Genomic DNA, 69,484 nt, shown 5'->3' on the forward strand with positions numbered 1-69,484 from the left:
ATATTTTTAAAATATGCTCTTAAAGAAAGATAAATCCAATGCAATTCACATAAAGCCTAATGCATTATGTACAGTCTGTGCTTAATAAATGCATTCCTCATAAAATATACATCTACATGTCCTCCTTTCTTATCAATAAAGCAATCAAGCTGAGCATAAGATTATCCAGAAATTCTGCTCCATCCAATACAAAAATATAATCATATCCTTCCCTTTTTAAATCATGCTCAGATGAAAAGACACAAGAAATGGTTACCTTTAATATTTCATTGTATAAAGTATTTCATATTTAGCCTGCTTAAAATACTACATGCATTTTTTTTTTCATGTTTCCCGGTATAGAAGAGGAAAAAAAAAAAAAAAACTGCAGCTTTTTCCTCCTAACCCAGGAACTAATCTTGAAGTATAATCCAGGTTAGTAATTGAGATTGGTTGCAGTTACCTGGAAGCATCCAGGGACATTTTGTGCTACAAAGGCCTTATTTTGATTATCAGTAAATGGACATAATGTTAGTTCTTGATCTCTAAAGGAACTTGACTCTATGTTTGTTCTTTTAATATTCTTCTCCATTTGTCAGTTTGAACAGCCCATATCCACTGTATGAGTTGTTAGGCATCCAAATCACATCTCTCCAACAGAGTTTGCCCAAAGCATTTCTTCAGCTAAGATCAAGATTCTGTGTTCAAAATGAGCATTAAGCTGGGTGCTGGCAATGTGCTCCCCTCTGATCTCCTATTTTTCATGTGAACAAATGACCCTTTAATTGCTGGATGTCATCATACCCCTGTATATTTAAAGCCACATTCAACTGATAAACAAATATCAGGTTAAGTCAGCCATGGTTCATTTTAGTATATTGTTAGGCAGATTCTACAGAATGCCTGAAATGTTTGTAGCATTCCTGCAGTCAAATTTTTGGATGATTATTATGAGAATAAGGGAGGGGTCTTTAGAAAGACAAGATAATACACAACAGCTTTTACGTCCCCCTACCCCGACTTCACTGCCCCCCAACTTCAGATCTTATATGATTATTTGCTGCACACCAGCAGACCCTATGGTTCTCTCTAATACCTTATAAGGCATCTTTGTATACTTCACTAGCAAGGGTGTCATTTGGAAAGGCAAGTACCACTTTACACGAGGCAGGACTTTGTATATCTCTCACATTCATTTTTCTCTCTGACAAGCAAAAATCGCAGGTCTCATTTTCCAATCCTTATTAAAATGTGTGATCCTGGTTGTTTGGAAGGCTCATTAGTGCCATTGCTCAGTGATGGACCGCATATCTTTATAAGAAAGACAGATTGTATGGATGCATCAGGATGCTGGCCATAATGAAACCCAAGTGCATTCCCCACAAGCCTCAGAATCTAGATCTTCATTTGCTTTTGCAAAAAATGAGAACCCAGATGAGTGTTTGAAAACACAGCTATTCCTAGTTTTCTCAGTAATAAGCATGCCCCACTATTGCATACAAGACCTTCAGGGAAAGTAAAAGAACTATGTAATTCTTTGCAACTAAAGTGCAGAGATCAGGCAAAAAAGCAGAGGGCTGTTAGGGATGGATTAAAAATATACACAGGGAACTTCCCTGGTGGTCCAGTGGCGAAGACTCCAAAGTCCCAATGCAAGGGGACCAGTTTTGATCCCTGGTCAGGGAATTAGACTCCACAAGCCACAACTAAAACCCAGTGCAGCCAAATAAATAAATTAAAAATAATTTTTTTTAATGTATGCAAGATCAAATTCAGAGACTTGTCTTATCAGTGATAAAGCGCTGGTCTCTTGGGTGATGGTGTCAAAGGCATTTAATTTTCTGTACTTTTCAACTTTCTTTCCAAAAAAAAAAATGAGTCACAGAGTGGTTTTCTCTAGATCACAAACTGCCAAAAGTTGAGCTAAATGAAAGGTTATTTTCTCAAAATAAAAAGAAAACCATGGGTATAACCTTGCAACAATAAAGCAATTATAATATTAACACTTCTGAGTCTTGGGGAAAATAAAGCAAAATTCTGCTACAGAGTGAGTAATCCAGAGTTTTTAAATTAATGTGCTCCTCCATAACTAATGAGCTATGCATATGCGTGCTTTCGGTTCCTGAAGTATTTCACAAAAGAGGACTCCATGGGATAAATATATACTGATCTTTCAGTTCTAAGACCTTATTTTGCCTCAGAGCTGGCACTTACTCACTGGGTGGGATGGACGAATCATTTAACCCCAGTGGGCCACATGCCTTACCTGTCTCATGGAGTTGCTATTTAAAATATATATGGGGCTTCCCTGGTGGCTCAGAGGTTAAAGCGTCTGCCTCCAATGAGGGAGACCTGGGTCCGATCCCTGGGTTAGGAAGATCCCCTGGAGAAGGAAATGGTAACCCACTCCAGTACTCTTGCCTGGAGAATCCCATGGACGGAGAAGCCTGGTAGGCTACAGTCCATGGGGTCGCAAAGAGTCAGACATGACTAAGCAACTTCACTTCTTCATATATATATATAAAATATAGATAAGGAATTTCTGGAGTTATTTGGACCTTTGAGACCATCTGAATCAATCTTTATTTTTATATGAGCAAATTTAAGCAAAAAGAAATGAAGTAACATTACCAAGGTCATCCAGTATTTAAGTGGTGATTAAATTAAATTAATACCAAATTATGACCTAATAAAATAATTTTATTAAAAATATATTACTTATATTATTTTATTATTCATAGATATATAAATTAAAACTAAAATGTAGCATTGATCCTAATTAAAGCTCAAATGCATAAATGACTGTATCTAATAAATAACATATGTAATATATATCTCTCTTGAAAGTTACCTTAAAAGATCCCGACTAAACATTGTATTTTCTGGGATGATACTATTAATTTTCTCCAACATTTTAGAATTTATAGAGAGTTAGGACATTATGTACAGAGAAAATACAGTTATATTAATGGGATTTAAAAGCCAAAATATTTTAATTTCTTTTCATTTTTTACCTAATTTATCAAAATTGTGTCATAAAAAAATTGATAGAATTTGGTTTAATTTTTTTCTAGGTATTTATATTTTATGAAGTTACTTCTTCTCTTAAAAATAGAAGTAACTTAATGCAATGTTATATCTCTCATTGGATCATGTAATAGAAAAATTACACTTACGGAAAAACAGATAGAATCCAAATAGAGCCTTTAGTTTAGATAATAGTGATTGGCCCACCTGATGCGAAGAAGTGATTCATTGAAAAAGACCCTGATGCTAGGAAAGATTGAAGGCAGGAGGAGAAGGGGACAACAGAGGATGAGATGGTTGGGTGGCATCACCAACTAAATGGACATGAGTTTGAGCAAGCTCCAGGAGTTGGTGATGGACAGGAAAGCATGGGGTTGCAAAGAGTCGGGCATGACTGAGCAACTGAATGAAACTGAACTGAATGTTAATTTCTTAGTTTTGACAAATGTTCCATAATTAGGTAGTATGTTAACTTTAGGGGAAACTAAGTAAAGGCTTAAAACTCAACATTCCTCAACATCACTCATTATCAGAGAAATGCAAATCAAAACCACAATGAGGTACCATCTCATGCCGGTCAAAATGGCTGCTATCAGAAAGTCTACAAATAATAAATGCTGGAGAGCGTGCAGAAAAAAGGGAACCCTCTTACACTGTTGGTGGGAATGCAAACTAGTACAGCCACTATGGAGAACAGTGCAGAGACTCCTTAAAAAACTGGAAATAGATCTGCCATACAACCCTGCAATCCCACTGCTGGGCATACACACTGAGGAAACCAGAATTGAGACACGTGTACCCCAATGTTCATCACAGCACTGTTTATAATAGCCAGGATGTGGAAGAAACCTAGATGTCCATCAGCAGATGGATGGATACGAAAGCTGTGGTACATATACATAATGGAATATTACGCAGCTATTAAAAGGAATACATTTGAATCAGTTCAAATGAGGTGGATGGAACTGAAGCCAATTATACAGAGCAAAGTAAGTTAGAAAGAAAAACACCAATACAGTATATTAACGCATATATATGGAATTTAGAAAGATGGTAACGATGACTCTGTATGCGAGACAGCAAAAGAGACACAGATGTAAAGGACAGACTTTTGGACTCTGTGGGAGAAGGCGAGGGTGGGATGATTTGAGAGAATAGCATTGAAACATGTTTATTATCATATGTGAAATAGGTCACCAATCCAGGTTCGATGCATGAGACAGGGTGTTCAGGGCTGGTGCACTGGAATGACTCTGAGGGATGGGGTGGGGAGGGAGGTGAGAGGGAGGATCAGGATGGGGAACACATGTACTCCCATGGCTGATTCATGTGAATGTATGGCAAAAATCACTACAATACTGTAAAATAATTAGCCTCCAATTAAAACTTAAAAAATAAATAAAATAAAGAAATTCCAGGGACCTCCCTGGTGGGTCCAGTGGTTAAGAATCCACCTTCCAGTGTAGGAAGAATGGGTTCAGTCTTTGGTCAGGGAACTAAGATCCCACATGCCTTGCAATAAAATAAAAACAACAAAAAAAGGTAAAACAGAAGCGATATTGTAACAAATTCAATAAAGACTTTAAAAATAGTCCACATTAAAAAAAATTTTAAGGAATTCTCTTGTAAAATATTTCTGAAAAGCAGTAAAGAGGACCTACTTTATCTCAAAATAAATAAAAATTAAAAAAAAATAAAATTCAACATTCAAGAAACAAAGATCAGGGCATCCAGTCCTATCACTTCATCACAAATAAATGGGGAAACAATGGAAACAGTGACAAATTTTATTTTCTTGGGCTCCAAAATCACTGTAGATGATGACGACAGCCACAAAATTAAAAGATGCTTGCCCCTTGGAAGAAAAGTTATGACAATCCTAGACAGTACATTAAAAAGCAGAGACATTGCTTTGCCGACAAAGGTCTGTATAGTCAAAGCTATGGTTTTTTCCAGTACTCATATACTGATGTGAGAGTTGTACCTTAAAGAAGGCTGAGTGCTGAAGAACTGATGCTTTCAAATTGTGGTGCTGGAGAAGACTCTTGAGAGTCCCTTGGACAGCAAGGAGATCAAACCAATCAATCCTAAAGGAAATCAACCCTGAATATTCATTAGAAAGAGCGATGCTGAAGCTGAAACTCCAATACTCTGGTCACCTGATGTGAAGAGCTGATTCATTTGAAAAGAGCCTGATGCTGGGAAAGATTGAAGGCAGGAGGAGAAGGGAACGATAAAGGATGAGATGGTTGAATGGTATCACTGATTCGATGAACATGAGTTTGAGCAGGTTCTGGGAGATGGTAAATGACAGGGATGCAGTCTGTGGGGTCACAAAGAGTCAGACACGACTGAGTGACTGAGCAACAACAACAAAGTAAAAGATATAAGGAATATTCTCTATATTGTTTTTGCAACTTTTCTATAAATCTAAAATTATTCCAGAATAAAAAAAAGTTTAGCTTTTAGCATAGAAGTAAAATTGAGAAATATCAGTAAGGGGATATACTGAGCCAATAAAAGCAATCTTAATTGAACAGGAGAATGATGAAAGATGGTAATTGCAAAGAAATAAAAGAACAAAGTCAGGAGAGAAAGAAGGAAGTGGGGAGGGAGGAAGAAAGAAGGAAGGAAGGGGAAAAGGAAGCAAATTTTTCTAGGTCCCCCTAACCATAGAAATATAGGGACATATTTTCCCTAAAACCACAAACTGTCCAGGTCCTACCGTATGAAGTGTTATTGTTCAGTCGTGTCTGACTCTTTGCGACGTCCATGTCCTAAATTTACTCATTTAATCCTAAAAATACAATGAAGTAGTTGTTTTATTACCCCCATTCTAGAGATGATTGAGCTGAGCCACAGAAAATTTAATTACTTGCCTAAGCTCCTAGGATTTAAACTAGGATCTAATAAATACCAGTCTTTGCAGCAAAAGAATGACTGGCTTTCCTTTCTATGAAACTCTGATGGACTTGTGCCTTTTAATGATTTACAAAGTGAAGCAATACTTTTCTTTCAGTTTTTGCTTGCAGCCATTTTAGTTTCCCTACTTATGCAGGAGGCTGAACCCAGAATGGACTTCCTTTAAAATTATTAAGTTTTACTCACAAGTATAGCTTTGAGTGTTGCCTAAGATGAAGTTAGGTTGCTCCAGGCAGAAACTGAGAGACTACCCCATTCTGCATATTTTACCACTTAGGACTTCAAGTAAAATCTCACAAAACACTCCCAAGGAAAGATCTCTTAAGTTTTTTCATTACAGCTCTCTTTCTCTAAAGCTCAGATTTAGTCAAAGAGGCAGGACCAGGTGATAGATACGCTACTTTGTAATTAATCCTTTCCATCTTACTGCTTGCTTCATCATTTTCCATTTTCCTGTCTCTCCTACTTCTATCTCTGGATTTTTCAGTTTCTTTCCTAGAGGCCACCTGATCCTCCCCACATCAACAAAAGCAAATTGGGAGTTGTGGGAGCCAACATGTCAATTGACCAGCCTCTCCAAATCTAGGAGTAGACTCAGCTGGGACATCCTCCTTTGTAAGCTAATATGTGGGCAAGCATAAGGTAAAGAAGAAAGGGTAATATTCTTGTGAATTTAAATAAATGTGGTTTCCTAAGAGGCTAAATATCTATGAATAGAAGCATCTTTCTGTACACCTGGAAAAAATTCAATAAATATCCATTGCTATTTAGCAACTTCAAATTTACAAATAAAAAAGAATGATGTTTGAAAAGGTGCAGTATTTTCCCTAGGGGCTTCAGCTACATAGATACCTGTATTTCCTAACCCTGCTAAAGTAACAAACCCAGGACACATAGCTCATTACGTGGTGAAATATATTCACACTTCCACAGCTGCACATGAGCTCAACCCCAGAAGGTCACTGTGAGAATTAAATGAGATGATGTGAAAATATTTGAAAACACTGAGAAGTCTTATCATTGTAAACCATTATTGTTGTTAAAGTACATTTTCTTATCTCCTAGGATTAGTGAGATGGGATGCTACAATGAGATATTAATTGGCAAGTTTTTCTCTACCTTCTTTTTTGCCTTGTGTTCATCTTTCCTTAGGGTACTTTATTACCCCGAAGGTCTCCCCCATTGCAGGCAGATTCTTTACCAACTGAACTATCAGGGGAGGCCTGGGTTCAATACTCAGGCTGGGAAGATCTCCTGGAGAAGGGAATGGCAACCAACTCCAGTATTCTTGCCTGGAGAATCCCACAGACAGAGGAGCCTGGAGCGCTCCAGTCCATGGGGTCGCAAAGAGTTGGACACGACGGAGCGACTACACTTTCACTTTCAAGGCCCATGCAACTGGTTTGAACAACTTGCTGGATATCAGGATAGGGCAGGACTTCTGTCCACTGACACTGCAGCAGCTGATCACTGCCCCAGGACTGAAAATTATAACCAAGGAGAAGAAAGACAAGGGGGGAGGGGGAACCAACTTTAATTTCCTTTTAGTTTAAACTTGAAATGACCTTCAAATAAATCCCTGAGTTGCACTGAATTTCCCCGCAAGCATGAGGAGGAAAATAAAAACCTTCTCTGCCTTCAGATGGAATGCAGCTTGAAATAGAAATTAAAATCAATTATAAAAAAAGGTAGGGAATTCCCTGGTGGTCCAGTGGCTAGGACTCTGTGCTCTCATCCCTTATCAGAGAACTAGATCCTGCATGCCTCAATTACCACTAAATTTAAAAACAAAAAAGAAAAGGTAGTTATATTCTGTATGAAAGATATTATGTGAAAATTAATATTTGCTATGTGTTGGATCATAAAAAAAGCAAGAGAATTCCAGAAAAACATCTATTTCTGCTTTATTGACTATGCCAAAGCCTTTGACTATGTGGATCACAATAAACTGTGGAAAATTCTGAAAGAGAAGGGAATACCAGACCACCTGACCTGCCTCTTGAGAAACCTATATGCAGGTCTGGAAGCAACAGTTAGAACTGGACATGGAACCACAGACTGGTTCCAAATAGGAAAAGGAGTGAGTCAAGGCTGTATATTGTCACCCTGCTTATTTAACTTCTATGCAGAGTACATCATGAGAAACTCTGGACTGGAAGAAACACAAGCTGGAATCAAGACTGCTGGAAGAAATATTAATAACCTCAGATATGCAGGTGACACCATCCTTATGGCAGAAAGTGAAGAGGAACTAAAAAGCCTCTTGATGAAAGTGAAAGCGGAGAGTGAAAATGTTGGCTTAAAGCTCAACATTCAGAAAATGAAGATCATGGCATCTGGTCCCATTACTTCATGGGAAATAGATGGGGAAACAGTGGAAACAGTGTCAGACTTTATTTTTCTGGGCTCCAAAATCACTGCAGGTGGTGAATGCAGCCATGAAATTAAAAGATGCTTACTCCTTGGAAGAAAAGTTATAATCAACCTAGATAACATATTCAAAAGCAGAGACATTACTTTGCCGACTAAGGTCCGTCTAGTCAAGGCTATGGTTTTTCCAGTGGTCATGTATGGATGTGAGAGTTGGACTGTGAAGAAAGCTGAGTGCCGAAGAATTGATGCTTTTGAACTGTGGTGTTGGAGAAGATTCTTGAGAGTCCCTTGGACTGCAACGAGATCCAACCAGTCCATTCTAAAGACAGCCCTGGGATTTCTTTGGAAGGAATGATGCTAAAGCTGAAACTCCAGTACTTTGGCCACCTCATGTGAAGAGTTGACTCATTGGAAAAGACTCTGCTGCTGAGGGATTGGGGGCAAGAGGAGAAGGGGATGACAGAGGATGAGATGGCTGGATGGCATCACCACTCAATGGACGTGAGTCTGGGTGAACTCCGGGAGTTGGTGATGGACAGGGAGGCCTGGTGTGCTGCGGTTCATGGGGTCGCCAAGAGTCGGACACGACTTAGTCACTGAACGGAACTGATGTGCTATTTCTGGTAAGACAATGTTAAAAATGGAATAATAATCTTTCACTCAAAAATTCTGCTTCACATCTCTTGCATGCGTTTCTGTTCTGGACATACTAGCACTACTTTAGCTCATATGGTAAAGAATCTGCCTGCAATACAGGAGACCCGGGTTCAATCCCTGAGTCAGGAAGATCTCCTGGAGAAGAGAATGGCAATTCACTCTAGTGTTCTTGCCAGGAGAACTCCACGGACAGACCACAGTGTCCCAAAGAGTTGCATACAACTGAGAGACTAACGCAACTGATGTTTTACCTAGTCTGTAAGTATTATCAAATCAGTAGATGAAATTTTAAAAAGGAACAATAAAATGATTACAGGGAATTTTCCATGATGTTTATTTAACTAATATTTTGAAAGCCTTGTTCTTCATTTAGTCTCAGCACCCCATCTCCATAATTTTAAAAATTCTCCCCTAAATGTATTCTACTGAAGCCCTCCTTTCTGGAGGCACCAATATATAAAATGGAAACATAAATATCTAGAGAAATTTAATTCTGCTTTTAATCTCATTGGTATCAAGTAGTTATTTTTCTTCCCTGCCCCACTTCAGGAAAAGCCACACAGGATGGTTTTGGGCCAACAGGATGTTAGCAAATGTGACACAGAATGAGGATGGATGGGACCTTGGGAAACTGGTTTTACTTACTTGTGCTTCTGATATCAACACAAGAAGAGCCTCCCCAGAGTAGCTACTGCCCCTTCAGCCTGGGCCCAGAATAAACACAAATGGAGCAGATATGGGTTCAACTCTCCAAAAGAGCCAGCTCCAGCTTCTTCCACAGCTCAAACTAGAGCCACCCCATTTCTCTCACCCTACATCTGTTCCTTCCCAGGCCACCCATGTGCTCAGTCACTCAGTCATGTCCAACTCTGTGTGACCCCATGAACTATATAGCCCACCAGACTCCTCTGTCCTTAGAAGTTTCCAAGCAAGAATACTGGAGTCGGTTTCCTCCTCCAGGGGATCTTCCTGATCCAGGGATCAAACCCACGTCTCTTATGTCTTCTGCACTGGCAGGTGGATTCTTTACCACTAGCACCACCTGGGAAGTCCATGGGCAGGAATAAATTGTTTGGCACCTAAATTTTGGATTAGTTTGTTAAATAACAATAACTGATAACATAAGACCTTAGAGTCACTTGATTCTTAACCCTTTTCTTGTAATAATAGTAACTTTGCCCAAAATAGTTGGGTGACTTGTCCATAGTTGTTGTTGAGACAGTGGCAGAGTTGAGCTCTATGCACACCTGCACTGCTAATGTTCATAAAGCCACATTTCCAAGAACTGAATGGACAGTTTTATTTTAGAAAATCTTAAATAACCAAGGGAGAACTATGTTTCATTTCCCCCAGCACTGTGCATGGGCCTGGAGCCAGCACGACTCCTAAACGTAGAATCCACATCCAACTCTAATTCCCAGGATCATCTCACATGATGCTCAGTAAGCAATAGAGAGGGGTGCTGCCTCCCACAGTGAAGATTACTCATGCCTTTGCTTTGATTGAAAGGTACAAGTGTACAGTCCTCTCAATAGTGAGCATCAAGTCTTTATTAGGGGGAGAAGGAAAGAAGGAATAGGGAGGAAGAGAGAGACATACAGAGAGAGGGAGGGAAGAATGAGAAGGGAAAAAGAAAGGAAAGGAGAGGGAAAAAGAAAGGAAAGGAGAGGGAAAAGGGGGGAGACATAAAGAATACTGACAAGAATATGTTATGGAATTTCCCTGGCAATCCAGTGGTTAAGCAGTGGGTGTGGATTCCAACACAGGATGTGTGGATTCAATCCCTGGTTGGGAAGCTAAGATTCACATATGCCTCATGGCCAAAAAAAAAGACAGACATAATATAGAAGCAGTACTGCAATAAAATCAATCAAATCCTTAAAAATGGTGCACATCAAGAACATCTTTAAAATATACATATATATATGCAAATATAACGTTACCTTTCTCCAGCTCTACTGCTTTGATGGCAAATAAAATGGATGAAAAGCACGATAGTCATTATTGTATTTTTGGCATCATACTTGTGATTGTGCCCATGTAACAGAAGGCACCTAGGTCCAAGAATCCATGTGTCTTAAGAGGAGCCAGAAGTGGGGCTGCTCTGGAAACATGGCTACCTGGAATAGTGAGTGAGAAGGTTGAGAAGGAAGGAGAAGGCAATGGCACCCCACTCCAGTACTCTTGCCTGGAAAATCCCATGGATGGAGGAGCCTGGTAGGCTGCAATCCATGGGGTCGCAAAGACTCGGACACGACTGAGCAACTTCACTTTCACTTTTCACTTTCATGCATTGGAGAAGGCAATGGCAACCATTCCAGTATTCTTGCCTGGAGAGTCCCAGGGACAGGGGAGCCTGGCGGGCTGCCATCTATGTGGTCACGCAGAGTCAGACATGACTGAAGCGACTTAGCAGCAGCAGCAGGTTGAGAAGGAAAAGGGAATTTGCATTCTAACATGTCTCATGTCCCATGTAAACATAACCCAGAAAGTTCACAGACTTCAGACATTATCAACATACACACAGACATATGCACAAATAAAATAACAATAAAACAGGGTGAAACATGTCATGAAATTGGGAGATGGGAGTCTGTAGGTTCTGTGAAGATTGTTCTCTTGAACTTAAATCTATCTTTAAACAGATGCAAGCTATATTACTATTCTCTTAGGAATATGATCCTATACTAACTTTTTTCAAAAATAACAAAGATTCTAAGGTGACTAGTAGCAACTTTATATATATTTTATAACATAAAATATAAAGAATAGGATGAAAATTTGCCTGATATGGCATCCAATCATACCGTAAAAAAAATGAGTTTTAGAAACATTCAAGGAAATAACAAAGGCCATATTTTCCCTTTGCTATGTGTAAGGAATTTCCATTGAAGTCAATGGGATTTTACATAAAAATCAATGGCAAATTATGGTCCTTAATGAAAGAGGAAATTATAATTATAGAGCTGCTAGTAGCATCACTAGAGTTAAGGCTGAGCAGTCTTTTCCATTATCACTTATCAGGATTTAATAGCTCAGCTGTTTTGAGTTCTACTTGGCTGAAATGTGATATTCAACTCATCAGGCTGGGTGTAATTAGTTAATATTATTGTTATTACACAAACAAATATTTTAGTTAGTAAAGCATTTTTTAAATTATGAAGCTTAAAAGGAATGTTTTTTCTAGTGACAGGTGCAAGGGTGGAGAAAGAGAGAGAAAGGAGGTACCTTCAAAGAAGGTAAAATGTTGGCATATCCCTCAACTGGAATAACTCACTTTCTTTTGATTGTGGCTTCAGTGTGATCTTCTAGGAAACAGTATCTCCTGGGGGAAGTGGCAGCACTACAGAAGACTCAGGGAAGACCATTCGCTGGTTTCTTTCCACCCATTTTTCTATTATGTGGGTAAGTTCATGTGTAGCTTCCCTGGTGGTCCAGGGGTGAAGAATCTGCCTGCAAATGCAGGAAACACAGATTCGATCCCTGGGTCAGGAAGATCCCCTGGAGAAGGAAATGGCGACCCACACCAGTATGCTCGCCTGGGAAATCCCACGGACAGAGGAGCCTGGCAGGCTACAGACCTTGAGGTCGTAAAAGAGTCAGACAAAACTTAGTGACTAAACGACGAAGTGCATAAAAGAGCAACACACTACGAGGCGCCTAGAAATTCTCAGGTTCCCACTTGGCAAGACCAATCCTGCTTTTCTGCTTAAAAGTACATCTCCCTTGGCTTATACGTGTTCTCCTGTTGCTCACAGGCTGTAGGAATGTCCATCTGAGATGTGGACACACCTTAGACCAGAACCTTTTCATAGATCCCAAGCAGAGTTGTTAGCATATGTGGCCAATATCCTCTCACTCTCCCAGGTGGGTGGCCTTCAGAGACCAAGTTACAGACTGCACATCAAGCCCAGTGAGGAAACTAGAGCAGCAAACTCTCTCTTTTTTCTTTTTAAAGTAGTTTTTGTATTCACAACCCCAGAGTTTCTGGGCACTTGCAAAGGCCACCTGTGGATCCTTACATGGAAATGTTCACAACCTACAGAAGGGGTGGATCAAGGGAATAGAATGTGAAAGGAAAAAAAAAATCTTAAGTCTATTATATGCATAATGCACTTTCCGTGCATTGTTTAATTGAATCCCATAACTACTGTAGTGTGTAGCATTTTATCCCCAAATGTGTAGCATTTTATTTACAGAAAAGCAAAATGAAATTCAAAGAAATTAAGTGATTTTTCCCAGATGGTTCAGTTAGTCCGTGGCAGGGATGAATGTCAGTCTCAAATCTTAGAAGGCAAATCCAGTACTTATCCTATTTCCTTCCTAACTTCCAAATCCAAACCTCTACTCTCTCTTCAACACAGGCCACTGGGGGTTTCCATCCTGTTCTCTTAGACAAGTGGCTCTTGTCAGGTCTACTGACCACCTCCATTGCCAAATCCAGTGGTCGGCGTCCATCTTCATTCTTCACAACTTCTTGTCAACACAAAGCAATTGGAAATCCTCTCTGACTCTCTTTTCCAAAATGACTGCTATCCTGTGGTAAGTTTTCTTCCTGCCTCCCTGAAAGCTTTTTCTCAGTGTCTTTTGATGGCACCTCCTCCCTTGCTCAGCCTATAAATGCCCCCAGCCTCAACCCTTGGCCCTTTTCTTCTCTTTTGTCTTGCTCACTCCTGCCCTAGGGGCTTCCACTCAAACTCTTCTTTTATCTCCATATAGAAGATAATACCATTCTACACTGAGATGTGGACTTGTATATATAACTCCTTATTCAATAATTCCATGCATTTCTAATAAGCATCTTACATGCAACATTTCCAAAATAAACTCTTACCTCCCCCACCCATTGGAAAAGACTCTATCCCTTCTCTATTTTTCCCATCTGAGTGAATAGCACTGCCCCTTTTGTTGCTATTGAAACCACAAATAAAAACAGTGTGTCATTCTGTCTTTCTCTTACTCTCTATTATGACTCTATCAATAAATCTAGATGATTCTGCATCTAAATAATGCCAGAGACTTACCCATGCTTTCCAGCATCGATATTCCAGGTCTGCAATTACCTACTAACTAGACTCCCAGCTTCCACTCCATTAGGTAGCCAAAGTGATTTTTTCAGCAGAAATCAGATGAAGTTACTTTCAGCCTTTAAAGTGTTCCAAAAAGAAATACAAAGTTAAACACACACACCAAAACTACCCCACAACCTTTAGACTATAATCCAAGTTCCTTTCCAAAATCTCACCAGGACCTCACCCTCCTCATTAGCCTGCCTTATTTCATACATCTCACACTCTTATGCCAGACTGTAAACTAGACACTGGTCCTATTGTTGTCCCTATTCTCTTGTTCCCCCACAAGCAGGATGCCACTTCCACTACCTTGAGGACTTGGCACTCAATGTTTACACTGTCAGGAACACCTTGAGTTTTGCATAATTGGATCCTGCTTGTGATTGATTTCTCAGCCAACTGTCAGCCTCTTAGAAAGGCATTCCAGAATAAGCCTTGTAATGTTGGTCCTGGCACACAAGCCTAAAATATTTATTATCTGCACCTTTGCATTAGTTAGCCCGGGCTGCCATAATAAAACATCATAGACTGAGTGGCTTAAACAACAGAAACATTTTCTCACAGTTCTGGAGGCTGGAAGTCTGAGATCAGGGTACCACTAGGTCACATGCTGGTGAGGGCCCTCCTCCTGGCTTGCAGAAGGCTGACTTCCTGCCAGATCCTCACGTGGTAGAGAGCACACTCTGGTGTCTCCTCCTATTATGAAAGAGTACTGGTGCTAGAGAATTGGGATTCTACCTTTATGCCATCATGTAACTTAAATTGCCTCCTTAAATGTCCTATCTCCAACACAGTCACATGGAGAGTTAGGACTTCAACACGAATTTGGAGGAGCACAATTCAATTTGTTGCATCAAAGACATATAGTATTGCCCATCTATCTGAGAAGGGAAGTTTACCAATACTTCATGCTGCAGAATGCATGTGCATTTTCCATTAAAACATTTTATAGATGTAGAGCAGAGTAAGATTAGGAATAGTCATGATGTTGGTTATGAAGCTTGAGCCAGTTATTTTAATTTCCTAAAATTCTCATTTTCGTTCTCTTTTTAAAGCACATTGTTTGAACAAGAGAAAACAAACTTAAGAGTAGAATGAACATAAATATCTCCTTGGTTTTTAAACTTGTGCTTGATAAAAAAAAAAATGTAAAAAATAGTAATAATGATAATCAGAAAGCCCTTCTAGAAGGCTTAAAGAAACAGAGCAAAGAACTGAAAATGTTTTTCCCAACAACTGTTTCCTCAGTTTCATTCACTGTTTATCACATTTTTGGAAGCCACTTTACAAAGTGTGTTTTTTCTAAAGTCTGACCATGCCCTAAGAGAAGAAAAGAGAAAAACAGAGGATTACCCCCAACCAACCAAGATCTAGTTTTGTCCATCACTAAAAGAATAACCAAGTAATATATAATAGGTATATACTGTCAAGAAAGTTGAGCACTGAAGAATTGATGCTTTTGAACTGTGGTGTTGAAGAAGACTCCTGAGAGTCCCTTGGACTGCAAGGAGATCCGATCAGTCCATTCTGAAGGAGCTCAGCCCTGGGATTTCTTTGGAAGGAATGATGCTGAAGCTGAAACTCCAGTACTTTGACCACCTCATGCGAAGAGTTGACTCACTGGAAAAGACTCTGATGCTGGGAGGGATTGTGGGCAGGAGGAGAAGGGGACGACAGAGGATGAAATGGCTGAATGGCATCACTGACTCGATGGATGCGAGTCTGAGTGAACTCTGGAAGTTGGTGATGGACAGGGAGGCCTGACGTGCTGCAATTCATGGGGTCACAAAGAGTCAGACACGACTGAGCGACTGAACTGAACTGAACTGAACTGATACTATGGCATAATAATAGCTAGCAGTCAGAAGTAATAGCAGCTTGAACATTTCTTAGAAATGGAGTGTTGAGTGAAAACAAGAAACAAAGATCAATGAAATATTACTATTCATAAAAATTAAAAATATATGCACATGCATCAAACACATAGTTTATATGTGTGCATATACTGTCAAGGGTAGGTATCAACTATGCTCCTTGTATACCTATGGGGAGATCTATCTGGAAGTCGAGGGAAAGAAGGAAAATGAGAAAAAGAGACAGATTTTCATCCTGTGATGATGGTAAGCATAAAGTAATTCACTCAGATATTTGCACCTGAGGTTCAGAAGAAGGGATGAAGGGAGAGGAGGAGGGAAGGAGGCAAGAAGGAAGGGGAAGATGAAGGAAGGGAAGGAAGAAGAAAGGGAAATGAGCATAGGGACAGAAGCAGGGAAATTATAATGGTAAATCTGACTCTCTTCTGATCACATCATTTCATTGAGGTCCCAAGTCCCCCGGGATGTGCTCATGGACCCTTCCTGAGTGTGGAATAAAATTGAAGCCATAACTCAGAGGGTCAGATAGGATCAGAGAAGCAAACAGTACAAGCTTAGATCGTGAAAGCAAGGGGTTGCCAAATTACCCTTTTTCTTTCCTTGAGCCTTGAATCTATCCTGACATATTGATGCCATCTACTGGTCCTTTCAATTAATAGCCTTTGCAAAATTCTTGCTTGACTTGGACAACTTTATATTTATTTGGGAGCCAGTAGTGAGTCTTTTCACTTAAATACTCCATTTCTTGCTAAAGATATCTTCTCTGAAGCAACCTCTTGACCTCATACTGGTATGTTTCATCTTAAGCCTTTTCTTTGTTAAAGAAACTCTGCAGAATTCTTTTGTTAGAAGTACTCTTTCAGGGAAGAAACAGAGTGTAGTTTCAGATAGGGGCAAGAAAATCCATTTCCCAAATTTGCTATAAACATCAGCTTTGATTTTCATTTTCCAAAGCTAGAAACATGTCTTGGAACTTAGATGTCCTTAGGTGTCCTTATAGACACCTAAAATGTATGTGTAATACTTTCCTGTCTGAATTTAAAAGATTTGCATGAACATTATAATCTTGGGGGTGAATTTCTGGGTTTTTTAAATTTAATATAAATTTCTGAACTATAACAATCTTACAGTTGAAAGGGTATTATCAAATATCTTATTATTTTATAGTCATTCCCCCACCTTTCTTTTAATTTATTATTTCAGACCATTCTCTGGTTCAACTCATAGAGCAAGGATAAATGTCAGTTTCTATAATGCTGTTTCAGCCAACCAGCTAGTCACTTACTTCAATACTGATGGTCCCCGTGAACATGTGGAAGAATCTAGTCCAGTCTTAGACTTGTTCATGAATAGAAGTTATTTATTGTTGTTGTTCAGTCGCTAAGTTGTATCTGACTCTTTGCGACCCCATGGACTACAATTGTAAAATTTCAACCAAAACATCCTGTCTCATTCCACCTTCCCTTCTTAATGGAATAGCATATCATATTAAATCATTCCTCATTCATGTTTCAGTTCAGTTCACTTCAGTTCAGTTCAGTTCAGTCACTCAGTCGTGTCCGACTCTTTGTGACCCATGAATCACAGCGTGCCAGGCCTCCCAGTCCATCACCAACTCCCGGAGTTCACTCAGACTCATGTCCATCGTGGCAGTGATGCCATCCAGCCATCTCATCCTCTATCATCCCCTTCTCTTCCTGCCCCCAATCCCTCCCAGCATCAGAGTCTTCCAATGAGTCAACTCTTCTCATGAGATAGCCAAAGTATTGGAGTTTCAGCTTTAGCATCATTCCTTCCAAAGAAATCCCAGGGCTGATCTCCTTCAGAATGGACTGGTTGGATCTCCTTGCAGTCCAAGGGACTCTCAAGAGTCTTCTCCAACACCACAGTTCAAAAGCATCAATTCTTCAGCACTCAGCCTTCTTCACAGTCCAACTCTCACATCCATACATGACCACTGGAAAAACCATAGCCTTGACTAGATGGATCTTTGTTGGCAAAGCAATGTCTCTGCTTTTCAATATGCTCTCTAGGTTGGTCATAACTTTCCTTCCAAGGAGTAAGCATCTTTTAATTTCATGGCTGCAATCACTATCTGCAGTGATTTTGGAGCCTCCCAAAATAAAGTCTGACACTGTTTCCACTGTTTCCCCATCTATTTCCCATGAAGTGATGGGACCAGATGCCATGATCTTCATTTTCTGAATGGTGAGCTTTAAGCCAACTTTTTCACTCTCCTCTTTCACTTTCATCAAGAGGCTTTTTAGTTCCTCTTCACTTTCTGCCATAAGGGTGGTGTCATCTGCATATCTGAGGTTATTGATATTTTAGAGTCTGCCAATTAAAGAAGGAGAAAAATCAAATGAATTATTTCTGGAGCATACACTGAGAATAACCACAAAACTCACTAGCCTTCATGTCTTCCTTGATGGTGTGGCTATTAAGTGGCTGAAACTGATTCCAGGAACAGATTGTCCTCAGGATATTTCCTTATATGATCCATAATGCTGTTGTTATGGGAAAACAGTACTGAGTCTCCTGAGGATTCAGAATATCAGGAAGGACCTGAAGCCCTAAGATGTTAGCATGTTAACGTTAATGTGTTAGTCACTTAGTCGTGTCTGACTCTGTGTGACCCCATTGATTGTATCCCATCAGGCTCCTCTGTCCATGAAATTCTCCAGACAAGAATACTGGAGTGGGTTGCCATGCCCTTCTCAAGGGTATCTTCCCAACCCAGGGATCAAACCCAGATTTCCCATATTGCAGACATATTCTTTGCCATCTGAGCCACCAGGGAAACCCTGAAGCTCTAAGACAAGGATCAGCAAGCAGCAGCCATGGGCCAATTTTGTACAGTTTGCAAGTGAAGAATGTTTCTTACATTTTAAATGGTGGAAGAAAATATCAAAATAAGAATAATATTTCCTGATTCATGAAACTATGTGAAATTTAATTATCAGTGTCCATGAATAAAATGTTACTTGAACACAGCCATCCCCACTTACTTACCTTCTGTCTTTGGCTGCTTTAACAATACACCAGCATAGTTCAGTAACTGCAGCAGAGAGAACATCATCCATTAAGCTGCAAATATTTACTAACTGGCCTCTGTGGGAAAAGGTTGCTGACTCCTGCCTGAAGGTCACAACTGGTGAAAGTGAGGTACGGTGCTAAGAAGTCCTAGGTAGTGTCTCCAACCAACCTGAGACATCAGTGAAAGAGTTTTCAGGGAAAACATGAGGACCAATGCAGCCAGCCTCTCACTTTCAAAATCTATTGTTCTTTATTCCTCATACCTTTAGTCCCTTCATCATCAGAAACTGGTCTCAAGTATCTTGAGGGTCCTTTACTGCTGTTCCCTTGGTGTGTTAGTTCGTCTTAAACTACAAATATGAAAAAGGAAGAGCTTATATTATGTATTTCCCTTACTAATCTCAACGCTGGTGGTCTGTAGAGGTTAGGTCCAAACAAAGAATTGAAAAGCTCCAGGTGTATACACAGAAAACAAGCTAAGATTCTTCAAAGTAGTGTTGTTCTTCATTGTATAATGATATGAGGGCAAAAGCCAAGCATATATATGGTTTTACTTCTCCATGGTTCTGTTTTCTGCAGGACTTTTCCCATGAAGTGATGAGTTCCTTGGTATCTCTGAACTCCTCTATTTTACATCACTAGCCCAGTGAGACTAAAACAAGCTTTAAGCCTCTGCTTTTATTTGGCCTTTGATTTTCAAAACTGTTAATTATCAAGGGCCTCCCTCAAGGTGTAAAAGGTGCAGAGAAATACCTTGCTGTATTTTTTCTTATTTTTGGCTGACTTGGTTTCTCTCCAGTAGCTGTTTTTACCTATTTATTCTTCTCTTATTGTATCCGACTTTTATTACTTTTTGTTCCAAGACAGGAAGCTTGTTCTGATGCAAGATACTCTCTTAAAACCAGAGGTAGAACTATTATTTTCTCTCTTTTTAAAGGAAATAATGGTCTCAAGTCTCTTTCTACTAGGATTGCCAAATGATAAAGCTGTCTGCTTTGTTCCAACAAAAAAGTGACTTAAGGCTGGAAATCCCAGGAGATGTCTTCCTAGTATAAAGTATATTTTCACTGAATGTTCAAACAGTGCACTTTACAGTAGCAGATATAATTAATTGTGTGCCACAGAAGAGGCCAAACTATAACCTACATAAGAACAGGATTTTGTCCCAAGGACATCTTTAGAAAGTAAAATGCCATTGGGAGACTATAAATCTATGACAACTACTCTGTCAGAATTGCCACTGAGAATCAGAATTGCAGTTGAGTACCATCTACTGCCCCATTCTATCAGGTATTTATGCAAATACTGAGCCCCAAAGTACTCAGAACTGAATTACCTCCACCTTTCTCTCTTCATTGTTTCCTCCCACTTTTCAGTAACCATAGCATGTTTATTGCCCAAAAACATGGAAGTAGAAAATGTCAACATGTGATTAGTTGATTTCTTAAAGGCAGACCTTGCTGTAAGCAAGTCATAGTCAATGAATGTTTTGATACATGGAAATTCTAGCAACTCTTTAACCTCATTAAAAGCCTGTTAACTTGAAACAGATTCCAAGAAAAGTAATACTTTCATAGATAAAATAGACCTATCACTATTTCGAGAAAGGAGTAGGCTCATATATGGTGAGGTAAAAGGAAAGAAATAATAATGGTAAAAGCAGAAATCAGTTAAATAGGACACAAAAATATAATGGATGAGATCAATAAAATCAAAATCTGATTTTTAACAATGACTAATAAAATTAACAAGATCCTAGTGGTAAGCACCAAGAAAAGGCAGCATAAAGTAAACTCAAAGTAAAAATAAATAACAAAAGATAAGAGAAAAAATCAATTAAATAGAAATAGAAAAGCAAAGAAAAGCTGTGGTACATATACACAATGGAGTATTACTCAGCCGTTAAAAAGAATTCATTTGAATCAGTTCTGATGAGATGGATGAAACTGGAGTCGATTATACAGAGTGAAGTAAGCCAGAAAAAAAAACACCAATACAGTATACTAACACATATATATGGAATTTAGAAAGATGGCAATGACGACCCTGTATGCAAGAAAGGAAAAAAGACACAGCTGTGTATAATGGACTTTTGGTCTCAGAGGGAGAGGGAGAGGGTGGGATGATTTGGGAGAACGGCATTCTATCATGTATACTATCATGTAAGAATTGAATCGCCAGTTCATGTCTGACGCAGGATACAGCTTGCTTGGGGTTGGTGCATGGGGATGACCCACTGAGATGTTATGGGGAGGGAGGGGAGGGGGATTCATGTTTGGGAACACATGTAAGAATTAAAGATTTTAAAATTTTTAAAAAAAATTAAAAAAAAAGAAAATCAGTAGAACCAAAGCTTATTGTTTGTAATGATTAAATTTATAAAATTAATCAAAATCTAGCTATAATGACCAAAAAGAAAAGAAAAATCAAAAAAGAGATGCATCACTATAGATTTTGGTTCTATTTTAAAAGAATAATAAGGAAATATTATGAATAGCTTGATGCCAATAAAGCTGGCCTATGGACAATATGCTTGAAAGGTATGACTTATGAAAAGATACCCAAAATGAAATAGGAAACATAAATAGGCCTATAGCAATTACAGAATTAAAATTTATAATCAAAATCCTTATCACAAAGAGAGGCCCAGAAGGATTCAATGATAAATTCTATCAAACATTTAAGGAAAAATAATACCAATCCTACAAAAACCATTCCAGAAAATTGAAGAGAGAACATTTTCCAATTCATGTAATGGAGCCAAAATCAGACAAAGACATCTCCAGAAAAAAAGAATTACACACCAAAATCCGATAAACACATACACAAATTTATAAATATACAAACAGTAAAATGTATAATGGCCAAGAATGGCTTATACTGATAATGAATGATCAGTTGGACAATCAAAAATAAATCAATCACCATATAAGTAAAGTAAAGGAAAAAATCCATGTGATCATTGCAATAGACACAGGGAGAAAACGAGAAAAACTTTAACTCCCATCTATGACAAAAATTTTGAAAACTAGGAATAAAAGGGAATTTCTTCAACATGATAAAAGTCATATTTGAAAATCTTGCAGCTAATATCAATCTTGAAAGGCTCAAATCTTCCTAGCTAAGATCATAACTTAGGGAAGGATGTCCATCTCACTTCTGTTCAACTTTGTGATGGAGGTTTTAACTAGCCAATTTAATCAGGCAAAGAGATAGATGTTAGATAGATAGATAGATAGACATACAAACAAAGAGGGGATTGATTGATAAAGGCAAAGCATAAATATTGGAAAGAAAGACTAAAAATTGCCTTTACTTGTCAAGGACATTATCAACCATGTACACAGAAAACCCCATTGAATTTATACAAAAGCTACTAGAACTAAAAATATATTTAGCAAGATCACAGGACATAGTCAATAATATAAAGATCAATTTTATTGCTGTAATAATCACAATTAAAAATATTAAAGTAAAATTAGAAACTATCATCATTTACTAGAACATCAAGATATTAAACAGGAGTAAATTTAGCAAAAAAAAGGAGGGGCCCAAATTTGTACAATGAAAACTACAATATATTGCAAGATTAAAGCACATATAAATAGATATACTGTGATATTGACAAAATATTGGCTTTTGTTTTACTGTTTTATCTTTGACATATTTGGAAATTAATTTGATGATGAAGTATGTAAGATACTTTGATGAATTCATCTAGGAATGGGGTTTTATTTGTGGATAGGTTTACTTTTCAAAATTTAAATGTTTAATAGCTTAATTAGGAATTTAGGCAGACAGGGCAAATCACCCCTTCCTCCACCTTTATATCCTATTGAAACCCTCAACAGTTTGAAAGATGACAACCCATATTGGGGAGGGCAATGCACCTCATTCAGTTTATCAATTCAAATGCCAGTCTCTTCTGGAAATAGCCACAGACTTAACCATAAATAATGCCTAATTGCCCAGGTGGCACAGTCGTTAAGAATCTGCCTGCCATTGTGGGATATGCAAGAGGACATGGGCTCAATCCCTAGGTTGGTAAGATCCCCTGGAGATGGAAATGGCAACCCACTGCAGAACTCTTGCCTAGAAAATGCCATGAACAGAGGGGGTCACAAGGAGTTGGACATGACTGAGCACACACACAACCACACAGAGAGAGACATCCAGACATTCCATGATAAGGTCAGGTCATAAGATAAACTATCATATAGGATATACCACACATAACACAATTTGTCCACTCATCAGTTGAGGGGTTTTACTATTATAAACAATGTTGCAATAAACATGAATTTACAAGTCTTTGTATGGACATATGTTTTCATTTCCATTAGATAAATACCTAGAATGGGATTGCTGTATCAGATCATAAAATATGTTTAGTTTCATAAGAAGGGGCTTCCCTGTTGGCTCAGAAGGTGAAGAATCTGCCTGCAACGTACAAGACCCGGGTTTGATCCTTGGGTTCGGAAGATCCCCAGGAAGAGGAAATGGCAACCCACTCCAGTGTTCTTGCCTGGAGAATTCCATGGACAGAGAAGCCTGATAGACTTCAGTTCATGGGATCACAAAGAGTTGGACATGACTAAGCAACTTACACTTACTTACTTACACCATATTATCTTCCTAAGTTAATGTGCTATTTTGAATTTCCATATCAAGGTATGATAGTTTCAGTTGCTTCACATCTTTTGTGAGAAGTATTGTACGTCTTCTTGACTTGAGCCGTTCAGATGAGTGTATAGGGATATCTCACCAACATTTTCATTTGGATCTTCTTGATGACTACTGATGTCGATCATCCTCTGTGATTATTGGCCATTTTTGTGAAATATGCCACACTTTTTGCCTATTTAAAAAGTTTTTCTTCTCTTTGAGTAAGAGTCCTTTATATGTTCTGGATAAAGTCTTTGTTTACTTTCCTGATATCAGCACTTTATTGATATAGTTTCATTTTTTCCCTCTCAGTGCTTTTCTTAACAAGGTGCTTCAAAGAGAAAACGTTTTTAATTTTGATCTAATCAATTTTGAATATTTTTCTTTTATGTGACTTTTAGAGTCTATTAAGAAATCTGCCTTGCTCAATGTCATAAAGATTTTGTCTTAAAGCTTTCTTCTAGAAATTTAATAATTTTAGCTCTAACAATTAATTTTGTAACTCATTTTGAGTTAATGTTTGCATATGGGGTGAGGTCAGGGTTAGAGTTTCTTTTCCCCATCGTTTATTTATCCATGTGTTCTTGCATAGGTTTTTAAAAGGCTATCTTTTCCCATTAAATAATTTTGGAACTTTGATTGGAAAATCAATTGAACATTTAAGTGTGAGTGCCCTTTATAATGCATTTTCATAGCTCCTGCAAAGAAACACCACATTAGAACAGTGGGTCACCCATTTGAGCCAAGGTGGAAATACTCAGGGATTCCCAGGTAGCTGAAGGGTAAAGAATCCACCTTCTACTGCAGGAGACACAAGAGACATGGGCTCAATCCCTGGGTTGGGAAGATCCCCTGAAGAAAAGGCAACCCACCCCAGCATTCTTACTGAGAAAATCCCATGGACAGAAAAGCCTGGTGGGCTATAGTCTTTGGGGTCACAAAGAGCCAGACACAGCTGAGTGAGCACACATGCACACAAACCCTCTTAATGATTCATTTTTAGGAAGAATTCTCAGGCAGTTTTTGTTGATGACATATAGTGCCAAGATCCTACCTGATTCTCCACTGTTTGCATATTCATGTACTTCTTGGCAGGCACCTGAGACAACAAAGTGAACAATGTTTTTATTCAGATGCTTCAAACTTAGTTTTACTGTGCGCTAATGACTTTCCTTATCTTTGATTTTGGTGAGGGTATTTGATTACCCTTTAAAAATCACTGCAGATGATGACTGCAGCCATGAAATTAAAAGACGCTTACTCCTTGGAAGAAAAGTTATGACCAACCTAGATAATATATTCAAAAGCAGAGACATTACTTTGCCAACTAAGGTCCATCTAGTCAAGGCTATGGTTTTTCCAGTGGTCATGTATGGATGTGAGAGTTGGACTGTGAAGAAGGCTGAGCGCCGAAGAATGATGCTTTTGAACTGTGGTGTTGGAGAAGACTCTTGAGAGTCCCTTGGACTGCAAGGAGATCCAACCAGTCCATTCTGAAGGAGATCAGCCCTGGGATTTCTTTGGAAGGAATGATGCTAAAGCTGAAACTCCAGGACTCTGGCTACCTCATGTGAAGAGTTGACTCATTGGAAAAGACTCTGATGCTGGGAGGGATTGGGGGCAGGAAGAGAAGGGGACTAGAGAGGATGAGATGGCTGGATGGCATCACTGCCACGATGGACGTGAGTCTGAGTGAACTCCCGGAGTTGGTGATGGACAGGGAGGCCTGGCATGCTGCGATTCATGGGGTCGCAAAGAGTCGGACATGACTGAGTGATCGAACTGAACTTAAGTGTCAGGAAGCACCTGGAGTAACAGGGAAATTTGACCTTGGAGTACAGAATGAAGCAGGGCAAAGGCTAACAGAGTTCTGCCAAGAGAAAGCACTGGTCATAGCAAACACCCTCTTCCAACAACACAGAAGAGTCTACATATGGACATCACCAGATGGTCAACACTGAAATCAGACTGATTATACCCTTCGCAGCCAAAGATGGAGAAGCTATATACAGTCAGCAAAAACAAGACCAGGAGCGGACTGTGGCTCAGATCATGAGCTCCTTATTGCCAAATTCAGATTTAAATTGAAGAAAGTGGGGGAAACCACTGGACCATTCAGGTATGATCTAAATCAAATCCCTTATGATTATACAGTGGAAGTGAGAAATAGATTTAAGGGACTAGATCTGATAGCCTGATGAACTATGGATGGATGAACTATGGATGACATTGTACAGGAGACAGGGAAGCAAGACCATCTCCCAAAAAAAGAAATGCAAAAAAGCAAAATGGCTGTCTGAGGAGGCCTTACAAATAGCTGTGAAAAGAAGAGGAGCGAAAAGCAAAGGAGAAAAGGAAAGATATAAGCATCTGAATGCAGAGTTCCAAAGAAGAGCAAGGAGAGATAAGAAAGGCTTCCTCAGCGATCAATGCAAAGAAATAGAGGAAAAGAACAGAATGGGAAAGACTAGAGATCTCTTCAAGAAAATTAGACATACCAAGGTAACATTTCATGCAAAGATGGGCTCAATAAAGGACAGAAATGGTATGGACCTAACAGAAGCAGAAGATGTTAAGAAGAGGTGGGAAGAATACACAGAAGAACTGTACAAAACAGATCTTCACAACCCAGATAATCATGAAGGTGTGATCACTCACACTCACCTAGAGCTGGGCATCCTGGAATGTGAAGTCAGGTGGGTCTTAGGAAGCATCACTACGAACAAAGCTAGTGGAGGTGACGGAATTCCAATTGAGCTGTTTCAAATCCTGAAAGATGATGCTGTGAAAGTGCTGCACTCAATATGCCAGCAAATTTGGAAACTCAGCAGTGGCCACAGGACTGGAAAAGGGCAGTTTTCATTCCAATCTCAAAGAAAGGCAATGACAAAGAATGCTCAAACTGCTGCACAACTGTACTCATTTCACATGCTAGTAAAGTAATGCTCAAAATTCTCCAAGCCAGGCTTCAGCAATATGTGAACCGTGAACTTCCAGATGTTCAAGATGGTTTTAGAAAATGCAGAGAAACCAGAGATCAAATTGCCAACATCTGCTGGATCATCAAAAAAGCAAGAGAGTTACAGAAAAACATCTATTTCTGCTTTATTGACTATGCCAAAACATTTGACTGTGTGGATCACAATAAACTGTGGAAAATTCTGAAAGAGATGGGAATACCAGACCACCTGACCTGCCTCTTGAAAAACCTGTATGCAGGTCAGGAAGCGACAGTTAGAACTGGACATGGAACAGACTGGTTCCAAATGGGAAAAGGAGTAAGTCAAGGCTGTATATTGTCACCCTGCTTATTTAACTTCTATGCAGAGTACATCATGAGAAACACTGGGCTGGAAGAAGCACAAGCTGGAATCAAAATTGCTGGGAGAAATATCAATCACCTCAGATATGCAGATGACACCACCCTTATGGCAGAAAGTGAAGAAGAACTAAAGAGCCTCTTGATGAAAGTGAAAGAGGAGAGTGAAAAAGTTGGCTTAAAGCTCAACATTCAGAAAACTAAGATCATGGCATCTGGCCCCATCACTTCATGGCAAGTAGATGGGAAAAAAGTGGCAACAGTGGCTGACTTTATTTTTCTGGGTCCCAAAATCACTGCAGATGGTGACTGCAGCCATGAAATTAAAAGACACTTGCTCCTTGGATGGAAAGTTATGACCAACCTAGATTAGCATATTCAAAAGCAGAAACATTATTTTGCCAACAAAGGTCTTTCTGATCAAGAATATGGTTTTTCCAGTATGAATGTATGTCATGTATGGATGTGAGAGTTGGACTATAAAGAAAGCTGAGCACAGAAAAATTGATGCTTTTGAACTGTGGTGTTGGAGAAGACTCTTGAGAGTCCCTTGGCCTGCAAGGAGATCCAACCAGTCCATCCTAAAGATCAGTCCTGGTTGTTTATTGAAGGGACTGATGTTGAAGCTGAAACTCCAATACTTTGGCCACCTGATACAGAGAACTGACTCATTTGAAAAGACCCTGAAGATGATTGAGGGCAGGAGGAGAAGGGGAAAACAGAGGATTAGATGGTTGGATGGCATCACTGACACAATGGACATGGGTTTGGGTGGACTGAGTTGGTGATGGACAGGGAGGCCTAGCATACTGCAGTTCACGGGGTCGCAAAGAGTCGGACACGACTGAGAGACTGAACTGAACTGAAGTATCATATAAATTAATGTGATGATTCAAAGAGTGAATGGGTTACAGTTAGCCCTTGTGAGTTTTTGCTTCATAACCCTGTGCATGCATGCATGCTTAGTTGCTTCAATTGTGTCCAACTCTTTGCAACCCCATGGACTGTAGCTTGCCAGGCTCTTCTGTCCATGGAATTTTCCAGGCAAGAATACTGGAGTGGGTTGCCATGCCCTTCTCCAGGAGATCTTCCCAATCCAGGGATTAAACCCATCTTCCACAGCTCCTGCACTAGTGGCAGATTCTTTACCCATTGAGCCTCCTGGAAAGCCTCTTAATCCCGTACATTATTCTAAATTTCTGCAATAACTGACATTAAGGGGAAACAGCAATAATAAATGTTGTACAGGGAAAATAAAATGTATTGTGACTTTATGACTGATACTGGCTCTAATGCAACCAATTCATTTTGTGACTAACAGCAACAAAGAGAAAACATGAAATGAGCAGCTGAACAGAGGGACCCAGCCAACATACTGATCAGCGATCCAGGTGGGAGCTTCCAGAGACCTGGGAGATCATTCCTTCTAAGCGCAGTCAGATTCTCAGTTTCCCCAGTTCTCTCTCCCACTGCTCTGCCTTTTTCTCACTCTCCCCATGGACTGTCATTATCCTCTCCGCCCCCTTCCCAGCTCTCATTGCCAATTATGAACTTATCTCTTTTTAGTCACGGACTTAACCTGGTTGAAGTAATGAAGATATTCTCACTTCTCTGGACATACAGTGTTCTCATTTGAGCCCATAAATGAGAAACTGGAACCAATTACAGATATTTGGTGCATCATGTGGTAATCTTAAATGATGTATGAAAATGGTATAAACATGGATCGATTTTTATAACCTACTTTGATTCTACTTGGCTGCAAATGGTGATAAAACTTGTTTTGAATAGAAAACTGTGAAAAGGTGAGATAAAAGTCACAGAAAAAGAGTTTGAAACTTATAGGGGCCAATGTCTTTATTTAAAGATTTCTCCCACCACTTGTACAGCGAAGATACTTTCAAAATCAAGTTTAATTGCTTAGAACTTCATGTGTCAGAGGAATATACTTTATAGAGTTTTAACTGCCTGTCCCATATATGCAAATATTTACATCAGGATTTTTATCATTATAATATCATAGAATTTCAGACCTGGAAAAGGGCTTAGAATTAATCTTGCGAAGTCCAAGCTCTTAACTTTACAAATAAAAAACCTAAGTCTTACAGAAGTAAAGAAATTAAACTCAAATCTTAGAGCTACTTAACCACAAAGCAAAATGTTGACTGTATGCTTCCAGAGTCCCGTTTTAATGCTACACTCCCCAAACTCTAGAATCGGGGAAAATACGGTACACAATGGGGATTCTCATGAATAATAATCATGAAGGTTGGAAGGAATCAATTTTCTTGAATACAGCTAAGAGCCCATTCTTTTAACACAATTTACATGATTTTCAGGATAAGCATGCTTTCCGTGCATATGGAATGCAAAGAAAATGTAGCCCAGATGACTGCTAAGTTTTAAAAGCAAAATATGCATGGAGAAGGAGCAAAATTAGAACAGTAAAGGAGTAGATCTAAAAAACTCATAGCTTGAGACTTGAAGAATATCTCAAGTTTGCAGAGACTACAAAATATTTGCAAGCTTCTAGATATTGAGATCTTGGAATGACTGGGAATGATACATTGAAATGCATGTTTTTGGCATTGCTATGATGCAGTTAAATTGTGTCATTTTAAATCAAGAGCCCTCAATAGCCCCAGTCCACATCCCTGAAAAGAACTGCCTCGCCATCTAGCTATCGTTGTGCCGAAACTTTGTGCAGAATGACCCTTCTCAAGACACTTGCATAGTTTACAGTACATAGATATTCAATAAAGAATGGTGTTAAACAGGTGAACTTCTCTCCTTCCACGGTGCTGGGAAAGTTGTTATTTGATGCACTGGAAAATATGTGATTTGACATACAGATACAGCAGATACTGACCAAGCCTCACATTTGTGTTAATAAATCATAACCACTGGCAAAGGAAAAGCATCTCACCCTCTCCAGGCTTATCTTGAAAAAGAGGTAGAAACCTTTCTGTCTTCAGAAGAAAATGATCTTTCAAAAGAAACTCAATGTACTTTTCTCCTCTAAGCAAATTAGAATCATGCTAGGATAGTGAATTCTCCAGAGAAAGTGAAGACAAAATCTTGACATCCATTGCAGTTTGAAATTCTCCATGCCTCAGGAAGAAAGTCCTTTTCCTCCCATTTCTGAGTTAACAGAAGTCCTCCCTGGTGTCTAGAGAGAGAGACTATATACCGGGGTCCTTGAGCTGTTAGTAGAGGTAGGACCATATTAGGCAGTGTTTTCACACTAATTTGAGCACTAAAGGAAGTGTTGAGCCCATGGGGACTTTTCATCAAGCAATAGCCAAACTTGTTTTCAATATTGAGAGAAAACGACCTATGCATGAAACACTTTGTGTTAGTTGTTCAGTCATGTCTGACTCTTTGCGACCTCATGGACAGTATCCCACCAGGCTTCTCTGTCCCTGGAATTCTCCAGGCAAGAATACTGGAGCAGGTTGCCATTCCCTTCTCCAGAGGATCTTCCTGATCCAAAGACTGAACCCAGGTCTCCTGAATTGTAGGCAGATTCTTTACCATCTGAGCTACCAGGGAAGCCCTACTGTAAGGCAAAAATTACTGCTGCAACAGAAGCATAAGCAAAGATAAAGAACAATGGAATTTAATATTTAACTGACAGTATGAGAAATGTTTTTAAATGGTGTGGTATACCAGTTGGACTTTGAACAGTTGGTTAAATTTTAATAGGACAAAAAGCATAGAGATTTTGTTATGTGCTGCTGGAATAGTAGTAAAGGCATGAATATGCATCCTGTGTTTAGGAATAACCAGAAAACCAGAGATAGGAATGTAATTTGTGGGAAAGAAAAGAAGTTAGGGAAGGGTCAGCTGTACTTCTGCCTCCAGATCTGTTCCTCAGGCTTGCATCCCATTCCACTCCACTTCGCAGACAAGCCCATGCCTACAGACTGTTTCATCCAGGCTTCCACCTCATCTGATTTATGGCTGAGTTTGGCCCGTGGGAGTTACCAGCTAGAGACTAGACGGCGGTTTGTAGTGCAGAGATGGGGGCTCTGTCAGCCCCTTTCTTGCCCTTGGGCGTGACCTCCAGCAGCAACTAAGTCCTTCTTCTGGCTCCAGCTTCCACGGGACAGTCCACCCTGTGCAGTCTCACTTCTCATCAGGAAGCTCCCACGGTAGTTACAGTTTCCTCCAGAAAGCTTTGGCTTCTTGGTTCTGGTATCACCATCTCACCACGTGGTCCTCTGCCTATGTAGGGAGGTAGCAGCTTCCTCTTTCAACAGAAGGAAATCAGGATATGTCACCCCAAAATATGCCTCTCTGATATAAAACTTATTTTGCGGAATTAACAGAATATGAACACTTAGGTGACAATGATGATGACACAAAAATATCTCCTATGGTTCTTGTCCTACAGTTATTAGATTTTCACATGAACATACACAACAGATAAGTTTATTAACTGTACAGCATGATGACCATTTACTGTTCATTAAGTGGAAGTAGATCATCATAAAGGTCTTCATGCTTGCCATCTCCATGTTGAGTAGGCTGCGGAGGAGGGTTGGTCTCACTGTCTCAGGAGTGGCAGGGACCGAAGAGGGAGAGGAGGTGGAAAGGGCAGCAGGAGGGGCAGGCACACTTAGTGTAACTATGGAAATATATCATCACTTCTGTCTGATTCCACTTTTCATTTCTCTCAAAATGTTTCTACACAGACTCAATCCTCCTACCATTCACTTCAGTGCCCAAAATCATAGAAGGGATCATCCATGTCATAAAAGAATGCAAAAGCAGTCTTGCAAAGTCAGAACCCTTCTGACTTTTGTCTAACGTTAGTTTTTTGTTTTGTTTTTTTTTTCTGGCACTGTTTCTTGTACATCTTCTCCATTGTCTGGCACTGGTTCAGAAGCACTGTCGTCTTCTGGTAATTCCTCTGGTGTGGTGTCTATTAGCTCTTGAATTTCTCCAAGATCCATAATCTGAAATCCTTCACAACCACCACCCTATCTTTTTTTGCCACATCCACAGTCTCTTTCATAATTTCTTTGGCGAGCTCTGTCATAAATCCTGAGAAGTCATGCACAACATCTGGAAACAATTTCCTCCACGGGAACTTATTGTTTCAGGCTTTATGGTTTTCGCAGGTATTTTTTACAATAACGATGGCATCTTTTGTGGTGTAATCTTCCAGACTCTCATAATGTTGTTTCCATCGAGGTTCTCTTCCACAGCATTGACAATCCTTTCCATAGAGTACTATGTGTAATAAGCTTTAAAGTCCCTAAGAGCCCTGATCTGGAATCTGAATCTGAGACACTGTGTTTGGGAGCAAGTAGACCACTCCAGCACCTGTGGTGCTGAACTCATGAGGTTCTGGGTGGCTAAGGACATTGTCCAATATCAAAAGATCTTTAAAAGACAGTGCCTTATGGGAGAGGTATTTCCTGATGTCAAGGACAAAGCATCAGTGGAAGCAATCCAGAAAAAGACTTCTCATTGTCTGGGACTTCTTGCTGTACAACCAGAAGACTAACAGCTGGTGTATATTCTTTCCTATCAAGGCTCAGACGTTAGCAGCTTTATAGATACAGGCAGTTCTGATCATAAACGCGACTGCATTTGCACAAAATGGGAGAGCTAGGCTATCCATTCCTGCCTTAAATCCTGGTGCTCATTTCCCTTCTGTATTAATAAATGTTAATAATCCCTGGAGATACTCTTTCCAGGAAATTGTCTGCTGCCTCTTGGTCAGTGGAAGTTGCCTCTCCTGTTATCTTGATAATTTTAAAGCCAAAATCTTTCTAAAACTATCAAACCACCCTTCACTGTTAAATTCTACAGCTTTAGATCCTTTACCTTCCTTTGGCTTTCCATTGTCATATAATAACTTTGCTTTTTTTGAAACATATTAATCTATATATATGCCTGCACCCACATAAAAGCTGCATTTTCAATACAGGATTAAAAAGATATTTTGCAAAAAGTGCTAAGTTTTCCTGCTTGCTAATGTAGATGCCATTATGCCTTCATGGATTTCTTTTTTGGGGTTTTTGTTGTTGTTGTTGTTGTTTTGTTTGTTTGTTTTTATAATGGTCCTTATGCTGGATTTGTTTATCTTGAAATGGCAGGCAACAGAAGCTGCCGACCTCCAGCCAGGGTACATATCCAGCAATTAAACTTCCTCTTGGAATACCGTCATGACTTTTCTCTGCTTCTTGGGAGCACTTCCAACCTCACTAGCGGCACTTCATATGGGTCCCATGGTGTTAGCCAAGGTTTATGGTATAGAACTAAACATGATGAAAACCACGCAAGAACTGAGAAAGAGCACTTTCTACTGTGATGCACAATTTACTGGAGAGAGGAAAAGTACATACGGAGATGATTAGCATCACACAGCACTTTACACAGACTCACAACACCTAAGCTCACCTCAACCGCAACAGGAGTTGCCTGTTCAGTAGTACAGTGTGTCCTGCAGCTAATTTTACAGCTATGATTTAATACTGCATCGTTACATTTTTTTTACATTGTTTTTTACATTTCTCTCAGCTATGAATGGTGCCAAGTATGGTTTTTACATGTTTTAATGCATAAGTTTTGATAAATTTTAAGTTTTTATTATAGATTTGTACATATTTTATGACCATAAATGATAAAATAGGCTAGTATATTCATATATTTTATGCATTCATGACATACCTACTTTTTCTTCACTCTTTTTTTTTTAATATTTCTAGGCTACATGGGGAGAAGGCAATGGCACCCCACTCCAGTACTGTTGCCTGGAAAGTCCCATGGACGGAGGAGCCTGGTAGGCTGCAGTCCATGGGGTCTCAAAGAGTCGGACACGACTGAGCGACTTCACTTTCACTTTTCACTTTCACGCATTGGAGAAGGAAATGGCAACCTATTCCAGTGTTCTTGCCTGGAGAATCCCAGGGATGGGGGAGCCTGGTGGGCTGCCGTCTATGGGGTCGCACAGAGTCGGACACGACTGAAGTGACTTAGCAGCAGCAGCAGCAGGCTACATGGATGGTTTATCGGTCATTTTTTCAAACCAGTGCAAATCTCCAAAATTTTGTCCAATATATTTACTGAAAAAGATCTACTATCAGTGGGCCCATAGTTTAAACATGTGTTGCTCCAGAATCAGCTGTAGATTTTTTTATGTTATTCTCAGCTAGGTTTTCAGGTATCAGGTTCACATCCACATAAGTCTTCATATGTTTTCTAATCACTTCATTTAATTCCTTCAAAAATTACTGAACATCTATTATTCACAGAAACTGTACTAAGTGAACTGGCCACAAAAAGCAGTGTGCCCATACATGACCATATAGCTAAATAACATATAGTGTGATAATGCTTGAACAGTGTCTACAAAGAGTCAGCAGAATGCAAATGACAGAGAAATCAGTTCCTGATTGGCAGGTGGTAGAGAGGTATATGAGATGAAATACTACAGAAGGGAAACACGAATAGCATGCCTAGGCTTCCCTAGTGGCTCAGTGGTGAAGAATCTGCCTGCCAGAGACATGGGTTTGATCCCTGCATCTAGAAGATCCTCTGGAGAAGGAAATGGCACCCCCGCTCCAGTATTCTTGTCTGGGAAATCCCATGGATGGAGGAACCTGGTAGACTACAGTTCCTGGGGTCACAAAAGAGTTGGACATGACTTAGCAACTAAACAACAACAGCAACAACATTTACTGTCTACTGTGTTTCTGACACTTCAAAAAGTACTTTAAGTATACTTTTATTTAATCCTCAAAACAATTCTCTGAGGTAGATACTATAATTATTCCCATTTGCCAGATGAGAAGACAAGGTACATAGAAATTAAATAACTTCCCCAAAGTAGAAACAATCACATGGAGATGGACAATGCATAAAACAGTTAGGAAGAGGAGGTCACTCAGTGGAGCACTTGCTTTAGTGTTTGAGATCAAGTATGTCCAGATTAGGAAAAATATCCTAAGAAGTTTGGACATAATGCTGTGTAGGCAAAGGAATTCATCATAAATCTCTGAAAGAAGCATTGGTAGGGAACCAGGGCACATCGTCATGTTTTTGGAGCACTGTGCTATTTTAACTAATTTGCAGACTCTTCTTTCGTATGGAATAATATTAAATCAAATATAAATGCACATTGAAGGAACATGACTCTTGAAGCATAATGTTTCTTCTGTTCTACATGAATGTAATTTGCCTGCACAAATTAACTCATGTGTAAGTGGGTTCAAACCTCATTATCCAAAAGTAATGTCATTGGGAATAACATTGTTTTAAAGCAAAAGACAAAAGTTCCCATTGTATGTGTTTATTGATCACCATAGGCCTTGAGCATTATACGTTCAAATTTCTGTTTAAATATGCTAAAATAGGATATGTTAATAATACCTTAGTTTGCAAACATGCATAAACAATGTCTGATATAATGCCAGGAATAAAAAAATTCTAGCACAGAACACAGCATTTCCAAAGCTGTCATATATTCAACACCAGGAGAAAATCATCTTCGATTCAATAATGAATACCTTTAACAAAATTATATGTTAAATTTTTTTTCTGCTCTGATGGTTGTCCTTTAAAAAAAACAAAATTAGAAGCCTTAGTTTTTATTTGAGCTTCCAAATTCAACCTTCACCGTCTTCTCCATTTAGAGCATTGACCACTAGGGGGCAGAAATGACCCAATCATTTAGTTTGTTTCTGTTGACTGTTTCAGATTTTGAATCCGAGACGTATGCTCCTAAAGCAGTATGCTCCTAAAGCTAAAGGTGTATCTTCTTTAAACTGCATATCAAACAAACAAACAAAAAGAAAGAAAGAAAATTCAATTTAAGTCTCTTTCATTTTTTATGAGTTACCAAGTCCAAATCTTATGCTTGTTTTCAACTACAATAAAATTAAATTTACAATAGAGAGATTGATAGTTGATTATTGGTCTGTTGTAATATAAGACTAGCAATGTCCTTCCGTATCTGGGTTTATGTTTCTAAGTGCCTACACTAATGATTAATGTAGTTATGAATATCACCTAATTCACGTATATTATTAATTACATATATACATATTATACATTATACATATTAATGTAGTTATGTATATTCTCTAATTATGTATGTGCATATATTATCTAATTACATATATTATCTAATGATTTAGTTACGTATATTATCTAATTTAGTGTTTATGACATATCTATGTAAGATGGGAAATTAAAGATTTTTTAAAAGATTGCAAATTATGTGGCATAATAGGGATTTAGATCCAGTTCTGCATAATTCCAAAAGTTTTCTATGATATTAATTTTTTTCTGTGTTGGTATGGAATATACAATACCTGCAGGAAAGTACATTAAATACAAATATTCAACTTAAAAATGATATAAAGCAAATATCCATTTCACCACCATTCTGATCGAAACAAAGGACACTTATAGCTCCTGCAGAAGCACCAGGTGGCTACTCACTCTTCACAAACCCCCTCCACCTTGGGAGGTAAAGAAATAAAATAGTCTACCTGATTTGTGTATGTTTTTGCCTGTCCAGACCAGTTCGACAAGCAGGGTTTCCGAAAGTGCGAGAGAATGAGAAACAAGACACAAAAATTCAGAGAAAAGCGAGGATCAGGGAACCAACACCGCTCCAAGGTGAAGGTGCCGAAACCGAATCCAAGCCAGCTTTATTATGCCTTCAGCCGTGAATGAAAGAATATGCGGGGAGTTAAACTATAACTCATGTGGCCTTCAGGGACAAAGAAGAAAATGATCATTAACCACTGAGTAATTAAGAAACAGTAACCAATAGCAAATCAGTAACTAAGACTGATATTCTTATCTATAGATTTTTCACCAGATATGTAGAACATGTGATTCTGAGAAGCCAGTTGAGAAACAGTCTGGGGTCGCAGGATCATACCTTGTTTTCAAGATTATGAACTGTTCCCTCTGGACATGTTCCAAGAGTCTCATGCCTTATAGCATCCAGTTTATCAATAATTACACATTTATTTTGTGGCCCTTGCCAGGGCCTGCTTTTCTTTTATTCTTCCTGTCTCCTACACTTGCCTGTAAAAATATTTCCTTCTTTTTATTGCTGAGTAGTATTCCATTGTGCGGATATACCACATCTTTTTACTTATTCACCTGTCAAGAGGCTATGGATTGTTTCCAATAAGGTTGAGGATATGTAGACAGACCCAATGAGCTAGCAATTTCTCAGTTATACATCTTAGGGATGATTTTTATATGTGCCTCAAAAGATGTGCATAAGAATCTTTGCAGTAGCATTATTCATAACAGTCCCAAATTGGAGATAATCCCCAGGCCTATGAATAGTATTAATAGAACAGATAATAAATTGCAGTATATTACATACAGCCCCTCTCCACCTTGAAATATCATCACCATCTTCATTTTTATGACCATCATCATTTTTAAGCTTATCATTCCCTTTGTTTTACTTAGAACTTCTGTGAGATTTATATAAATCTATTCATCATGTATAGATTCATTCATATCTTTCTCCTTTTGGTCAATAGCATATTTTTAATATTTATTGATACTATTGTATATAGTTATAGCTCTAATTTTCATTGCTACATGAAATGAAATCTCTATGTAATATTAATTTGCTACATCTTTGAAGAAGTGTTCAGATATTCAAACAAAAATGGCTTTAGGTTAAAGAATACAACATTAATAGGGACCCAAAGAGAATCAAGCACTTTAGAAATAACATAAGAAGGCAAAAATTAAGACAATATGGGTGAAGGTCAGAAGATGTTGACAAGCTGTATTAGAATAATCTTTTCCAAAATCACACATACATACCACACACACACGTATGCACACACTCAAGTTAGACTTCAGTTTTACAAGAAGAAACTTTAATTTTTCACAGATACAGTACATAATTTTTAAAGAAATTATTAGTCTTTTATATAATTAATGACTTAAATTGTGCTGTTCCTCTTTATAGGTATTATGATTTTGTATGTGATTTCTTTCTAGATTTAGATAAAATATCCCCCTCGGGTTCAACTGCTTCCTTTTTTCCTGTGTTTTCTCATTTCACACTTTTCACTTTTCTATGATGAAATTAAAAGCTTTAATGTGCAACATGCTCACTTATTTTCTTTATTCACATTTGATCATTTCTTTCTTCTGATCTCTGAGTAAAGGGAAACAACATATTCTTAATGGGTTATCCAGGGAAAAGCACGGAGAAGGCAATGGCACCCCACTCCAGTACTCTTGCCTGGAAAACCCCATGGACGGAGGAGCCTGGTAGGCTGCAGTCCATGGGGTCGCTAACAGTTGGACACGACTGAATGACTTCACTTTCACTTTTCACTTTCCTGCATTGGAGAAGGAAATGGCAACCCACTCCAGTATTCTTGCCTGGAGAATCCCAGGGACGGTGAAGCCTGGTGGGCTGCCGTCTATAAGGTTGCACAGAGTCATACACGACTGAAGCAACTTAGCAGCAGCAAGGAAAACCAACCAGTAGGAAGAAGAAATATTGGGCTATAGAAATATTGGGCTAAGCCAACCCTGACTTTGGGAGTGCATGCCCCACGAGGAAGAGAAGGAATGGAAAAACCAAGATGGCAGAGTCGGAACTGCAAACGTAGTAATGTGACAGTTTCCCAGGGGTTTGCAAGCGAGAGAGCCAGAGATAATATGATACTCTGATTTCCCACAAACTGAAATAAGTTTTGAGTTTAGGTTAACACTCCTGCCTTATCTTTGATTGGAACAGTACAGCATGTATTATACACAGGTTGATAATAGGAAATACACATAATACTAAAATCTGAAGTCATAAACAGGAAAAGTACCCACTTCTACCCAGAACTGATTACACTGCATTAAGACAGGCTCTGATAAGGGAAAGCCATTGAAAAGTCAAGTCAAAAAACAGGCATAAGGATAAAGCTCCAAGGAAGGACCAATAATCAAAGATCCCATCTGATTAGAAACAATGCTGAGTCAATCCCTTTCTGAGTCCCAAGCAGCAAAGCCCATTTTGACAAAAGAGAACAAGGATACTGCTTGGTCTGTTAAGACAGAGGTGAATCATTTCAAGTTTTCATTTTAAAACAAGACAAGAAGGGGAAGAAATAGTGTAGGTCCAGTATATACCCAAACTGGAAGTAGCCACATAGTGGACACCTTGAAGCTTTCACACCATCAAACACATCTACCTGTTTTCTCAAGAGGCAAATTCTCTAAGAAGTCATCTGCAGCCCACAGCATCTCTTTCAGTGCAGAGAGGATCAGGACATCTATGACAGGCTCCAGTTCCCACTCTGAGGTATAATTACTAACCACAAAGATGTCAGAAAGAGCGAATCCAAGTTTTCTGTGAACTGCCTCTAGCTGCAATAGAGAATGCAAAGCCCAGAAATCTTAAAACAGTGCAAAATACAATTTTATGTCAATATAAATTATGAAAGTACGAACATAAAGTAAGAACTTGGCAATGCTTTGGCTGTTGGAGAATGTAGAGACAGAGATCTGGCCCCATAAAGGGGTTTCTTCAAGAACTTCACAAGTCAAGTTCTAATATCATTGCTAATTTTCACTTAGAATACACATAATAGACTCAATATGAATTAGAAGTGAAAGGTACCTAATAGTTTCATACAAACTACACTGAAATTCAAGCATTTTAACACCTTATATTAAAATCTATCATTTCCTTTCATTTCTTTTTTAAATTTCTTTTCAATTTTTATTTATTTGTTTTTGGCTGTGCTAGGTCTTTGCTGCTTTGCACAGACTTTCTCTAGTTGTAGCGAGTGGAGGTTAGCCTCTAGTTGAAATGTGCAGCCTTTTCATTGCAATGGCTTCTCTTGTTGCGGATCACAGGCACTAGGCACATGAGCTTCAGTAGTTGCAGCACGTGGGCTCAGCAGTTGCAGTGTGTGGGCTCTAGAGGGCGCAGGCTCCAGTAGTAGCAGCACTCAGGCTTAGGAGTTGCAGCACATGGGCTTGGGTTGCTCCAGGACATGCGGAATCTTCCTGGACCAGGGATCAAACACGTGTTCCCTGCATTGGCAGGTGGATTCTAATCCACTGTAGCACCAGGGAAGTTCCCTTTCAGTTTCCTTTTAAAGGTTATTCTCAGGATAAGTCGGTTTTACTAGACTAAGTTAATGTTATGCTTAATTCAAGCTTAGCCTAGTTTATTTGTGGAACCACACTTCCTAGGTTCAAAATAGGACTCTGTCACCTCCTAGCACCATCAGTAAACTAGCAATTGCTTTACTCTGTGTGCTTCTGTTTCCTTATCTATCAAATGTGGTGATGACAGTGCCCATCTCATAAAGTTGTTACGAAGTATTGAATAAGAAAATACATCACATATTTAGTGCTCAATGGCCTCCCCTGTTGGCTCAGTGGTAAAGAATCTGTCTATAATGCAGGAGACCCGGATTCAATCCCTGGGTCAGGAAGATCCCCTGAAGGGCATGGCAACCAACTCCAGTATTCTTGCCTGGAGAATCCCCATGGACAGAGGAGCTTAGTGATCTACCGTCCATGGGGTCGCAGAGTCAGACATGACTGAAGCCACTAAGCAGCAGCAGTTCTCACAAATATTTACTATCTTTATTTCCTCCCAACTGTGGTTCCCACCTCCAGGTTCCCTCAACTCCAATCTATTCTGCACATAGGTGGCAGATTTTTATTGGCTTAACTTTGGTCATACCATTGCTCTTTCAAAAAAATTGCTGTAATTCCATATAATGCACCTAATTAATAGAATCATCTCATGCAAATGTAACTTCCTCTCTCTATCACTCCAAGGATTCAGCCCTCCCCTAAACTAAACAGTGTCATGCTTCCGATACACACTACCTTTTCCCTTATTGATGCATTGGCTTATTCAGGGCCTCAGTTTTTCCCCTTTTGGTCCCTTCACTTCCTGAAATGCTCCTCCTCAGTACCACCCCAGTAATGAAATCACCCCTCTCCGCTTTAAAGTATTATCTTCCCTTCTCTAAATTTTCAAAACATTTTATTTTTAATCATTTCTGTTTATCACACTCAATCATATCACATTCTTTAGTCAATTTCTTCTTATCCTACCACCTCCCCCAGTCTCTTTACCTCTTCCTACAAAATTATAAGCTTTTTACTACAGGGAAATTATTTTTGTTATCTGTGTATTTGATTGGAGACTCTCATATTTGCTTGATCATCAAGGTAATTGATGTAAGTTGAATAGAACCTAACTGAATTAAATTGTAGTGAATGGAAATATCTGTGTCAGTGTAAAGATAAATATATATTTAATTTTTAAAAATTGGAAAATGAACCTGAGTTATCCCAAGCAATTGTTTTAATTCTTCTTAAACTCAATAAGTGTTTGTTTTTATTTTAATACACAGTAATATGTGATTAGAGTGACATAATACCCCAGAAAATATGTTTACAAATGGCATCACCCATTACCTTAAGTTTCACAGGCACACATTTGTATATGTCTATGAGGTCACCTTTCGTAATCAGATCCAAGGTATCCACATGAGTGAGCAACACCACATGGACCACATCTATGCCAAAAAGATCCATATTATTTTCATTATTAAAGACAACACCAATATTTTTCATTTAATCAGCTATCAGTTATGCAATACTCTATCTATGGAGCAATTTCAGAGACTTGAGAAGGTTCCGTATCCCCCACAGAAAATGTCCCCCTTAACTACTCATTCATCCTTGGAATTCATCTAACAGAGGAAATATCCTTCATTGCCTCCTAGGGGAAAAAACAAGACTTCAAAAGAAACCACCTCTTGGAAGAGGTAACTAAAATACACTATAGCATTATTGACTGATTTCACATCCTATCCAAACATTTGTGTTTTTATGGAGATTAGAGAAAACCAAAAGAACTCTAACACACAAGATGGGGGAAAAGACGCCTCAAGAAGGAGAAGGAGTTTTAGCAATCACCTTCCTGCACACCACCCTTGAAAGCTTTTAAATTTCAGTGAGCAAGTAAATCAATCATTCTCTGCTTCTAACTTAATAAAAGTTGTGACAAATTGGCTCATCTGCAAACAGAATGGAAAACAGAGCCTAGAAAAACCATTAAGGCACTTTAATTCCCTAATCCTATTTACCTTCTCCGAAGCCTTGATGCTACCTCTCCCTACTCAACATCTTGCTTTCCTACATCTTTTTCTTACTGAAATGTTCTTTTCTACTTTCTAGCCCTTTAAGAAACAAGGGGGAATTTAGGATTCTTGGTAAATAAACACATGCTAGAATGCCGAGGTAGCAGGCAGTGAGGATTATAGTAATCTCTTCATCTATATTGATTTGTTCAATCTTTGTAATAAATCTCTGAGGTAGGCTCTATGATTATACTACAATTTTATAGATCAGAAAATTGAGGCACAAAGTCACTCAGCTTGTGAATGATTAATTTGATGGAATCACACTGATTAGCCAGGGGAATATTCACCTATGAGGGCTTCCCAGGTGGCGCTAGTAGTAAAGAACCTGCCTGCCACTGAAGGAGACATAAGAGACGTGGGTTCAACTCCTGAGTTGAGAAGATCCCCTGGAGGAGATGACAACCCACTCCAGTATTCTTACCTGGAGAATCCCATGAACAGAGGAACTTGGTGGGCTACAGTCCATAGAGACTCCAGGAGTCAGACACAACTGAAGCCACTTAGCACACACGCATTCACATATGCAATTTCTTAAGTTCTTCATCCTGTCCCCAAACCACCCAACAATATAATCATTTGCCTTAGAAGTAAAGTGGAAAGAGACTCACCAGACTTAATCAACTCCCTTCGAATTTTTTTGATCTTTTCCACCATCTCATGGGAGAGCTCTCCAACAGAGTTGGCATTAAACACAAATGCCACACAATGGATTCTGTCCTTCAGCAATGGGCAGCCTGTATGGTTACCAATGCCTTTTGGCCTTAGTTTCAAGGAATTAAACTGTAAAGTAAAGATAAAGCAACATATTAATTCAATGAATATTTATAAGCACACACTCTGCACCAAGCACAGTTAGAGTGACTGAAACTGAACAAAACAGGCATGTCTCTAACACTAAAGGGCTAACAATCTGGTAGGGAAGACAGTTGTTATGCAATTAGATGGCTGCCCTTTCATATGGTCAGGTAAAGCTTCTGTGAGGAAAGGTCATATATTCAGAAAGCTAAAATGTTGGGGGAGAGTTAGTCTGATAAGGGGAATAATGAGATGGTAGAAAGCATTCAAGATAGAAGAAGCAATGTGGATAAAGGTGGAAGTGAAAGCATTCAGAAAGAAATCTGGTACCGGCAGAATACAAGGGGGAAAGTGATTAAAAATAGGATGTGTTTACTCTTGAACTAGCAATTCCTATGCTGGCAATCTGTCCCACATATATACTGGCAAAATACAAAGTGATATACATACAAGGCTATTAACTTCAGGACTGTTTGTAGTGGCAAAAATCTGATTCATCAGTGACATAAAGTATTTTATCACCGCTCTAAGAAAGGAGAAACCACAAATAAACTACAAATTTTTATATGGGTACTTATAAGAAAAGAGGAGGAATGTATTTTATGAGTCAGAGAAGAGATGGATTCTTTGAGTACATCTTCTTTTCTAGATTTGACCTTGTATAGATGATAAATATAAATATAAAACTAAATTTTAAAAGCTATCCTTAACTTTAAACAAATAAGCTTTTATACCCAGTGGGATCATAACCACACAGAGATAAATAATTTGACTCGAAAGCATAGTCATTTATATATTTCTGTTACATATTTCCTAAATTGAATATAAAAATCTGCTAAAAGACTAAATTGTTTCCAGCTTTGATTGTATTTATATTATGTTGGTATTAAATATGATCATGATTAGACTGTTCATAGTAGTAATAGAAATTTTGCTCTGAGACCACAGTGAATATTATGTGCAATAAAGCAAATGAGTGGTGATATGATATTCTGCCACCTCTGATGCACTTGAGAATAGGGATTCTCTGCTTGGGAGAAATGAGATACAAATGTAAGAGATTGCTGTTCAGTGGCTAAGTCATATACTGCAGCACACCAGGCTTTCTTGTCCTTCACTCTTTCCCCGAGTTTGCTCAAACTCATGTCCATTGAGTCAGTGATGCCATCCAACCATCTCATCCTCTGTCACCCCCCCTTCTCCTACCCTCAATTTTCCCAGTATCAGAGTCTTTTCCAATGAATAGGCCCTTCAAATTAGATGGCCAAAGTTTTAGCACTTCAGCTTCAGTATCAGCCCTCCCAGTGGATATTCAGAATTAATTTCCTTTAGGTTTATGTGAGATAGAAGAGATTAAGTAAAAATTCTCTAGCCCTGAATTTGAATGGAAATTTTCTTCATGAATTCATAATATATTTTATCATAAGTACATATATTATATATGTGTGTGTGTGTATGTGTGTGTGTGTGTGTGTGTGTGTGTGTGTGTGTATCTTAGCCCTGTCTACAGAAAAGGGCAAGAACCAGTGGCCACCTAAGAAGCAATCAACAGTTCTAATGACCCAAGCAAAGACTCCTTAGAGAAATCACTGATTTAAAATCTAGAACTGGAAATATATACAATGTGGTTTGAATATCTAGTACATCATAAACAAGAAATATAGAAGATTTTTTGGGTTTCTGTCAAAAAAAAACCCACTCAGTATCCAAAATGTAGAGGCTTCCACTTGTCAAAAATGGTATATTTGGCATCAAAATGGAGAAAAACATAATAAACAGAAGCACATCAAGTATGTTCAATTCATGAGTTCATATGGATAATAAAATAATAAATGGTAATTGTTGGCAGATACAAAGAACTAACTTCTTGTTTCAAAAGTTTGTAAAAAAAGAGAAAAAATGGAGCATGCGTTTCTACCTTTCCTATATAAGGTCTAAATAATCTAGTAAATAATCTAGTAATAGAAGAGGAAAAGTTCCTCTTTCATATGTGAAATGAAGGAGTGATAGAAAGAGAATATCACTCTTTTCACACTTCAGTAAAGGACCTAGACATTGAACACTGATGAATATCTATATTAGAAAAATGAGAAAACCCAAAGTTGTATGCCTCTTCATGAAAGAACACAGCACCACCTATGAAGGAGAAGCTGAATTTAAACATGCCCCAGGCATAGTTTTGGAATTTTTGCCATGGTTTTGGAAACCCACATCAATTGAAACAAACAGCAAAGTTCAGACTATGGGTTAGTCTAGAGAACAAACAACTAGATTTCTCAAAAAATTCATTTCAAAGAAGAATGCCAGAAGATATAGAGGCAGAACATACAGACTAAAAGAGGCTGGAGAGATTTATCTGAATAATGTTTCTAAGAAACTGTTTAAAAAAAAAAAGATGCATGATAAAGAGAAATGGGTAATAGTTTGCCAATTAAGAACAAGTATAACTTTTAGATGTGATAAGCATATTATGGCTATATTTAATAAAAGACACATATGTGCCATGAGTGTGTGTGTGTGTGTGTATATATATATATATATATATATATATATATATATACACATACATATATAAACATTTGACATGTTAAATATAAATTAAATATATATATTAATAATAAATTTAAAATAGATATATATATTCAAATAAAAGTGAAAATGTTAGCCTCTCAGTCATGTCCAACTCTTGGGAACCCCATGGACTGTAACCTGCTAGGCTCCTCTGTGCATGGAATTCTCCAGGCACGAATACTGGGAAGAGTAGCCATTCCCTCCTCCAGGAGGTCTTTCTCACCCAGAGATCAAACCTGGGTCTCCTGCATTGCAGGCAGATTCTTTACCATCTGAGCCACCAGGAAGACTAGAGATCTCTTCAAGAAAATTGGAGTGATCAAGGGAACAATTCATGCAAGGATGGACGTGATAAAAGACAGAAATGGTAGTACCTAACAGAAGCAGAAGAGATTAAGAAGATGTGGGAAGAGTTCACAGAAGAACTCTACCAAAAAGGTCTTAATGACCCAGATAATCAGACAGTGTGGTCACTCACCTAGAGTCAGACATCCTGGAGTGTGCAGTCAAGTAGGCCTTAGGGAACATTACTATGGACAAAGCTAGTGGAGGTGATGGAATTCCAGCTGTTATTTCAAATCCTAAAAGATGATGCTGCTAAAGTGCGACATTCAATATGTCAGTAAAATTGGAAAACTCAGCAGCGGCCACAGGACTGGAAAAGGTCAGTTTTCATTCCAATTCCAAAGAAAGGCAATGCCAAAAAATGTTCAGATTCCTGTACACTTATTGCACTTATTTCACATGTTAGCAAGGTAATGCTCAAAATCCTTCAAGCTAGGCTTCAGCAGTAAGTGAACCAGATACACAAGCTAGATTAGAAAAGGCAGAGGAACCAGGGATCAAATTGCCAACATTTGTTAAATCATAGAGAAAGCAAGGGAATTCCAGAAAAATATCTACTTCTGTGTCACTGATTATGCTAAAGCCTTTGACTGTGTGGATCACAACAAACTGTGGAAAATTCTTAAAGAGATGGGAATACCAGACCACCTTACCTGTCTCCTGAGTAACCTGTATGCATGTCAGACATTGAACAACAGGCTGGTTCAAAATTGGGAAACAAGAACATAAAGGCTGTATATTGTCACCCTGCTTATTTAACTTCTATGCTGAGTACATTACACAAATGCCACACTAGATGAATCACAAAGATGGAATCAAAATTGCCAGGAGAAATATCAACAACCTCAGATATGCAGATGACAACACTCTAATGGCGGAAAGTAAAGCGGAACTAAAGAGCTTCTTGATGAGGATGAAAGAGGAGAGTGAAAAAGCTGGCTTAAAACTCAACATTCAAAAAACTAAGATCATGGCATTCAGTCCCATCACTTAATAACAAATAGAAGGGGGTGGGGAGGAATAGAAGCAGTTTCATATTTTTCTTTCCTTTGGCTCCCGATCACTGTGGACAGTGACTGCAGCCATGAAATTAAAAGACACTTGCTTCTTATAAGGAAAACTATGACAAACCTAGACAGCATATTAAAAAGGAAAAACATTACTTTGTTGACGAAGATTCATATAGTCAAAGCCATGGTTTTTCCCATAGTCATGTATGCATATAAGAGTTGGACAATAAAGAAGGTGGAGTGCCGAAGAATTGATGCTTTCAAGTTGTGGTGCTGGAGAAGACTCCTGAGAGTGCCTTGGACTGCAAGTAGATCAAACCAGTCAATCCTAAAGGAAATAAATCCTGAATATTTATATGGAAGGACCAATGTTGAAGCTGAAGCTCCAATAATTTGGCTACCTGATGCAAAGAACTGATTCATTGGAAAAGACTCTGATGCTGGGAAAGATTGAGGGCAGGAGGAGATGGGGACAACAGAGGATGAGATGGTTGGATGGCATCACTGACTCGATGGACATGAGTTTGAGCAAACTCCAGGGGATAGTGAAGGACAAGGAAGCCTGGTGTGTTGCAATCCATGAGGTCCCAGAGGGTCAGACACAACTTATCAAATGAACAACAACAATAGCAACATATATTTAAAGGCATATTCATTTATGGGTGAAATGTTATGATGTCTCATATATTCTTCCAAATAATACAGGAGAGAAGAATGTGGGTAGACATAGATGAATCAAGTTTGGCTATAAATAAAAAATTTTGAAGCAATGTAAAGGAAAAATTTGTTAAATAGTTTTGTCCGCTTTTACATAGGTTTAAAATTCTCTATAACAAATATTTCTTTTAAAGAACATTTTAAAATAAACTTAGCTACCTCTACAAGATAACCTGACACTAAGGAATGAAAGAATCTTGCATGAATTTAAAAATAAAGTATTTTCTGTTTCTGGATAAAAATACTGGATGTGCAAAGATGTATATCGACATGCAATATAAAGTTTTCACATCATCCCAATCAAAGCACCAACAAATCAAACATAGAAACAACAAAATAAAGCACAAACAAGTTCATTTGAAAAATTGTATATATGAAATAGTCAAAAATCTGTGAGAAGTGAATAATGAATGATGTATCCAGTGAGTTATCAAGACACAATTTATTGCCATGGAAATTAAAACAATTAGACAATATAATAACAATATCACAATGGAATTGAAATATATATAAGACAAACTATGGAATAAAAATTAATATATATATTTAGAATGAAAAATATGCAAAAACATTCAATGAAAGATGTTGGCACATTTGACTGTTCATTTGGAACAAGATGAATTGATAATTAACTTAATTATATAAATGTTTATAAAAAGGAATAGGAACTTTGTTTTTTTTAAAGGCTGACTGAAGTAGTTCTTCTCTTTAATCTTTTCCTTTTTCTTGCCTGGAATATTGAGAGTGCTTAGCATGATCATCTTGAGAACACAAAGATTAAAACCACATGTCTTAGTCATCCTGGCCTGCTGTCACAGGTTAGAGAGAAAAACTTCTGTTTCTCATAGTTCTGGAAGCTAGTAAATCCAAGATCAAAATGCTAGTAGATTTGGTGTGTGGTGAGAGCCACCTTCTTGCTGTGTCCTCATATGGCTTCTAGAGAGGTCATCTCTTGTGTCCTTTCTTGCTGCTGCTGCTAAGTCATTTCAGTCGTGTCCGACTCTGTGTGACCCCATAGACAGCAGCCCACCAGGCTCCCCTGTCCCTGAGATTCTCCAGGCAAGAACACTGGAGTGGGTTGCCATTTCCTTCTCCAATGTAGGAAAGTAAAAAGTGAAAGGGAAGTCGCTCAGTCGTGTCCAACTCTTAGCCAAGGATACTAATTGCATTTACGAGGGCTTCACTGTCATTATCTAATCACCTCCAAAATTCTCTACCCTCAAACCTCAGCACATTATGGATTAAGCCTTCAACATATGAATGCGGGGTTGGGAGGGCAAACATTATGCCTTATGCTGAGGGATCTCAGAAATGAAAGTCAGAAGCACTCTTGAAATTAATAACCTGCCACACTGCCTACCTTCAGACTTCCTGTTACATAAGAAAAATCACCCATGTGAGTATATTTATGTAGTTAGATTTCTGTTTCACATAACCAAAAGCAAGTGAACATAAAATAGCATTCATTGTTACAACAGCTATGACAGAAGAATCCTTTGGATGCTTGGTGTGCTAAGTCACTTCAGTTGGGTCTGACTCTTCATGACCAAATGGACTGTACCCTCTGTCCATGGGATTTTCCAGGCAAGAATACTGGAGTGGGTTGCTGTGCCCTTCTCCAATGAATCTTCCTGACCCACGGATAGAACCCAGGTCTCTTGAGTTTCCTGCATTAGCAGGCGAGTTCTTTACCATTAGCACCACCTGGGAAGCCCCCTGGATGTTTTAATTCTTTATAAAATAAAATATCAAAAAGCAGAAAAGGATCATGGACAAGTATAGTTTAACACAGTAAATTCCAATGCACTAGAGTTTGATATTGTCAATTGTGAGCAAAAATAAACATTTTAAGTATCAATTATACATTCTCAATAATTAGCTAAATCATACCTGGTATCTGTCAGGAAAATGGCCTTCTAAGATATAGGGTATGTCATCCATGTCCAGGCCTTCTTTCTCACTCAGCCCCATTGAGTCACACAGAATAAATGGCAGAGTGTTGTTATCCTTCCCATCCTTAATGAAATATGTTCTGTACTGTAAAGGGAAAAAAGCAGCTTTAAGAACTCACTAAAAAAAAAAAAACACTGTAAATTGAAATGAACTCTATGTGTAATGAAATTGATCAGCAAAAGACATTTCATATGTAGTTAACTTGAACGAAGAAGAAAAAGCTGAGTGATCTAGCATGGACTCACCTTTTCAGATGTCCCAGTTGGATTAGAACCCACCAAAGCCTGGTTCGTTACATGGCCTCGGAAAATAGATCTCACTGAGTTGAAAAAGCTAGACTTCCCAGCTCCAACTGGACCCAGAAGCAGAATGCGAATTTTGTGAACCAGGCCTCCATATGGTACATAACTTCTGATAGCACACAATAAGCTCTCCTTGAGCCTGTTTAGATAAGACAAGTTTAAAAGTTGACTAAGGTTAAATCATAAGACCCTACCATAAATTTTCCTAGAATTCAGTCTCTTTTCTTCTGTGTTATTATTTATTTCTAACTAGCAACTTGTATAAAAAGACATGAAACTATCTTATCTCAAATCCTATTGTAAAAGAAGTAAAAGTAAAAATAACAGTTTTAACTAAAACCAATCAGACATAAAGGCTTTTGGACTTAAGTATATATAAATCTTGGAATAAACAGCAATTATGCTAAACAAGAAGATAAATTATCAATAATAGACTTCAAAAACCACAACACAATATGTGACTTTTGAAGTTTATAGAAGTAGATGGTTTCTAACATGTTCTTGAAGTTCATCATAACTATTCCCGCCCTGCCAACCACCCCTGCCCTGAAATAGTTAAAACTATAGCTCTAAGAATTCTAAGCAAAAATATAGACATTCAGCCAAATAATAATTTCCCTTTAAGTATATAAAAACATTAGAAATGCCTTTCATCCACTCAGTGCTCTTTTGCTTTAACATTGAAATTATGAAATATTTTATGATTATAGTTTGTTCTTCATGACACACAATTTATATGCTATAATTTACACTACCAATTTTATTGACAGACAGTATAGTAGAATAGGGTTTTCCAGGTGGTGCTAGTGGTAAAGAACCCACCTGCCAATGCAGGAGACATAAGAGACACAGGTTCAACCCCTGAATCAGGAAGATCCTCTGGAGGAGGGCATGGCCAACTCACTCCAGTATTCTTGCCTGGAGAATCCCATGGACAGAGGAGCCTGGTGGGCTACAGTCCATAGGGTCACAAAGAGTTGGACATGACTGAAGAGACTTAGAGGAAAGGAGAGTAGAATAATTCTCAGATAATGAACAGAATAATAGAAAGTTAAAACATTGACTTACACAGTAATTCCATTCATCCTCCTTTCGTCCAATAAATCTAGAGAAATAATCAAGGAATAATGAAGATTACAGGTTGTTGAATGATTGGAACTGAATGAATGTCAATGAAGTCACTAGAAAAAAATGCAAAAATTGCCTTTCTGCAGAACAGTACAGTATGGTAAAAAGCAAGTAGAAAATTACAGGAAATCTCCTTAATGTATTTCATTTGAAGAGTCCACAGCTGGTGGGCACTGCAAGATCTTTTCTCACCAAATTATTTAGCAATAGTGTGTGACCCACTCCAACACGAGAGATATGAGCTGGGGCCTCTCTGAATCAGAGTAGCAAGGCCTAGAGGCATAGACAGGCCAGGGAAAGACTTGAAATACTCTAAAATATCTTCTCCATAAATCCAATAGATCTGAAGGGGATAATGTACAAAGACACACAAATAAAAAACTACAGGCACCAGATTTTCTCTAAAACCTACTATCAACTGTTGGGCCTCTTAGAACTTCCAATCCAATTGATTTTCTTCTTGGTGTAAAAAGGAATGTAGTACTTGTGCATAAACAATGAGAGCACAATAAAGGATTCAAGGGCAGACTTGCATCTTCACCGAACCAGTGAGACTCAAGCTCAGCATTCTTTTGTTTTTTGGAAAGGGTTACTCTTTTTTGGTGGATTTAAGACTGAAAGGATTAGATGTAGTGATGCTGGTAACTCTAAATAACAAAAGAATAATACTGTGTGGAACATTTATAGATATAGCTAAATGCATGGTTATAAAGCAATATTCTTTAAATTACCAAAGGTTGAAATAGTGAAGACTGTGTTCAATGACTACAACATAATAAAACTAGAAAAGAATGAAGGTAAACCTCTTAGGATTTCACAAAGCACTTTTTAGATAGCTTTAACATCCAAAAGGAAATAAAAATCACAATTGTAAATGTATAGACTATAAGAATATAAATACTTAATATCAACTTGGGATGTGTATATTTCATGAATGACAAGAAAGAAGGAAAGAAACAGAAAATAGAAACAAAAGAATAAAGGGGAACAAATCTTAGAAATATAAGAATATAACAAAAATTAAAAGGCGAATTTCCATAAATTGAAAAAGAATAAATTAATATAGTAATTAATGTAAAATATGAAATAAATTACTAACTAGTCTAATCAAAAAAAGCCAAATTCACAAAATGTCACACCACAAGTTGCATACCAGAATGGCTACAAATTGTAAAATCAGTAATAAAAGATTTGGGGAAAGTTTTAGAGAGACAGAAAGTCTCATACACTGCTTATGGTAATGAAAATAGGTATGACAATGTGGGAAAACTTTATCAGTATCTACTGAATATGCACATACCTGATGACCAATTTCATACTTATATTCTTCAAAAAAATTATATATATAAATGAACAAAAAGACATATACAAGAACATTTATAGCAATATTATTTGTACTAGGCCCAGACTGGAAAACCCAAATGGTCACCAAAAGTGACTTGATCTTCTTTACAGTGTGATGGAATCATTACAATGAATATTATAGGAAAATAAAAAGGAAAAAATTACTACTATATATAATACTGTGGATGTATCATTAGGGAGGTAGAAGTTAAAACAACTGACCTAGGATACATTCACTCTCTTTACCAGGGAAAGAAAAAAAGTAACTAGGTCTAATTTTCTTATAAATATGCTAGTAGTCTTATCTCCTGGGAAATAAACTAGTGATATTTGCTACAAGGATGGTATTTCTCTCTTGAATATCTTTAACAGTATGTTCTTGGCTAAGAATTATGTGCTAAGTTACTTCAGTCATGTTAAATTCTTTGTGACCCCATGGACTATAGCCCACCTGGCTTCTCTATCCATCGGAATACTGGAATGGGTTGCCATTTCCTTTTCCAGAGGATCTTCCTGACCTAGGAATCCAACCCAAGTCTCCTTCATCCCCTGTATTAGCAGGCAGATTCTTTATCACTGAGCCACCTGGAAGCCATTTCTAATTACAAATTGATATATTGACATGTAACTAGCTAAAGATTAAAGGCAGCATAGTATTATTTTAGAGTCCGGAGCAGTATCTGGCCCATAAACAAGCATGTCTACAACACTTTTGTGGGTAGCACAGACAACTGAAGCTTTTGGAAGGTATCTATCCAAATGCAAATGTACATAATTCTTAAACAGCAACTCCACTATTGGGACGTTACCATAAAGAAGTATTTTTGTGTACTTATATGCATACAGATAATACAGGAGCATTGGTTGTAACAGTAAATATAAGAAACAATTTATGTCTTTAGTAGAACAATGGGCAAACTAACTTTGGTCTTTTGATATGATTGATGTAATAGGAGACTGCAGCAGAAAGCATGGAGTACCAGCCAAGAGAAGTTCAAGCTCTGGTTTCTTTCTAACAGTCTCACAATCAATCTTCAAGTTTGCTTTCTGTTCTCTCTCTCTCACTTCCACAATATCTCCTCCTCCCTATCCCTTCCTCACACTCTAGAGAACTCTGAATATGCAACTTTTGACCATGTTTGTGTTGCAGAAAACAATTTGGGGCCAGTTTTCAGTCTGGACTTCCTGATGATAAGGACAAGTATAAAAAATTATTGTTCCTTACATGAATGGGTCAGCTAGAACCCTCCAAATGTGAAGGGTTATCCGGTTAAACTTACCTTCACATCGAAAAACTTCACAGTCCTGGAAGGAAATATAATTTTGAAATAGTCCAAGTTTTTCCTTTGCATTTGCACTAAAATACATGGTTTTTTCCTTTAGATGCATACTGACTTCAAGATTTCCATCAGGGTCTTTATCAAATGACATAAGTAGTTTAAATGGTCCTACTTTGCATTCTGTAATTGTAGTCTCTTGAAAGACAAAAACAGTGATTAAATAGTTTCCTTCCCCATAGTTCTTGTGCATATATGCCACAACAATCCGATCTTTACTGTAAATCACTGTTAGAGTAGGTCCTTGTCTAGAGCATATCTGAAGCAAACCATTAGTAGAGAATCCATGGACACTGGCCTTATAGAGAAGGCTAAACTGCTTTTCTCCAAAGTAATTTTGCAGCTTTTTTTCTTGCATCCATGTCAAACGAGTTGCCACTGCCATACTTCTCAATCTGGTGGAAAATCAAATACATTTTCCATTAAGTATTGAAATTTTTGCACTGCCAAAACATTTGCATTAATGCTTCTTATTTACTTTGCGTTACAAATGAAATATGTAAACAGAGGGTGAATAAATAGCAAGAAAAGTCATTAGCTAGTTTTTCATTCTAAATGATTTCTTTTTTAATTAAAAAAAAAGAAAAAAAAGACAACCGTTTGCAAGAGGCTAGGAAAAGTGGAAAGCCATTTACCTGTTTGGAGGATCTCTTCAAGGGCTGAAGCTGAGGGTAGCTGTTCTGTCTGACAACTAGGCAGGCACAAAGTGAGACCAAAAACCTCAGCAAAAGGAAAGGCTTTGGGGAAGCAGCGAAAAGGAAACTGAAACTTAGTGAGGTCCAGCCCAGTTGGCTCTGTGCTCACTTCCTCTAGTAAGTCAGCATAAAGGGATCCAGTTAATTTCAGATAGTAAAGTCATATAAAAATGATATTAGAAAAACCAAGGAATTGAAGTCAGAAGGAAGAAAGCTTAATAGCTCACTACTTTTTTTAATGATTTTAAAAAAAATTTAAGGACAATTCAGTTTCTAAACATGGACCCACAAAAAAAGCAATGTCTATTCTACCTCCAGCATGCATCTCAAATATGTTCATTTCTCTTCATCTCTGCTATCAATATATTCTAAACCAACAAATGCAGATTGTTTAAACAGTTTCCTAACTGGTCCCTCTACTTTTCTGTTTGCCTCCTCTTCAATACTGTCTCTTCAACGGAACCAGTCATTTGTAAAATATTTACTGAATAATGTAAATTTCACACTAAAACCCCTTCTCTGATTCCACATTGCTGGGGGTCGGAAACTTGTGTCCTATAGGCTGAACACAGATTTGTTTTATAGGGCCAACACAATTCCTTTATAAAACCTGCAGATTTGTTTTATAGGGCCAACACAATTCCTTTTCCTTCTTCTGTTTTTTTTTTTTTTTCCCCCTTGGTGGGAATGGGGTGTAGGGGTAGATTTTAAGTTTGAATGTTTTTATATCATTCTATTTCCAATTGTCCTCATAAATCCGCTAATCCTGGTTCTGAAAATCTGTAATTGTTTGCCTGGCCTAAAGAGGAATTCAAGTTTTTTATTCTATTTTAAAAAGCACTATAAAATAAAAATATTTTAGGTAGCTTTTAGGTATTACTTACTTAGCTAAAAAAGTACCAGAAGCTATCATATACTTATTATTTATAAGGCACTATCCATGTTAACTCATTTATTCATTTCAATAATGTGGGAAAAATACCAATCTTGCCTCCAGTTTTCAGATAAATAAACTATTGGAGTTCAATAACTTGCCAAAATTCACTCTGCTGCTAAATTTTAGAGCCAAGATTTGAACCATAATCTAAGTGAAAGCAGAGTGATAGGGGTTTCACAGGTAAATACATTTGTCAAAACCAATCAAATTATATACTTCCAACAGGTACAATTTTATGTATCTCAATTATATTTTATTATAGCTGCTAAAAATGTCAACAAGTTCCAAACAATATATTATCCTGTTTTCCCCTGTATAGTAAAAAAGTTTGTAATACAGTTAAACTGCCTGGCCACAGTTTAAGGGCAATGACATACATAAATACACTTAAATAATTCTTTAACATGAAAATAAAAGTAAGAAAGATGCTCTTTTGCAAAAGCCATTAATTATCTGTTAACTCCAGAGTCTCTAGCTATGCAAGGCAAGCTTCCTATTTGTGTTGTGAACTGAGATTCTTTCATTCATTCTTTCTTTCAATATTTATCAGATACTTGCTATGTGCCTCCACTGTTTTGGAGGCTAAAGATATAGTAAACAAGACAAAGTTCCTGTCCTCATAAAACTATAGTCTTTAGAAGGCAGGCAATCAACACAAATGTTATCTAGAGAAAAAAGTTGTGAGGAAAATAAATGGGAATAAGAGAGAGAAGAATGACGAGGGGTGTCTGCCACTTAGCAGCAGTAAAGTAGGTATGGAAGAGATTAATGTCGATGATCACTCTAAAAAGAGAAAAAATATAGGGCAGCAAGAAGGCTATTGCAGTATCAGGTGAGAAGTGAAGATCATGTAGCCTAGTGTGATAGTGAGAGAAGCAATGAAAAGTGGTAAGAATCAGCATACATTTAAGGATGACCAAAAAGCGGTGAGAACTTATTGTAGGACTAGTTGTGATGGGAAGGGAGCAGGAATGGAGGACAGAGGAGAATTTACCCTTTGGAGAAAGGAGAATGGCCCTCACGGATTTTTGTCTTGAGACTGGATAAATGATGGAACCACTTGTTGAGATGTGTATACTGGAAGATTTCTTGAGGGGATATCATATATTCTGTTTTATACTGAAATCTGTAAGTACATAATACAGGTATTTGGGTTTATGAGATCAGAGACTAGGAAAGAGGACCAGGTTGAATATTGAATTTGAGAATCATCAGCATAAGTCTACATCTATATAACTGGAGAAGGAAATGGCAACCCACTCCAGTATTCTTGCCTGGGAAATCCCATGGACAGAGGACGTGGTGGGCCACTGTCCATGGGGTCTCAAAGAGTCAGACATGACATAATGATAAACCAATGACAGCAATATCTATATTTATCTATCTAGAAAGCTAAAAGTGACTTTAAATTAATGAGAGCAGTCCTATAGACCAAGACCTACCCCTGTCCCCAACATCTAAAGGTCATATTTATTAAAAGGGTCTATTTCCAAGAAGAATGTGTGACCAGAAAAGAGAAAAGCTGGAAGAGTAAGTTATACCAGGAACCACGTGAAGAATGAGAAAGTCACTGGCTGCATCAAATAGTGGAACACTTTCCTTCAGAGCCTCCTGCATCTAGACATCTGAAAAGACTCACTCTGTCTCTCAGGATCTAGGAATTTGAGGGATAGTCTCGTCTCACTGTGGCAGAGGCCGTTAGGGTAGTGGCGACTATCTCTTGTCAGGGAAAGGTTGGAAATTGTTAGAGAAGGTAGCTCTGCTGCAAATACAGAAGTGAATCTTCAGAGAAGCTGTCTCCACAGGGCTGAGTGAAGCTGTGGTCTATGCTAGCAACAGAGAGGGAGGCCTCCCGCCCTGGCCTCAGTGAATTGCTCAAGCAGTTCTATTTGGTAAGCAGTTCTATTTCCCTCTTTTCATGCTCAGTAGAGAGGACCTCTTGTCAAACTGGCCAGTCCTGAGGGTCCTGAGTTCTTAGTGCATCAGGGACCACTGCTTTATATGCTGTTGGTGATAAGGAAGACTTTAAAGCTTACTCCAGCAAAAAAACATGGGAAGATTTCTGAAAAGCTGTGATGGGAGGAGCAGCCTCAAGCGGCGATTATTTGATAAAATAAAAGGCTTTCAGAGATTAGTGAGGGTTAAATGCAGTGTCACCATGGTCTGAACTTCTCCTATGTTCAGGTTCCATTGTTCCCTGACAGGCTCTAAGAGCAGAAGATCATCTCTCCTTCCATTTTGAAGACTGCCTTAAGAACTCAGACTGGAGGGAAGGGGTCTAATATCACCTGGCAGATGGTTGTCAGCTCAATTAGAAAGATGGGAATCTTAGGGTAATACTTGACACATTCCTTGTATGATCAACAAAACCAAAATAAATAAAGCTTAGCTCTGTAAAAATAAAGAAAACAAGACATGGAGATGGCAGAAGAAATCATTTGGTAGTCAGCACTAACCTCACATTCTTTTGAAAGATGCTGTAGAACTGGCATTTATCAAGATGTAGTTTCAGACCTGCCCTCCTACCCACCCCATGCACACACATTATTGTTGTTCAGTTGCCCAGTCATGTCCGACTCTTTGCAACCCCATGAATTGCAGCTCACCAGGCCTCCACATCCCTCACCATCTCCCAGAGTTTGCCAAGTTCATGTTCATTGAACCAGTGATGCTGTCCAACCATTTCAACCTCTGACGCCCTCTTCTCCTTCTGCCCTCAATCTTTCCCAGCATCAGAGATTTTTCCAATGAGTAGTCTATTCACATCAGATGATCAAAATACTGGAGCTTCAGCTTCAGCATCAGTCTTTCTAGTGAATATTCAGGGTTGATCTCCTTTAAGATTGACTGATTTGATCTCCTTGCTGTCCAAGGGACTCTGAGAAGTTTCCAGCACCACAGTTTGAAGGCATCAGTTCTTAGGCATTCTGTCTTCTTTATACACACATACAATAACCCAATAACTTAGACAGCCCTTACTCACAAATTATGTCATTTAAATGAATCAACACCATCAAAAAGTTGATATTCTCAGCTTTCCTTTCCTTGAGACTTTAAAAAAACTTATTAATACATGCTCAATATGAGCTCAGAGTTGGGATAGATCCCACCCAAAAGCCTGTGTTGGTGTCCCCTCTATCCCCACCCCTTGCATACTCCTACTGGTCCTTTTAGCAACAAGGATCAACCCTATATGTTTGGAGTATTTTGAGTGTCTCAAGTCTTTATAAAAAGCTATGCTCCAACTGTTCAGACAGCCTCAGACAGCCTGAGCCTCAGTCTCACATTTTAGAACAGAAATGTGTCCTTCTGGTGGATAATCTACAGATGATTAGATTACCTGTAGGTTACATTATTATAATCAAGCCATTATTAATGAAAGGCTCACAGGCCACATTGACAAGATTGTCAGATACAGTTTCTTCTTTACCATGTAAAGCGTGGGACTTCTTCAAATGGGAATGAAGACTTTGGACACATTGCCCTGGCTTCTAGTCAGTGTCTTAACTTTCACATGGTACTGAGAATTTCCCCTTTTGCTAATGAAACCCTTCCTCTGGTTCTCTTCGATTCTATTTCTCTTGATTTTTCTACAAGTGTTATGGCCAATGTCTCTTCCCTCTTTCTTCCCAGGACTGGTGACTACCTTGTAGTTTCTACATAACTGAGTCCCTCTATTACCTTTTTAGTACATAGCAATTCCATAAATTCTGTGTTCACATCCTTTCATTGCCTGGACTCCCAATAGTCTATATGGAAGTTTAAAAAACTCAGATCACTGTTTCAGGTTTGTTTGGGTTTTTTTTTTTAACCCCTGTTCTAAATAATCTTAATTCTTAAGAGGAAAATGGACATGACTCTGGGAAATAAGGGATGAAATATACACAGGAAAGTCAAATAACTATCTATCTATCTATAGATAGATAGATAGATAGTTATTTTAAGAGTTTATTCTAGCTGCATGTGCAACCCATTTGAAATATCTGAAGTCCTACCATGTAGATGAGCTATTTTTTCTCCCTGGACTGGTCAGTCATGGGGACTTGACAATTCTCCCTCTATAAATCTACACTGAGAATAGAACCACTGATTGCCTATCAGGCAGAACAAGGTCTGATACATTCAAAATAAGATACCTGTATTTTTATCTTATTAATGGTAAGCTTATTGAAATTATAGTAATCCATTCACATTTGAATTGCTTCTACAACATAACACCAAAATAGAACACAAATGTGCTCAAAAACTTAACTATGTGTGGTTTTCTTTGCATTTTTTATCAATATCAGACTGGCATTCTTATGAAATACTCCAAATAAATAAATCATTTAAAAAAATTATAATGATTTACCCACCTCTGTTGAGCTCAGCTTGTCAGTCTTTTCCCTGCCTCTTGTGAGTTCCTGGCATCTGTACTTGCAGTTTTGCTTACACCAACATTTCTTCCCTGGGGCCTGGAATAGCTTGAATCTATCCATGTGAGGGGTGTGCAGCTAGATATTGACTATTATCCTAACTATTGTCTGACTGACCCCAGTGTCCTGCATTTTCTCCAGCACCAGAAAAAATTTTTGCAGTGGTTTGGTAGGCTTGATTCCATCTTGCTTAGATTGAAGGCAAAAATCAGATGTATTTAATCTACTCTCCTCAATAAATTAGCACAGACATTCATCACATTAAAGATGGAATTTGGGGACATCCAAATTGGGGACATCCAAATTCTCACAGCTTTAGGAATGCCTTAAGACTTTGATCAAGCTTCCCTTGTGGCTCAGGAGGTAAAGAATCTGCTGCAAAGCAGGAGACACAGGTGCAATCCCTGGTCAGGAAGATCCACTGGAGAAGGGAATGGCTACCCAATCCAGTATTCTTGCCTGGAGAACTCCATGGACAAAGGGGCCTGGTGGGCTATAGTTCATGAGTCTCAAAGAGTCAGACTCAACTGAACAACTAACACAAAGACTTTGATCAGCCTTACTATCAAGTGGCCACTTGTAGCATCAGATGGAGTTATGTCCCTACAAGATGATTAATCATCAGCTGGTATCTGAATCATCTGAGGCTTACTTGAGTCCCCATCAGTTTTGCCAAATTAGTTATTAGCCTCCCTTTTTTATGAAGAAGCAACATGATAATCTTTTAATATTAGGTTTCTTTTTTTTTGTTGTTTTATTTTTAAATTTTTATTTTTACTTTATTTTACTTTACAATACTGTATTGGTTTTGCCATACATTGACATGAATCCACCACAGTTGTACATGCGATCCCAAACATGAACCCCCCTCCCACCTCCCTCCCCACAACATCCCTCTGGGTCATCCTCGTGCACCAGCCGCAAGCATGCTGTATCCTGCATCGGACATAGACTGGTGATTCGATTCTTACATGATAGTAAACATGTTTCAATGCCAAATCATCTCCCAGATCATCCCACCCTCTCCCTCTCCCTCTGAGTCCAAAAGTCCGCTATACACATCTGTGTCTTCTTTGCTGTCTTGCATACAGGGTCATCATTGCCATCTTTCTAAATTCCATATATATGTGTTAGTATACTGTATTGGTGTTTTTCTTTCTGGCTTACTTCACTCTGTATAATAAGCTCCAGTTTCATCCATCTTATCAGAACTGATTCAAGTGCATTCTTTTTAATAGCTGAGTAATACTCCATTGTGTATATGTACCACAGCTTTCTTATCCATTCTTCTGCTGATGGACATCTAGGTTGTTTCCATGTCCTGGCTATTATAAACAGTGCTGCGATGAACATTGGGGTACATGTGTCTCTTTCAATTCTGGTTTCCTCGGTGTGTATGCCCAGCAGTGGGATTGCTGGGTCATATGGCAGTTCTATTTGCAATTTTTTAAGGAATCTCCACACTGTTTTCCATAGTGGTTGTACTAGTTTGCATTCCCACCAACAGTGTAGGAGGGTTCCCTTTTCTCCACACCCTCTCCAGCATTTATTGCTTGCAGATTTTTGGATCGCAGACATTCTGACTGGTGTAAAGTGGTACCTCATTGTGGTTTTGATTTGCATTTCTCTAATAATGAGTGATGTTGAGCATCTTTTCATGTGTTTGTTAGCCATCTGTATGTCTTCTTTGGAGAAATGTTTATTTAGTTCTTTGGCCCATTTTTTGATTGGGTCGTTTATTTTTCTGGAATTGAGTTGCATAAGTTGCTTGTATATTTTTGAGATTAGTTGTTTGTCAGTTGTTTCATTTGCTATTATTTTCTCCCATTCAGAAGGCTGTCTTTTCATCTGCTTATATTTTCCTTTGTTGTGCAGAAGCTTTTAATTTTAATTAGATCCCATTTGTTTATTTTTGCTTTTATTTCCAGAATTCTGGGAGGTGGATCATAGAGGATCCTGCTGTGATTTATGACGGAGAGTGTTTTGCCTATGTTCTCCTCTAGGAGTTTTATAGTTTCTGGTCTTACATTTAGATCTTTAATCCATTTTGAGTTTATTTTTGTGTGCGGTGTTAGAAAGTGATCTAGTTTCATTCTTTTACAAGTGGTTGACCAGCTTTCCCAGCACCACTTGTTAAAGAGATTGTCTTTACTCCATTGTATATTCTTGCCTCCTTTGTCAAAGACAAGGTGTCCATATGTGTGTGGATTTTTCTCTGGGCTTTCTATTTTGTCCCATTGATCTATATTTCTGTCTTTGTGCCAGTACCATACTCTCTTGATGACTGTGGCTTTGTAGTAGAGCCTGAAGTCAGGCAGGTTGATTCCTCCAGTTCCATTCTTCTTTCTCAAGATTGCTTCGACTATTCGAGGTTTTTTGTATTTCCATACAAATCTTGAAATTATATGTTCTAGTTTTGTGAAAAATATCGCTGGTAGCTAAATAGGGATTGCATTGAATTTGTAAATTGCTTTGGGTAGTATACTCATTTTCACTATATTGATTCTTCCAATCCATGACCATGGTATATTTCTCCATCTATTAGTGTCCTCTTTGATTTCTTTCATCAGTGTTTTATAGTTTTCGATATAAGGTCTTTAGTTTCTTTAGGTAGATATATTCCTAAGTATTTTATTCTTTTCATTGCAATGGTGAATGGAATTGTTTCCTTAATTTCTTTTTCTACTTTCTCATTATTAGTGTATAGGAATGCAAGGGATTTCTGTGTGTTGATTTTATATCCTGCAACTTTACTATATTCATTGATTAGCTCTAGTAGTGTTCTGGTGGAGTCTTTAGGGTTTTCTATGTAGAGGATCATGTCACCTGCAAACAGTGAGAGTTTTACTTCTTCTTTTCCAATTTGGATTCCTTTTATTTCTTTTTCTGCTCTGATTGCTGTGGCCAAAACTTCCAGAACTATGTTGAATAGTAGCAGTGAAAGTGGGCACCCATGTCTTGTTCCTGACTTTAAGGGAAATGCTTTCAATTTTTCACCATTGAGGATAATGTTTGCTGTGGGTTTGTCATATATAGCTTTTATTATGTTGATGTATGTTCCTTCTATTCCTGCTTTCTGGAGAGTTTTTATCATAAATGGATGTTGAATTTTGTCAAAGACCTTCTCTGCATCTATTGAGATAATCATACGGCTTTTATTTTTCAATTTGTTAATGTGGTGAATTACATTGATTGATTTGTGGATATTAAAGAATCCTTGCATCCCTGGGATAAAGCCCACTTGGTCATGGTGTATGATCTTTTTAATGTGTTGTTGGATTCTGATTGCTAGAATTTTATTGAGGATTTTTGCATCTATGTTCATCAGTGATATTGGCCTGTAGTTTTCCTTTTTTGTGGCATCTTTGTCAGGTTTTGGTATTAGGGTGATGGTGGCCTCATAGAATGAGTTTGGAAGTTTACCTTCCTCTGCAATTTTCTGGAAGAGTTTGAGTAGGATAGGTGTTAGCTCTTCTTGAAATTTTTGGTAGAATTCAGCTGTGAAGCCGTCTGGACCTGGGCTTTTGTTTGCTGGAAGATTTCTGATTACAGTTTCAATTTCCATGCTTGTGATAGGTCTGTTAAGATTTTCTATTTCTTCCTGGTTCAGTTTTGGAATATTGTACTTTTCTAAGAATTTGTCCATTTCTTCCACGTTGTCCATTTTATTGGCATATAATTGCTGATAGTAGTCTCTTATGATCCTTTGTATTTCTGTGTTGTCTGTTGTGATCTCTCCATGTTCATTTCTAATTTTATTGATTTGATTTTTCTCTCTTTGCTTCTTGATGAGTCTGGCTAATGGTTTGTCAATTTTATTTATCCTTTCAAAGAACCAGCTTTTGGCTTTGTTGATTTTTGCTACGGTCTCTTTTGTTTCTTCTGCATTTATTTCTGCCCTAATTTTTAAGATTTCTTTCCTTCTACTAACTCTGGGGTTCTCCAATTCTTCCTTTTCTAGTTGCTTTAGGTGTAGAGTTAGGTTATTTATTTGACTTTTTTCTTGTTTCTTGAGGTATGCCTGTATTGCTATGAACTTTCCTCTTAGCACTGCTTTTATAGTGTCCCACAGGTTTTGGGTTGTTGTGTTTTCATTTTCATTAGTTTCTATGCATATTTTGATTTCTTTTTTGATTTCTTCTGTGATTTGTTGGTTATTCAGCAGTGTGTTGTTCAACCTCCATATGTTGGAATTTTTAATAGTTTTTCTTCTGTAATTGAGATCTAATCTTAATGCATTATGATCAGAAAAGATGGTTGGAATGATTTCGATTTTTTTAAATTTATCAGGGTTAGATTTATGGCCCAGGATGTGATCTATCCTGGAAAAGGTTCCATGAGCACTTGAGAAAAAGATGAAATTCATTGTTTTGGGGTGAAATGTCCTATAGATATCAATTAGGTCTAACTGGTCTAATGTATCATTTAAAGTTTGCATTTCTTTGTTAATTTTCTGTTTAGTTGATCTGTCCATAGGTGTGAGTGGGGTATTAAAGTCTCCACTATTATTGTGTTATTGTTAATTTCCTCTTTCATACTTGTTAGCATTTACCTTACATATTGTGGTGCTCCAATATTGGGTGCATATATATTTATAATTGTTATATCTTCTTCTTGGATTGATCCTTTGATCATTATGTAGTGGCCTTCTTTATCTCTTTTCACAGCCTTTGTTTTAAAGTCTATTTTACCAGATATGAGTATTGCCACTCCTGCTTTCTTTTGGTCTCTATTTACGTGGAATATCTTTTTCCAGCCCTTCACTTTCAGTCTGTATGCGTCCCTTGTTTTGAGGTGGGTCTCTTGTAAGCAGCATATAGAGGGGTCTTGTTTTTGTATCCATTCGGCCAGTCTTTGTCTTTTGGTTGGGGCATTCAACCCATTTACGTTTAAGGTAATTATTGATAAGTATGATCTCATTACCATTTACTTTATTGTTTTGGGTTCAGGTTTATACACCCTTTTTGTGTTTCCTGTCTAGAGAATATCTTTTAGAATTTGTTGGAGAGCTGGTTTGGTGGTGCTGAATTCTCTCAGCTTTTGCTTGTCTGTAAAGCTTTTGATTTCTCCTTCGTATTTGAATGAGATCCTTGCTGGGTACAGTAATCTGGGCTGAAGGTTGTTGTCTTTCATCACTTTAAGTATGTCTTGCCATTCCCTCCTGGCCTGAAGAGTTTCTATTGAAAGGTCAGCTGTTATCCTTATGGGAATCCCCTTGTGTGTTATTTGTTGTTTTTCCCTTGCTGCTTTTAATATTTGTTCTTTGTGTTTGATCTTTGTTAATTTGATTAATATGTGTCTTGGGGTGTTTCACCTTGGGTTTATCCTATTTGGAACTCTCCGTGTTTCTTGGACTTGGGTGATTATTTCCTTCCCCATTTTAGGGAAGTTTTCAACTATTATCTCCTCAAGGATTTTCTCATGATCTTTCTTTCTGTCTTCTTCTTCTGAGACTCCTATAATTCGAATGTTGGAGCGTTTCATATTGTCCTGGAGGTCTCTGAGATTGTCCTCACTTCTTTTAATTCGTTTTTCTTGTTTCCTCTCTGATTCATTTATTTCTACCATTCTATCTTCTATTTCACTAATCCTATCTTCTGCCTCCGTTATTCTACTATTTGTTGCCTCCAGAGTGTTTCTGATCTCATTTATTGTGTTATTCATTATATATTGACTCTTTTTTATTTCTTCTAGGTCCTTGTTAAACCTTTCTTGCATCTTCTCAATCCTTGTCTCTAGGCTATTTATCTGTGATTCCATTTTGATTTCAAGATTTTGGATCATTTTCACTATCAATATTTGGAATTCTTTCTCAGGTAGATTCCCTATCTCTTCCTCTTTTGTTTGGTTTGGTGGGCAACCCTCCTGTTCCTTAACCTGCTGAGTATTCCTCTGTCTCTTCATCTTCATTATATTGCTGCGTTTGGGGTGGCCTTTTAATATTCTGGTAATTTGTGGAGTTCTCTTTATTATGGAGCTTCCTCATTCTGGGAGGGGTTGTATCAGTGGCTTGTCAAGGTTTCCTGGTTAGGGAGGCTTGTGTTGGAGTTCTGGTGGGTGGAGCTGGGTTTCTTCTCTCTGGAGTACAGTGGAGTGACCAGTAATGGGTTATGAGATGTCAAAGGTTTTGGAGTAGCTTTGAGCTGCCTGTATATTGAAGCTCAGGGGTGTGTTCCTGTGTTGCTGGAGAATTTGTGTGGTATGTCTTGCTCTGGAACTTGTTGGCCCTTGGGTGGAGCTTGGTTTCAGCGTAGGTATGGAGGCGTTTGATGAGCTCCTATTGCTTAATGTTCCCTTAATTCAGGAGTTCTCTGATGTTCTCAGGCTTTGGACTTAAGCCTCCTGCTTCTGGTTTTCAGTTTTATTTTTACAGTAGCCTCTAGATTTCTCTATCTATACATCACCAATGATAAAACATCTAGGTTAAAGATGAAAAGTTTCTCCACATTGAGGGACACCCAGAGAGGTTCACTGAGTTACATGGAGAAGAGAAGAGGGAGGGGGTAGTTAGAGGTGACTGGAATGAGATGCAGTGAGATCAAAAGAGGAGAGAGCAAGCTAGCCAGTAGTCAGTTCCTTCTGTGCGCTCTATAGTCTGGCCCGCTCAGAGGTATTTACAGAGTTATACGGGGAAGAGGAGAGGGAGGAAGTAGACAGAGGTGGCCAGGAGGATAAGAGAGAGGAACAAAAAGGAGAGAGATAAATCCTGCCAGTAACCAGTTCCTTAGGTGTTCTCCACCATCTGGAACACACAGATTCACAGAGTTGGATAGAGAAGAGATGGGGGAGGAAAGAGACAGAGGCCACCTGGTGGACAAAAAGGAGAGTCCAAAGGAGGAGAGAGTGGTCAAGGCAGTAATCTCGCTCTCAGGTAAAATTGGGTAGTGAAGTTTGGGTTTTTAAATGTACAAAATTGACAACAAAAACCAAAAAGCAAAGATTAAAAATCTAGAGTAGAGGCTGGATTTTCAAAAATACAATATTAAAGAAAAGAAGCAGAAGGAAAAAAAAAGAAAAAAGAAAAAAAAAGCCACGAGAATTATTAAAAATCTCCAACCACAACCACATAAAGACTATATATGGTGTTTGTCTTAAAAAAATAGAGTCTTTTTTTGAAAAGTAATAGTAGGTTATAGAAATAAAAATTAGAGGAGAAATAGAAGACTTAACAATTAAAAAAAAAAGTTAGGGGAAAAAAAGCAAGAAAAAAAAAGGAAAAAAAAAGGGGGGGGGAGGAATGATTGTAAAAATAGCAAAGATATATCTGGCCTTTCTCTGATGTTGTGGGCAGTGTGGGGTCACTTCCAAGGCGGTTCCCTCTGTTTAACTTCATCTGTTTGCTGGTTTTTTAGGCTCACTAGTTCAGTTGCGCTGTGGGGAGGGGGGGATGCTGCAAACAAATAGCACTGTCGTGTGCACACAGTGTCTCAGCCCCGCTGGACTTGTCCCTTCTTGCAGCGCACAAACCGCTCCGGCTCTACGATGCTCAGCCAGGAACTGTCTGGGGCCGGCCCTAGGCTACGTGCACCTCCCCGGTCTAAGCAGCTCAGGTTCGGCGCTCAGGTAGCCCTCAGAGGCTCAGATTCAGTTGGGACTGCATTTTGTGCCCTTCCCAGGTCTGAGTAGCTCAGGAGTTTGGCGAGTGTAGTCTCTGTGACTTGCCGCCTTTTCTGTCTCTGCTGCTCAGTTTTCTGGGTGTACTGCTGGTGCCCCTTGTGAGGCAGATGGTGACTGTCCAGCACCCCCAGAAGTCTTAGCAAAGAAGCCTGGTTGCAGTTTGGTAGGTAGAGTCTCTCCGGGGCTGCAATTGCCCCTTTCCAGCCCTTACGGCTCTGGCTACCTGTCCCCGGCGGGGGATGGTCTGCAGCCGGCTATTTCTGTTCTGTCCTTTGTTCTGTGCTCGGTCCTGGCGGTGTCTTATGTTCGAGCTTTTCGCGTGGTAGCTATCCCACAGTCTGGTTTGCTAGCCCAAGTTAGATTGTTCTGATTACGTGTGGGGCGTTCCTGCCCGAGTCTTACAAATCTCTGCAGCCTGTGCCTCCCGCCCTTCCCTGCCCTGCCCCCACTTGCTTGTGGCAGATGCAGGCGTCTGTGCTGCTTTTCCACTGGGGGAGTTACTGTTGGGCTTGTAATCTGCTGGTTGTAATTATTTATTTATTTTTCCTTCCTGTTATGTTGCCCTGTGTGTTTCCAAGGCTCGCCACAGACTCGGCAGGGAGAGTGTTTCCTGGTGTTTGGAAGCCTCTCTTCTTAAAATTCCTTTCCCGGGACGGGCTTCCCTTCCCGGGACGGAGCTCCCTCCCCACCTCCTTTGTTTCTCTTTTCGTCTTTTATATTTTTTCCTACCTGTTTTTGAAGACAATGGTCTGCTTTTCTGGTTGCCTGATGTCTTCTGCCAGCATTCAGAAGTTGTTTTGTGGAGTTTGCTCAGCGTTGAAATGTTCTTTTGAGGAATTAGTGAGGGAGAAAGTGGTCTTCCCGTCCTATTCCTCCGCCATCTTAGGACCGCCCTAATATCAGGTTTCTAAAGAAGACACAGGCTTGCACATCATCCACCATAACTATTCCTCTTATTAGGGTGGATGCTGGATGCATTTGCACAATGCTCCACATTTCTGTCAGAAATAATTACTTTTGTTTTTACTTTTTTCCAAATTTCATTAAGATAGAACTGATATAAACCATTATGTAAGTTTAAGATGTTCAACGTGATGATTTAACAAACATATTATGAAATGATTACCATAATATGGTTAATTAACATATCCATCATCTCATCTCAAGTCATTACCCTCTTTGTATGTGTGGTGAAAATATTTAATAACTACTCTCTAAGCAACAACTGAAAATTTGTACCCTTTAACCAACATCTCATTTTCTCCCGCTCAGCCCTTGGCCACCACCATTTTATTAAGATTTAAGTAATGTTATGCAGTATTTGTCTCCCCTCTATGACTAATTTCTTTTAGCATAATACTCTGGCCCATCTATTTTGTCTAAAATGGCAGAATTTTCTTCTTTTATGGTTGAATAATATTTCATATCTTTATCCATCCATTGATGGACATGTAGATTAAGAAACATGTGGTGGTATGTTTTAATGCCACAACCCAATCCACTCATCCACCTACCACACCTATCACACAAAGGTTTTAGCATTGATACTTAAACTGTCTCACCAACATCCCTCTCACTTTAAGACTATATTCTACCTTACATTTCCCCTTGTTTTATCTACTGTGCCCCTTAGCACTATTTCGCTAAGTATTTTAGCAATTTTGGCTGGACCATACAACTAGATGAATTGCAAATTATGTAAAGTTTAAAAAATCCTGAATGGCTTCTAAAATGCAGCAAAGTGGTGAGTCCTACTATCTCTCAGGATGGTAGAGAAAGATCAGCAAAATCTACAATTTCAGGGAAAGTCTTCTCTCAGGTAAAAGAGAAGTTTACCCCTTTTGAGGCTTCCTGCCATCTCCAATCTTTTCCAGCCTAAACTCCAAATAAACATTTAGCTCCATTGGAGGTCGAAATGCTCCCAAAGTAGTATAAAATCAGAGGATTCAGAATTGTGGCATCAGTTATCTAACACTGCCCTTTATAGAAAAAAAGAAAAAACCTCAATATTTACATTCTCAAACAATGTTGGCTCACCTAGACAGTCTCTCATTGCTTAAGTCTGTTCATCATTCCATTACGTCCCATCTTTTTCAGCATCTCCTTCTCTCTCATAACAGTATTCCATGCTATCCTTTCAAATAAAGTTCCACTTTCAATCTAATTTTCATCTAGAAAAACTTTCCTCTGCCCAGATTTTTTGCTGAGTCCA

At 38.4% G+C, this 69,484-nt stretch overlaps 1 protein-coding gene across 3 annotated transcripts; it reads right to left on the minus strand.

Annotated features, from left to right (window-relative positions):
* Positions 1-34,965: 34,965 nt before the first annotated feature.
* IFI44 (interferon induced protein 44) lies at positions 34,966-54,319 on the minus strand. Of its 3 annotated transcripts, none has more exons than XM_068963829.1 (9): positions 54,244-54,319; positions 53,552-54,003; positions 50,868-50,904; positions 49,743-49,938; positions 49,435-49,581; positions 42,715-42,886; positions 41,376-41,476; positions 39,122-39,296; positions 34,966-35,704 (listed from the first exon to the last, which is right to left on the minus strand). In XM_068963829.1, the coding sequence occupies exons 2-9, from the start codon at positions 53,991-53,993 to the stop codon at positions 35,700-35,702; spliced, it is 1,275 nt and encodes a 424-aa protein (XP_068819930.1). In that variant the 5' UTR covers positions 53,994-54,003; positions 54,244-54,319; the 3' UTR covers positions 34,966-35,699. The 3 variants fall into 3 exon arrangements, with proteins under 3 accessions (XP_068819930.1, XP_068819931.1, XP_068819929.1); XM_068963830.1 differs by lacking the exon at positions 34,966-35,704 and having other exon boundaries at positions 37,655-39,296; positions 53,552-53,576; positions 53,667-54,003; XM_068963828.1 differs by lacking the exon at positions 34,966-35,704 and having other exon boundaries at positions 37,655-39,296.
* Positions 54,320-69,484: the final 15,165 nt, after the last annotated feature.

This window comes from Capricornis sumatraensis, chromosome 2 (assembly GCF_032405125.1).
Source record: "Capricornis sumatraensis isolate serow.1 chromosome 2, serow.2, whole genome shotgun sequence".
Lineage (NCBI taxonomy): Eukaryota > Metazoa > Chordata > Mammalia > Artiodactyla > Bovidae > Capricornis > Capricornis sumatraensis.

Bases quoted from the DNA above. Each gene is read 5' to 3' on its own strand.
- IFI44 (XM_068963828.1), bottom strand. From the start codon at position 53,993: ATGGCAGTGGCAACTCGTTTGACATGGATGCAAGAAAAAAAGCTGCAA. The intron at 41,477-42,714 runs GTGAGTCTCTTT...TTTTTGGCATAG, and splicing joins AAGGGAGTTGATTAAGTCTG to ATGTGGTCCATGTGGTGTTG. The intron at 39,297-41,375 runs GTAATGGGTGAT...TCTCTATTGCAG, and splicing joins GTGTGCCTGTGAAACTTAAG to CTAGAGGCAGTTCACAGAAA.